The following is a 69,719-nucleotide window of genomic DNA, read 5'->3' as shown; positions in this document are numbered from 1 at the left end:
TCTCTCTAGAAGCCCAGAACAGAAAAGAGGCAGCCACATCCTTTCCTCCCATGGAAAAGCAGCTGTTCTGGGCCCGTGCCTTAGACTCTCCTAACTTTTCATTCTCAGCTGCTGCTTCTCCATATTCAATTAGTCCTTTTTTTTTTTTTGAAGATTTATTTATTTATTTGAAAAGCAGAGACACAAAGTGAGGGGAGGAGATAGAGATAGACCCCCAAATGGCTGCAATAGCCAGATTGGGCCAGGTTGAAGTCAGGAGCCAGAAGCTAATTCTGAGATTCCTACATGGGTGCAGAGGCTTCAGGACTTGAGTCATCCTCTGCTGCTTTCCCGGGCACATTAGCAGGGAGCTAGATTGGAAGTGGAGCAGCCAGGACTTGAACTGGCACCCACATGGGATGCTAGCACTGCACACAGCAGTTTTACCTGGCCTTTCTGATACCTTCTGTCTCATCCCTATCCTGTTTCCCTAGGGCTGGCCCCCCTCATCTCTACCTTTCCTCTCCAGATTCTCTCACAAAATGGCTTCCTTCCTGCCCCAACCCCTCCCCCATAGCACTAGGGGTGAGCGTTCAAAAATTCCCCCTTGCAGGCCTCTAAAGTTCCCCTGGTAATGTTGTGCCCCAGTGACTAAGTGACCTGGCCTGGTCTCTGTGTGACTCTTTGTGCTGGCAGATGAATGGATGGCCTGTCTTGCCCTGGGCCCTCAATACCTGCAGGGTAACAAGAGACCGCACTCCAGCCTCAGGCTCTGCACCTGCTGCTCTCAGCTTTCCTCAAGGCCACAGGGTGCCTGGACAGGTAGCTAGCTGAGACAGCCTTAGGAGTACAGTGAGGGTCCCTTCTTGCCCTTATCCCTCATCCACTCTGGACACAACGGAGCCTACAGAGGGGCTGCCCAGATGCTGCAGCCTTGCCTCCCCAAGATCCCAGCTCTGTCTCAACTTGTCTATGACCTGCAAGGATCCTGCAACAGAACAGCACACCTGCTGGGATCATGTTTCCCTCTGTGACCCGAGGTTTGAACCTTTGAAGTTCTGAGCTGGAAAAGATTGTCATGGTTAGCCATCTTCACCTTAGCCTGGAAAAAAAAAGACAAGATGATCCTTCTCAGTAACATATTTTGGAGTTTTGAACTACAAAACTGTTCAGTTCAACAGAAGTGCACAGAGAGCCCACTTTAGTGCTGTTGCTATGTTGCTTTATTATCTCAGAGATGTTTCATCATTCACTGTGCACAGGCAATAGACACACTTGGCCAAATATCACCACTTCCAGAGGGCAAACCATGAAAAGCAGGTGCTCCTTCCACCCAGCTCCCTTCCAAGAAGCAACGACTGTCCCTGATGTCTTTCTTGGGTATTTTCCCACACATGTACAATCTCACTCAATCTCCACCATGTATTTTCTCCTCAGAAAGGCCAAGCAACGTGCTTAAGGGTGTGTTAGCAATAACAGCAGTTATAATGCATTTCAGATCTGCTGCTTGGTCATTTCCTTCTCTTCTAGCACAGTGGGCAGCCATGGCTTCCAGGCCTGGGGAGTGCAGGTCCCTGTCCTAGGTGCTGAAAGCTCTGGTAGAGGCAAGGGATCGCTTCATCCCACCCTTCCTGGCCCCCCTCCCCAGGCTCCAGACTGGCCAGACTGGTGAACACCCAGCAGCTTAACAGAGAGAAGGCAGAGGTCACAAACCACCTGACCACTGAGTTTGTCCGTGGCGCCAGGCAGGCCACTTTCTCTGACTCAGTTTCTCCAACTATCCAGTGGAGAAAATCTTAACTCACAGGATAATTAACATGCAGCTGGGGTGGACCAATGCAATACCAGCACATGGACATGCAGAAGAGTCTGGATTGCACTGGTCTAGACCCCTGGGCCATTGAAGGACAAAGTCAACAGGAGGTGGAGGACCCCCTCCACCACTGACCCCAGATCCTCCCCAGATCTCCTTCCCTCCCCCTTTGCTTCCCTCTCCTGCCCCACAAGCTGGGAAGAAAATCATTTTCTGATGAACCAGTGACCACTGCTCAAGGGCTTTTCTGGCCTGTTTGTCGACCAAGACTCCAGGCTCCTTTCTTGGTTCCTCAGGGAAGTCTTTGGGCACAGTCTGGTCTGCGTCAAGAGCTCTGAATCCCACACTCGCCCCCATGTCTCCTGACTAGCTCCTGTCACATTAGTCACTGCCCATCTTGCCCACCAGACTCTGCTCCAGGGGAGTGGGCACCACACTCACCAGCTCACCTATGCATCCCTATGCGTGGCAGAGTCCGGCAGATGGCAGGGTGCACAACATCATTTGTTGAATGAATTCCTGAAGTTGGTCATGCTTGTTTGTGGATTCACGCCTTGCGACGCTAGGTTAAAAGGCTGTCCCACAGCTATTCTGTGGCTCACACACCAGCCTCTCCCGAACCTGCTCCCTTTGTGTCCTGGTACAGGGGTGATCTGCACAGCCCCTGCTGAATGAGTGAATGAGTTCTTGGCAGAGAGCCAGTTTGAACCGGAAGGCATTTCCTTTGCAGGCTGCTAATGAGTTCTTCCCAGGTGGGCAAAGGAAGGCTCAGGAAATGGGGAACTAGACTGGGCGGAGTGGAGAGGGATGGGAAGAGGAGAAAAAGCAAGTATCTTCGGTGCCTTTTGTCATTATTGGGGTGTGGACAGCAGGGGTGGACCCTGGTCTCTAAGAGATTCCCGGCAGAGGACTCTTGGAGCCCCCTCTGGCTGTGCTGGGCTTGCTTCGTGGAGCGGGGGAGGAAGAAGGACACACAAATCTGGCTTCTCTGGGGTTGGGGGTGGAGGGTCTAGGACAAATAGGGAGGGGAGGGATCAGGAGGCCGAACCGGGCTGCAGGGTAGGGGCGGTGCGGCCGGTGGCTGATGTCCGGGGCCGTCTGGAACTGGGCCCCAGGCTCTCGGCCCCTACGAGCTGAGCCGAGCCGGAGCTGTGCGGTGAATGCAAAGCGCGGGGCGGGTGAGCTCCCAGCCCGGCGCCGCCGACGGCGTCCTCAGCCACAGCCCAATGAGAAGAGAGCAGATAATTTATTCCCTAATACCGGTTCGGGTGCCGGGCGCTGGGGGTGGGGTGCTCTCAGCGCCCGCGCTCCCGCCGGCCGCCCCACCCACCCCGCGCGCACACACACACACACACACACACACGCACATACTGCCCGACAATTAGCGAGCACACCTTGGCCGCGCGGCCTCCGCTGCTTTTGTCTCCCGCCCTGCGGGCTACGCGCCTCCGGCGTCCGGGGCGCCAAGTTGCCGCTCCGCCGCGCTGCTCCGGAATGCGTGCCTCCAGCTGCCGTCGGGGGGGCGTGCAGGGCCGGGTGGGCCGGGGCTCTCCGGCCCCGGGGCTGGGGGGCTGCAAAAGAGAGAAGAAAAGAAAAGTAAGGCAGCTCTGGCCCCCTCTTCCTTTCTTTGTTAGACCCCGAGTGTCTGCGGGCGTGAGCGCGCGCGGGCGTGCACTTGCGTGTGTGTGTGTGTGTGCACACGCGTGTGCGAGTGTGTGCCTGTGTGTGTGGGTCGGGACCGGCCTGGGGCAGGTGGGGACCCAAAGGTGCAAGGCGGCTTTGGCCGAATGAGTGTTGAATCGCGTCCCTATCTTTCTCATTCTGCTCAGAACTCGGGCGTGCGGGCCGGTAGCTGGCTGGCCCTTGCCAGTTGCTCAAAGGACTGAGCTCGGAGTTTGTACCCAAACCCGATGCCACTCACGTCCTGGGCCTAGTGGCCGAGATGGGGGAGGCAGAAGCGCCCGCTGAGGATTTACCCCAACTGCAGGGGGCGCACCGGCTCTGACACCCACGCCGCAACCGGGCCCCACTAAAACCCGAGTGGGAAGTCGCGATGCCCATCGCGAACCCGGGAAGCCGCGAGGCGGTGCCAGTGGCTGCCAGTGGGGCTATGGGGCTAGAGAGGCGCCGGTTCCCTCAAGTTCAGCGCATCGGTTGTCATTTCATACCTTAATGCATATTTATGCCGCACCGAAATAGGCTTCATAATTAACTCCCGGAGTCATCCACAGAGGTTAAAGGGACCCCGAAGATTTGTGCACTGATTGGGTACCCGGCGGTGTGAGCGCGCGCTCCTGTGTGTGCGTGCACCCGTGCGAACCCATTGAGAAGAATAATTATTTTTCTCCGTTGGAAGCTACAGCAGAGAATGAGACAAGGAGGGAAGATAGAGATTGGAGAGGGAGAGAGACAAAGGGAGTGCGAGAGGGGAGACGGCTTAGCATCCGAACTGTGAGTACTGAGCGAAAACAAACAGGCAGAAAGTGCGGCGACCTGCCATCCTCTAGCCAGCCGGACGGGACGGTAGTCACAGGGGGAGGACTCGCCCCTCCGCCTCGGGTTTCAGTGGGGTGCCCTAGGCGCGGCTGGACTCCAGGACGTGGTTTGGGCACTCACCTGAAAGCCAGTGGGCTGCGTCAACCTCCGCCCCGGGTCGGGCAAAGAGGAAGCCTTTGTTCCTGGTAAAGGGTTTTGCAGCTGCTGGGGGTCCGGGTGGGAGGTTGGAATGTACAAGGAAGGTGGCCCTGGCGCCCTCTCCCGAGGGAACCCACCACGAGGAGGGCTCCCCATTTCCTTCACTCTATGGGGTGGCGGGGGGGTGTGGAGCAAAGAGAAGGGGGCTGGAGGTGAGGTGGGAATCAGGACTTTGTGACACCTGTGCCTATGGCCCTGGGAAGAAGAGGTGTCCAGGAGCCCCTGAGCAGCAGTCCTTGGGAGCCCACCCTGGGAGGTTGGGAGAAGCCATTTCTGTGGGCAGAGCCACCAACTCCAGAGGCGAACAGGGTCCCCAAGCATGTGGGGGACAACTGGCTAATCCCTATGAGCATGCCTAAGTCCTTGTGTCCCTGAACCTCCTTTCACCCTTTCTCAGCATCCTGGAGCCCTTTTGATACCCCAGGGCTGGAGGGCAGACAGACTCAGAGACAACCAGCTTTAGAGAGAGTTGCTGCTCCATTTCCTGGAAGCGGGTCCACACCAGATGGCCCCTAGGGAACTCCAGCTGGCCAGCCCCTGACTCTACTGAGCTGGTCGGGAGAGGGCGCCTAGGGGCCCGAGGGAGAACATCCTTGCACATCCACATTCCACAGCCTCAGTCCGGGAATGCCTGTGCCCTGCCCCTTTTGCCCTCTTCCACTTCGACCCCCAAGAATACATTCTTGTGTTCTGATTGCATCAGCGCACCCTCACCTGCCAGGGAGCAACTTAGCTAAACTTAAGCTTGAAGGAAGGATTCAATTGACAAGGGGTCTTGTGCTTCAGGGAGCCTAGGCTGGGTGCCCCTGGGTTTGTAGCTCTGAATGGAGTGGGGGATGGGTGTGGGGGGAGAAGGACTGTCCTCCAACAAGTTCCCCTCCCCCACTCTGGGGCTGTCACAGAGAAAAGAGAACATGAAGGGTAACCTCACACACACACACACAAACACACACACACACACTTTTCTCAGGTGTTATTGACCACCCCTGAGGTTCAAGGTCCCTCTCTCTACCTATTCTCTAGCCCCCAAACCACACAAAGAAGAGAATATCCAGGAACATTTAAGAGTGAGGGGCCACCCTCAGGAAAGCATTGAGGCAGAAGGAGAGAAGACCCCCCCAATAGGGAAGCTCAAGTTTTCTTCAACCCCCTACCCACCCCCCCGCAGGAGCTAGGAGGACTTTGGGTGATGGGGTAGCCCACTGTGCATGAATTAGAACCTAAGACTTAGGAGCCTGTCTCCCTTGCCACTCGCTCCCTGCTTGGTTGGTGTCTGCCCCTGCCTCCAGTCTTGGCACTCCGTGCTTGTGTCCTAAATGAGCGGCTGTCACTAGAGGCCTTCTCTCTGCACCCTTTACCTCTGTCTCCTCCTCTGCTTTAGGCTCAATGACCTGTGTGGGTTGAGAGGCATGAGAACATGTGGGGGGGCGGTCAGCAGGTGCTGGAGCCATTGGATATTCATAACTCGCTCAGGTTGAAATGCGTCTGACTTTGCCAATGACATTATTATTATTACTTTCTTGACCCTTGTGACTGGCTGAGAAGTCAGACCGTGGCCTGGGGCCTGGTGCTTGGGGAGGTGGGTTCTGGCCATAGGCACCTCCCCATGTGCCCTCCTTCTCCCTCCCACAGCCTGGCCTTGGAGCCTAATAGAGATCAGATGCAGCCCTCCAGCATTGTTGTGATGTGTTCTCCTTTGCTTGGGTCTCTCTCTACCTTGATTGTTATAAGCCATTACCAGGTTCCTCTTCTGTCATTTCCCTAGGAGTGCCAGAGACCTCACTGGTCTGGGAGCTGCTTCTGTTTGTTTGGGAAGGCTGGCCGTTGATGCCTCCTGGACAGAGAGCATGCCTCACCTCCTCGCGCTTTTCTGCCCAGTGGAGCAGCGCATGGCTCCAGAGGCTTCTGAGCTGTTGAAAGAGCAGGAAGCTGAGCTGTTCAGGCTTTGGAGTGGACATAGAGGTGCAGGGGGGCGGGGGGGCGAGGATAGCTTAGTGGCTGGGTGGTCTTGGTGGTCTGGGTTGGGTCTGCAGGACCCTGAGGATGGGAGTCTGAGAGATTCACCTGTAATTAATTGTCTTCCGGGCCAGGAACTGCACTCATGGGGGCCTATCCCCACCCAGTTCCAAATCTGGAGCTCTGAGACAGCAGAATGCAACCCTTTGAGGTGCCTTTGAAATTTTCCCAATGCCCCTCACTTTGAAGGTGGGTGGGATCTAGCTGCCCAGTTGTGTCCCCCTACTTGCACTCCACAACCTGTTCCAGCTCCCAGAGAGTATGGGCATGAGGGAGCCCCCAACTGCACACCAAAACCTAACTATGGGAGGACCTGGATCTCGCCCTTGTTTCCAGGTTCCATCATTCATTCATTCATTCATTTCTTCAACATTCACTGAGATCATCAAGCCAACATCTTTAGAAGGATGTGACTTGCTTGCAGAGTGGATGGAGGTAAGAGCCAGGGCCACCTGGTCAGCATCTTGCTAATGTCCCTCTTGACTTTCTTCTTGACAGAAGGAAGTTGGCTAAAGCACTGAAGTCTAGGAAAATCTCTGAGAAGTCTGCTGTGATGTGGGCTCAGGACATTTCCAAGTTGGTGGGAGTTTTAGGTTTTTGCAGGGTTTTGTCGGCTGCTTGTTGTGTGCCTGGTGTAAATCTGTGCACCTGTGTACACAGACAAAGGTGTGAGGCAGGCACCTGCGCTGGAGGCCCCCCGGGGGCCTCTGCCTCTGGGGGCCTTCCCTCCCCAGCATGGGGCTAATGGCTCCTCAGCCCCTTCCCACACTCCTTCTTGCAAATGAGGGCTCTCCTGGCCCCTCCCCAGCTGGAAGCATCTTCAGCCCTTGCGGGAGGCAGTTTGGGGTTCAGCTCTGGTGCACTCTTGACACTTGCAGGGACTCTAGTCACAGGGAATGACTGCAGTCCCCTGTAGATCAGGCTTCCACTTCCAGGCCGGACCAGGGGTTCTCCAACCTGAGCTGGCGTGAAGCAACTTGTCCCTAAAGAAGAGGTGGTGCCTGCTAGCCCGGGAGTGGGCAGGTGTGGGAGGTCTCAGCCCTACTCTTTCTAGCTGTACCCTCGCCTTCCTTCAGGCTCCCCCCTAATGTGCTGAGTCCCTCCACAAGCTTTCCAGTTCCTTCCCAAGTCCTCTCCTTTCTCTCAGGCCTCACTGCCCTTTCTCTAAGAGCCAAAATGCCCTCTCTGCACCGTGATTTTGGAGCCTCAGTTTTCTCGCCTACAAAATGGGCATAATAATAGCATTGGTGCCACTGCACGGGGCTATAACTAATGCAAGCGTGACACAGTCCTCAAAAGAATGGAAATTTTCCTTTCCTGTAGGATTTCTTGTACTTGCCTGTGTGCTATCCCCACCTGTCTCTCCCTCCTCCTTTTCTCTCTTGCTCCCCAAATCTCCCTTGCCTCCCATCCTTCTACTGGCTCTGACCACTGCCTCCCATCCCTGCCCCTCCCCCCGGGGTCTGAGGTCACAGCTCACAGCTCACAGGTGCTGCTGACAACAGCAGCAGGCTCTCCTCAGAGCCCCAAGAATGTGTGGCATCAGGAGGCACGCTGAGAGCCACTGTGGGAAGAATGGGGCCTCTGTCAGGGCCCAGAAGTTTCCTGAATCCTCCCTCAGCTCGGTGAGAGTACCTGAGGGCCAGGTGGGGAGGTGACTACAGGTGTGAGGAGGGCTGCAGGGCCCAGGCCTCCTGAGTGACTGCTGCTTTGCTTCCTCGGCCAGGGAGCCCTGGGGAACAGGAGCAGGGAATGTTCCAGGCCCTGCAGGTGGTCTTCAGATCCAGGGTAGCCCTGAATGGTTCCAATGGGCAGCCACTGCCGGGTGGGCACGTCGTTGCCTGGGTGTAGGGGAAATGCAATATTCTCAAGACTGCCCTACCAGGTTGGCCCTTGGGCTGGTGGGCCAAGGACAAGAAGCCCAGAATGTGTAGTTCTGATAGGCAACCCGGGGGGGGGGGGGGAAAGGTGCACACTGAGTGGAGAGGGGCCTCACTGAGCTTGTCTTGGGGGATGGGGTGTGGGAGAGAAGGGTGAGAGTGTGGGGGAGAAGATCCCCCCAGGTCTGCGGGAGTTGAGAGATGGGGAGCAGGTGGAGGGCGGAACCGCCTGAGGTCTCCTGCCAAATAATTAAACCATAAAAACGCTGAAAGGGAGGGCCGGGGGAAGGAAGGAGAGAAAGGAGACGGGGCGGGCGGCCCGGCACAGCCCCTCCACGCCAGTAGCCCGGCGGGGGCCGTGAGTAATACATGGCTGCCTCAGAGGGAGTGAGATCAAAAGCGAGCAGATACAAGAGGTTTGTGCTTCGCCGACCAGACAGCCAGAGGCTCAATGAGACCTTTGTTACCCGGGCCCAAGTCAGGGTTGAAGGAATACCTGCCCGCCCGCCCTCACGCCGCCCCCGCCGCCGCACGCGGGCTGGGGGAGGAGCGGGTCAGCTGCGAGTCAAGTTGAGTTGGGCCCCGCGAGGGCTCGGCCGGGCCGCGGTGGGCGGAGGAGGCGGGAGGCCTGCCCTCGCGGGGCGGGGCGCCTCCGGGGGTGAGCGCGGGGCTGAGTGGCTGCCTGGAAGGCAGGAAGTGGCTCTGCGGGACAGTGAGAGAGAACGCCTGCGAGAGGGGGCCTCCCTAGGGCCCGCCAGGTGAGCAGCCCTCGGGACTCGGGAGTCCCGAGCTTGACGTCTCTTGGGAGGGGGTCAGGGTGGGTGCGGTGGTGGGAGGTGGTCCAGGGCACCGCACTCCGCCTGGCTTTGTGCAGGGCCGGGGTCTGTGATTGGCGAAGAAGGGTGGTGGTGGGGGGGCCATGGGAGGAGAAGGGAAAGGAAGGAGAACTTGTGGGCTGCCGGCCTTGACCCAGGCTTCAAGTGGGGAGCTGGTCTAGGCCGGCTTTGGCCCTTCCGGTGGGCAGCACTGGGGACTGGAGGGCTGGGGGTGGTGGTTCAGGGGTCCTCTTAGGGTCAGGGAGCCTGCCCTCTGAGGCTCCCCTCTGGCCGGGCTGCTCCTGGCAGAAACAGCTCTTGATCTGTGGCCTCCTGTTGGGGCCTCTCCCGGGAGAGTTCAAGGCTGTTCCTGGCAGTCTCTTGGGAACTCTGCTGAAGAAGTTCGGCTAGCAGGAACCCTTGGAGGCCTCTTGCTCCAGTCCCTGCTGTCCCATCGTGGAAATGGCACTCCCTCCCTCTTGGGCCCCTGAGACCTCCTGCGCTCCAGCCCTGGAGGCAGGTGCCTGTGCACCCTGCCTCATCCCTGCAGGTGTGCGGGTGGGGGATGGGGTGGAATCAAGCCCCAACACCTGTCCCCACCTACCAGCGTGGCTCAGACTGGTAGCCCTCAGCTGATGGGACTTTCAGCTGCAGCCCTTTTTTTGTGCCTCTGCGGAGGCCTGGAGTGGGTGCAGGTGATAACCACCTGGGCCAGCTCCCAACTCCCCCCCTCCACCCCCAACACACGCACACACAAGGCAGGGCTTCCCGAGAAACTTGTAGAAAAGAAGAGACAGACCCTAGGCTCCCTCCTGCCTCTGCTCACACCCTCCTTAGCCCCTCAGCCTAATGGAACTGCCCTAGAAAGGGTTAAGCTTTGTAAAGGAGGGAGTCTAACTTGCTGTAACCTTGAAAAGATCCGGCCTCCTTCTCCAGGGGAGGGGCCAGTTAAGGACCCCGGGCTGGGGCCTAGAAGCTAATTAAAGGAACTGGAGGAGGTCCTTTATGGCCAGGAAGCCACCCCTCCACGAAGCCATTGTGCAGGGGACCTTTGTGGGGCCTGAACTGGAGACTCATTACCGGGATGGCTTTAGTGCTCTGGGGAACGGACAGGTGCTACGGGAGAATGAGCAATGTAACTTGGGGGGTCCAGTGTGGGTGGGGAGGGTGCCCCCAGCTCTCTGTTTCCGTTTGAGACTGCAGCTGCTGGACCCCTCAGCTCTGCTGTGGCCTATGGCTTTTCATTCCTATGTGATTACTGCTCCAAATTCATGTAGGGCTAAAAGCCATGGGCTACAGTGAGGGGCGCACTCCTTCCGCAGCCGAAAGACAAGGTAGGGGAGAGGACGCTCTAGGGGTGGAGACTGTAGACGATTGTAGTGAACCAGGGTCTAGGGTAAGCTGTGTAATCTTAGCCAAGTCACTTCCCCTCTGAACCTGCAGAAAAACTGGGGAGAGTCCCTCTTGAGGAAGGGAACCCTCAGGGTGTGTGTTCAGGTCTCTACTCCATTCTGCCCCTTCCAGTTCTCGAGAGGCCTGACGGCTGCTCTGAGGCTGGGGAGCTGGAGTCTGGGCTGCAGGGTCAGAGACAGGCCGGGTTTCTGTTCCGTCTCTAGCGCACCCTCTGCTGCTTCACCCCTCCCCTCTGCTGCTTCACCCCTCCACTCCGCATTAAGCCCAGAACCCGCAGCAGTCTCCTGTGTAAGGAGACCTGGGGCTTCCCAGCAGCTGAAATGGGTACATTCAGAACAGCCACGAGGGGACAGGAGGCTCCACAGAGTGAACGTGGGCACCCACAGACAGCAGGTGCTGCCTGCGGGTCTGCCACCCACTAGGTGTGTGACCAATACCTGCCCTCCCACTGCTCTCTGCTGGCGCTCAGCTCACCTGGCTCTGCGTAATGCCTGTTGCCATTCCTGCATCATTCCCTACACACAGGGACACACACACTCCTACCCCAGTGAAACCTGCCCTAGGAGACTGCAACAGTGGAGATGAAGCAGGCAGTCAGGAATGGCACCTCAGTGGCCTCCTGGTCTCTCCTGACACCATCTCAGAGTGGCCACCGCAGACTCAGCCTGGGTGCTGTGTGGGCACCAGAAGGCAGGTGCCATGGACTGCTTAGTGCCCTGAATTCCCACAGCCCACAACGTTCATCCTGCCCTTGCTGTGGAAGAGGTATAATTCTAAGCATTTTCCCTGGACTGACTTATCTCCTCCTCATGACAACCACGTCTACTGTTAGCCCATTTTACTATGGCAAGTCTGAGACACATAGGTCCCAAGCTGAGATGGCTGAGATGTCTGATAAGGACAGAGCTGGTTACAGAACCTGTGCTCTTGCCCCATTGTGGGGTGCTGGGAGAGCCAATACAATTGCCCAGAAAAGTGGGTGCTGCAGTACTCCCGTGCAGGGCTCTTTTAAGGTCACCACTGGATGCATGCCCACAGATTGGCCTCGTGGCCCGACTCCAGTCACCCTTTGTGCATCACTGGCTTTGCTTTTCCAGCAGGAGGTGGGTGGGCGGTGATCAAACAATAGGAGAAGCAGAGAAGGACCAGGCCAGCTGGGTTCTTGTTGGAGTGGATCCAGGTCCCTTCTACTCCTGCCAGCTTTGATGGTGGATGGAATAGGGAAAATGAATTGCCAGGGTTTCTTGCTTGCCCTGCTGGCCTCCCTGGCCCTGAGTTGAGAGATGCCTAACACCTTATCCATAAGCTCCAGGCTTGTCTGTGAAGGCGTGCTGTTCCTGATTCTGTCCCCGGGGCCTCTGGGCACCTGATTGGTTTCTCCTAGCTCCCCACTTCCTAATTGCAAAGTCAGGATCTTTTGAAACTAGGTCTTTCCCAGGAATCCTGTGCACTTGGCCCTGGGTTGACCTCACCCTGGGAGAAGGGGGACAGCCGAACCGTTCCCTGAGCCTCCAGCCAGCAAGGCAAGTTTGCAGGGGTTGCTGAGCAAATGTTAGTCCAGTGAACTGTGAGCTGAGAGCGAGGCTGGGCCTAAAGGTAAGTCACAGGGACCCAGCCCACCTTCGCTGCTCACTGCTGGGGGTTACCAAGTTGGAGTTCTTTTCCGCTCTACTTCTTGGCACCTGCTAGTGGGGCAGACCTGGAGAAGATATGCGATTCTGCACTGCACAGTGGTTGTCGAAATGCATTGAATAGGCAATCTGGCCTCACCCCTTCTCTCCTTGGAGGAGTCCCTGATCACAGGCCCTTGTTGGTCCCATCCCCTGCCTGCTGACAGCTGAAATACTCTCGCTGTGGAATGCAGCCTCCCCTGGGAGGACTCGGTGTGAATTCTTGATTTCGGTGAATTTCTCTTAGCACCCGAATCGAGGATCTGGAGTGGAAATCCAGTTTGACTAATAAGTCCTACTCCTTTCTAAGCACAAAAACTACAGGGAAAAAAAAAATCTGTGACCCTTCTGCAGAGAGGGCTGGCCCCAAGATTTGAAGGTCTGATCCTTTTGGTGCCGACCGCTGCTACTGCATGTTGGGTTGGGTTGATGGCCCCTGTCCCACCTGCAATGACTGAGGGTGGACAGAAACTCATTTGAAGATCATTTTGTCCCAGACCACTGGGGACTGCTGGGGTTCCTAGGGCCTTGGAGGGGAAAGGGGGGCTTTGTCTTTCCCCATGGGTGGGCCAGCAGGGACCGAGGGGGTGGCCCCTACCCACCAAGGAGGGTTCCAGTCTGATCTGCAAGCCTGAGGCAGGGCCAAGAAGGAGTTAACCTCCAAGGAGGAGGAGGAGGACTGCAGGCTGGTCCCTAGCTCAAGGCCAGTGCCCAGCCTGGCTACTGCCAACTCTGGGAAGAAGTACTGGGATCTGTAGTCTGTGCCACCACCCAGCCCCGGCCTGCCTGTTTATCAACACCCGCCTGATAGACTACAGTTCCCAGCAACCTGCGGGGGCTCCACTGGAGGGGGGAGGGGAAGGGGTGGGTGTGAGGATTTCGTTGGCAGCAGGGGAGGGGGAGGAGGTGTGGGGAGCACAGCCCAATTCACCCCCTTCCTTTTTAATTCTTTCTCCTGGTGTGTCTGCTCCACCGCCTGAGCTAATCCCCCAAATCCGGTCTCCTAAGCCGCAGCTGCTTCCCTGCGTGGTGATGAATGGCTCTGGGAGGGAAGGTGAATTCATATTTTAATTACTGAAGCTGCGGTGCTTTGGGTCTGGGGGCGGGGGCAGGGGGCTTCAGCATTGTCCTGGCCTTGCCCCTCCTCCCCGGGTCACTTCCCTCTTGCCCTCTACCTGAGGGGGATGGTGAAGGCGTGTTAGTGTGTTTGTTGCGGGCAGGAATTGTTATTGGAGTGTCTGCTTTTGCCTGGGGAGGTGGTAGGGAGGGGGGGCCCGTCTTTTGTTTGTCTGTGGGGTTTTGGCTTGTCCCAGTGCTAGGGAGTAGTCTCCAGCCCCACCATCCCACCACTATGAAGGACACTGTATTGTAGGTGTGAGCTGCAAGCCCAGGGCAGGGTACCGACTTTTCCCCATTGCAGGGCTCCCCCCCCCCCCCCCCCCGCATGTCATTTCTGACCCACCGCCCCATTTCTGTCCGTGATGCTAGGATCAGAGAACCCCCAGAGAGAGGGTAAACACCCTGCTGGGGGCGGCTAGGAGACTTTGGATACCCAGGAGGACCGATGTTCTGGCTTCATCGCTTCTGCTCAGCTCCCTCCCAACTGACCTGGCAGACCCCTGGCCGTCTTGCTCCTAGCTGGAGCTCAGTCAGTGCCAACAGTTCGAGGCACCTTCAGCCTGCTGTTGGGGTTGTGGGAGGCTGGTCCGACATCTACCCCCTCACCTTCTACTCTGGGTTCCTGGGGGCAGGTTTTCCATTCCTGAGCTACCTCCCCTCTCCCCTGCCTCCCCACACACTCAGAACTAAGTGTCTGAAACTGGGGGTGGGAGAGGAGTTCCATCCAGAGCATGGAGAATTACGGAGTGTTCCTAGGCTCTTGTCAAGACACCTGACCCCCACCCCCCAGCCATAAGTGAAAGACACAGCTGGGGAGGATCACCTGGCCTGGCTTCTCCAGGGAGCAGCTGGTGCTGGAGTGGGCTGCCAAAGTGGGGGTCGGGGGAATTGGCAGGGAAGGGAGTGGCAAGCAAAGCAGAGACCACAACTCTGCAAAGAGGCGGGGAGTTGGTATACAGCGGGGGTAGGACTGAAGGTGGACAGCTGGTGGGGGATTGGTCTCTGCATAGTGTGCCGTCCACAGAGTTCAGGCTACCAGTGAGCTTGCAGGTACCCTCTCAGGCCCTGGGAGACATGGAAGACCCCACCGGACAGGCTAAGATCCAAGAAGAATCCCTAGGCCCTCATTAGAGTCTGCCTTGGAGGTGGGCACTGTGGAACTCCAGCACAGGAAGCAGCTGTTGGAGCCAGGTCAGCCCAGCTCCCGCAGGTCCTGTTCCCATCCCCTATACCTCTGCATTCCTTACAGAAGTGGGCTGGTCCCTGCTCGCCCAACAACTCTAGGGAAGAGCTATCACATTTTTATTTTTTATTTTTTTTAAGATTTATTTATTTTTATTACAAAGTCAGATATACAGAGAGGAGGAGAGACAGAGAGGATCTTCTATCCGATGATTCACTCCCCAAGTGAGCGCAACCGCCGGTACTGTGCCAATCCGAAGCCGGGAACCAGGAACCTTTTCCAGGTCTCCCACGCGGGTGCAGGGTCCCAAAGCTTTGGGCCGTCCTCGACTGCTTTCCCAGGCCACAAGCAGGGAGCTGGAAGGGAAGTGGAGCTGCCAGGATTAGAACCGGCACCCATGTGGGATCCTGGAGCGTTCAAGGCAAGGACTTTAGCCGCTAGGCCACGCTGCCAGGCCCGAGCTATCACATTTTTAAAAAGAGATTTTGGAAGACGAAGTTAGAGGGAGAGACCAAGATCTTCCATCTACTGGTTCACTACTCACATGGCCACAGTGGCTAGAGCTGCGCATGTCCAAAGCCAGGGCTTCTTCAGGGTCTCCCTTGTGAGTGCAGGAGCCTAAGCACTTGCGCCATCTGTTTTCTAAGGCTGTCAGCTAGGAGCTGGTTTGGAAATGGAGCAGCCAGAACTCGGACTGGTGTCCTTGTGGGATGCCTGGTGCTGAAGACGGTGGCTTTACCTGCTGAGCAACAAGTTTTGAAGGAAGAACAGGCTTTAGAGGGGAAGAGGGGTGAACAGACAAGACCCCACACCCTGGGCTCAAGGGACCACTGGCTGGCTTTTTTCCTTGCAAGTCCTTCTCCCGTGGCCATGGGAGTGCTTTGTTGGTTATATCCTTGCTATATGTGAGGGAAGTATAAACATCACAGTCACTGATCACAGTGGAGCCGACTTGCAGCCCCAGGGCCCTTTCCATCTCTTCCCTTTGGGGACTGTTAAACTTTGACTTATCTCCCCCTGGCATACCAAATTGAGGAAGACCCAGAGTGGTGGAATCACTTGCCCAGGGTGACAGCACACCAGTGTCCAAGCCAAGAATAGCACCCAGGCCCCCTAAGTCCCAGTTTGGATCTCTGATTCTCTTTAGGTTTGTTACAATAGCTACGATGGATGGATGTAGAAATATAGCAGTTGTGTCTTGGCATTGCGCTCCCTGCTCACTATATACTCTGCCAGAGTGGATGTGTAAGTGGTGTTGGAGAGGGGGTTATTAAGTCACAGCTTACCTACTGCTGACTCAGGCTGGGCCTCCTGCCCACCCAAGCAGCCACTGGGAATGCCTGGCACCTATTAATTACAGCTATTAGATGTATTACCAGGACATCGAGGTCATGAGGGAGGGGAGAATGCTTCCAGAACCAGCTCCTGAGTGGTACTGTGAGCACCAAGCAAATATGTCCCCTCGGGGGGGGGGGGCAAGCAAGGTTGGCCAGACCTGGGGGAATGTCCCCATGGCCATGCCTTCCTTAGCAATGCAGGTGTTCCCCGGTGGGGGACCCAGGACACCCTGGAGGAAGGAGGTACCCTACACTCCAAACCCGTCCAGTCTGGCTCTGTGTCCCCCTCTTTCCCCTTGGCATTTGGGCTTTGCCTTCCTGCTTGCCCTGTGTCTCCTAAAGAGAGACCAGACCCAGGATATGGGTCTAACCTAGGCATGCTCCACAGCGGGCTCAGTCAGAGCAAGGACACAGGGCAGATCCGAGCATCCTGCAGATGGGCAAGGCTGGGGTCCACTCAGCCAGGGCCTGCAGCGAGCACAGCTTGCACACCAAGAGAGCTGTCTGCCTGAGTCCCCCAACCCACCTTCCCCCTGAGAGTGAATGCTCCCCAACTTGTGGAGATGTGCCCAACTGGAGCAAATCCAGCTACTCCTGCATACTTACCTTGGTGACCAGAAACAACTGTCTTCACACTTTTGTACTTCCCTCCCCGCCCCCTTTGCCCTGCACAGATGGTAAATAAAACAGCCTGTTGGCTCGCGAGCTCTCCGCTGTCTGTTTTCTTCTTGACCAGCATGGGGTTTTGTGTTGCTGTGGGCACTTGAATGTGATGTGATGCGTCCTGCTCTCTGTAGATTCTCTAAGGAAGCCAGACAATGGGGGCACTGAGGGGAAGGAGGGGTGCTTGCCTGGCCAAGTTCCAGATGGCAGAGGAAGGGCTGTGCTGAAAGAGTTTCTTCAAGCCTCCTACATTTGGATCCTTTCATGTGGAACCCCTGAAACCTGCTGGAGGTGGCACGAGCCAGAGCTGGGAGCTTCCTGGTGTCCAGCCACGGGTGTGATGAGGCAGAGGGGGCAGTCCCTGCTGGGCTTTTCTCTTGTTCACACTGGTCTCCCCGTTGAGGAGTGAAAGCAGCTTGCATGGATCAGGAGGTTTCAAAGCTGCTGTTGTCTAGTGGACAGTGTACAAGGCAGCAAGGCGCTGCAGCAGCCTCGGGGGTGGGAGGGCCACTGGGTGGACCCCTTCACCGCAGCACTGCTTCTCTGTCCCCCTGCCTTCTTCCACCCTCTTTTCTGCCTGCAGGTCTTCACTGAGTATCCCCAGCCTGGCCTAGGGCATGCCCCAGTTCACCTTCGCTTGTTTCTGTGGCTTCCATGGCTTCTGCAAGATGAAGAGGAAGAAGGAGGAAGTTCATAGAGAACGGGAAACGGTGGTATGAGCAAAACCAGGGACCCCTGTTTGCCCCTCAGCAAGCCTGAGGCCAGGGGCTGCAGCTGCTGACTGGGGCTCGGTGAGCACCTTGGCTTGCACAGAGCCCCACTCCTGTTGGCACAGCGTGGCTCCACCCTGAGGGCCCTGAGACTCCTGGCCCCCAGGACCACCCTGAGCCACACCTCCTGTGTGGGCTTGCATCCCTGAGAGCTGCCTGGAAGAGGCCTAGGTGTACAAGGGGACTTCAGGACCTGCTGCTCACCTTGAAGACTGCACCACCTCAAGGGAGAGCCCCTGCAGTGAAACTTCCCTCTGATGTGCTCCATCAAGAACTGGCTGCCCTGGCAGAGTGGCCTTGACCCTGGGGAAGGCCTCACCACCTATCACCCCAGGATGGGTTCTTTCAAGAAATGAGGCAGGAGTGTAGTGGGCAGAGCAGTGCCCCTTCCCCACCCCACTCCCCATTGTGTAGGTAGAACCAGCCCCCAGATGGCCAGCCAGGGAGGCAGGGAGCAGCAGGTGCATGGCTTGTCTCTTGCCAGTCCTACTGCTCCACACACCAGAAAGTTTTTCTTCCAGTTGTGGCCCTGATGCTGTAGCTCCATGGTTGTGTGCACCCTGGCTGCCACACAGAGCCAAGGCCCTGGCTCCCCTCCTCAGGGACGGTCTCCTAGGGGACACACTGTGGAGCCATTTTCTGGAGGCAGCCATGCCACTCCCTTTATTCTGCAGCTCCCTGCCTCACTTTCTCATGCCCACCTCACCGTCCCAGCAGCCTTCCAGCTCCTGGTCCTGCCACAGTCCATTTCCTGTAGGAAGGAAGTGACAGGGAAAGCGTTTCTTTCCCTCCTCTCTCCTTCCATCCTCCCATTTTGCTAGAACTTAACCTTTTGTCCCTGTGCCTGGACCTGCTGGCAAAGGCCTGTGGCTTTAGCTGCTATCTTCCTTCCAGGGACATACAAGCCTTCTGTCACGTGGTGCCCGGCAGTGGGGGATCCTTGTGCCCTTTCCTAGAAATGTGGGCCTCTCAGGGCAGCTAGGGACAGTAGAGACCTCCTCTGCCAACTCACCCAGAAATTGGCAGAAGCAAGAGCACCTTCTGTCCTGGCAGCCTGCACCTGCCCACACTCAGGGGCATTTCCTGGGCTTTGGGCAGATGCGGTAGGATCCGAGATAGCTCAATGATGAGGCCCAGGAGTTCCCTCCCATCCTCCCATGCCTGGCCTTCAACAATCTGCTCTTCCCTTTTATAGCCAAAGAGTTGGGAGCAGATGGTCAAGGAAACAGCAGGATTCAGCAGGAAAGGCCAGCGGGGTCACCAGGCACATGAGAAAAACTTTTTGCTGCTTTGTCCTCTGGGACAGTGGAGGGTTGGATGAGCCCAGAAGAAGGGTAGCGAAGCGTGCAGCAGCTCCCTGGAGACAGGCCTGAGCACCCGCCCCTGACAGGACACGGGTGTCCCTGGTTTGCCATGGCCCACAAGGCAGCAATGCTGGGGCTGACTCTCCCGCGGTGGGGGCTGCAACTGTATCCCGGAGACTCCAGGGGGTATTGGGTGTTGTATGCCAACCGCACAGGCTGCTCCCCCAGTGGGAGGGAAGGTCAGGAGTGGGGACAGCCTGGGCCCTTGGCAGGATTGCAGCCGCAGGGGCCTGGCTGGTTGGCTGGCTGGCTGGCTGGCTTTGAGCCCTGCAGGGTTTCTTCCCCGCAGGAGACCTCCCCCAGCTCCAGAGTGATACTTCCTAGCTTGTGTGTGCTGTGTGAACCTGGGTGGCCATCCAAGGTCAAGGCATTCCAGCTGGACCCTGCTGGCTGTCCTTGGTTCCCAGCTGGTGGCCCTCCTTTTTCTAGGGCCCACACTGCAGCTGAAGAGGCCTGAGTAGAAGGGACTGCAGCTGCTAGCCAGACCCCTCACCCCCCCATTGTTTGGCCCTTAGTTTTATTCTCAGGGAAATGGGGACATTGTCCCTCTGCATCCTGGGAAGCAGGCTGGAATCCTGTTCCCACGTTGCCACCCTGGGTCTGGGAGCCTAACCCTCTGGGCACTGGGGGCTTCATGTCTCAGGTCAAGAGCTAGGCTGGGGATCTGTCTCCTGGATTGTAGCACTATTCAATTACCTAGTGGCTGTGCAACCCCAGGTTGCTCACGTCTTCCTTGGAGACTCAGGGTCTTCAGCTGTGAAGAGGGAGGTGGCACTAAAGTCTACCGAGAACGCTTGGGTGTTCAGGGTTGTGTGGATTTGGGGAGGGGGCGCCTCTGTGGTGCTCAGGCCATGCAAGTGGAGGGGTTCCAGGCTCCCTGGGTCTCAGTGTCAGGCCATCACAGGTGCCACCTTGGTGCATACTCCCTCCCTACCTCTCTCCCTGTACTACCACCTGCAAATGCTCAAGAGATTTTGAGAAGGGATCTCAAGGACCAGCGCCCAGCCCCAGCTGTGTGACCCTGGCACCCCTGTTGGCACAGCTGCTTGAGTACCTATCTCCATCCATGTTGATCCAGCTTCCCCCCACCACCCCGCTGCCATTCCTTGCTGTCTACAAGGCCAAATGCTTGAGGTTGGAATATGCCTGTCTATAGACTGAGTGTGTACTCTGCCCTGTGGGATTTGGAAAGTGCTGGTGGTAGGCTGGGTTTCGAATGGTGAGCTGCAGTGTCCCATTGCCCTGCTGCATGGCTAGCTCCTGGCCGTTCAGACACCTTCCTCTGTCACAGATGGTCTTGAGGCCTGTTCCGTCCCTGCCTCCAGAAAGATCCTCAGTTGGAGGCTGTGTGGTGGCAGATGTGTGCAGATGTGGGAGGGGTGGCTCCTCACCAGGAAAGCACGCCTCTGGGTGACCATGTGCAATAAGCTCCTGGCAGGCTGGTTAGGGAAGCCTGGTGCTTGTCTGGATGGTGGCTGTTCTACCCAACTGGTGATGGGACTGGCAATTTGTTTCCAAGAAGCAAGAGCTCTGTTGCTTCAACACAGAAGAGCAAATCCAGGCTGGCACCTGAAGTCCCAAACCAGGGTGTCTGTATAATCAGCAAACTACCAGAACTGCCACCCCCAGGGCTGTCCTGGAGGGTCACTGTCGCCCATGCTGGGCTTGTGGCCTGTCTTGCCTGGGCTCCCATCTCCACATCCCAATGAGTTTAAATCCCAGAGGTGCAAGATGTAGAGGAGACAGAACCTTGGCTGGCCACAGGGGAGCCCAGGATGGCCAGGCGGGAGCAACTCGGGGCATCCTTGGAGGAACTCCTTATGCTGAAGTTCCACAGGCCAGGAACCTGTAAACCCCAGCAGCTCTGGCTCTGGCAGAAGCCCCAGGGACTCGAGTTCAAGGCTTTGGCTGGTGGGAGGCTGGTTGATCCTCCCTTCCTCCCCACCGGGGCAGCCCTTCCTCCTCTCCTTGCTCAGCTCATTCCAGAGCTCTATCCATTTGTTCCGTTCCGTGAGGGGTGGGAGGGGGAGATGGCAGGACCCAGACAGATCCTCCGGACTCTCCCAGCCTCCGTTGCTATGGCAACGCAGCTATTTTTATCCCGTTGTTCATGATGCTCAAAGCTCTGACTTTCTCCGTTCCTGAGAGGCCAGGCTGGCTTCTGCCCTCATCCTTCCCACATAGCTCCTCCTCCCAGCAGCCTGAGGAGGGGCAAGAGTGATGCAGAGAAAGAGGGAGGCCCAGGTTACCCACTCAGGGGTTTGTCTGGACTTTTGAAGTTTTGCCTTTCTGCATGCCTTAGTGTTCCCCCCTCCCAATTCTCATCTTCTAGGTGATGAACAGCCCCCTGGGCTGAACATGGGTTCTCTACCCGCTCACACCCCAGTGCTGTGATAATCCAGGTTTTACACTTTCCAGGAGAGCCAGACTTGGACCTGAACACTGTTCTGTTGGTGTGAGTCTGCTGGGCTCTTGAAAGGGACCAGCAAACCAAGTTTATAGCGATCAGATACACAAAGATGGGGAATCCAAACCAAGTCTTCTTTCTGGTCTTTCTCTCCACCAAAGACTTAGGACGGATGTCCTGTCTTTCTGCCCAAAGCAAAGTAACATCCTCTCTGGGGATTTGTGCTCTCGACACTTCATGATGCACTAGAAGGCTCAGGTGAAGAAAAGGATTTCTCAGAGCTGACCCAGCCTCTATGTCCCCAGTTCCACCGAGTGGCAGGGGACCCAAAGAGTGAATGGTGCTAACATCTCTTGTACCCTCCCCTGCTTGTTGGTGACCTCTAAACCCAACACCTGAGGTAGCCAGGTTGGGAAGGTTGCGTTTCAGGCACATTCTAAAGACCACAACCCTGAAAACAGACCCAGATCTTAACCCAGTAAAGCAACAATCTCTATTCTGGAACACTCCCCTGCCCTGAGGTCCTACCTCAGCTAAACTGACTCCTGGATGGCAAGTTTCCCCGAGGTGGCCAGGACCCATTTCCTACGCCTTCGGTTGGTTGGTTTTGGCTCAAGTTGCACAGTTTGGTGAATCTGTGCACCTGGAGTAAGCACTTTTGGGGCTGCCGCTGAAAAGCATGCCGACAAACGCTGCTCTGTTAATTGCTGTAATAAACAGACTTTATTACATCCCTTTGCAGTAAATGAATTATGCTGTCAGCATAGATGGGGCGCCCGTGTTTATTTCACACTGCAACAGCAGGAACTGAATAGCTCTGCTGAGCGCTGCGGGGAGGCTCAGCCTGGGAAGAAGAATTAGGGTATGCATGTAGAGGTGGGTGATGGAGCTTGGGGGTGTCTGGAGCCCCCTATATCTCTGTGAGCCTCACCTGTGTTATCTAAAAATTGAGGAGAACCAGGTGCCTTGCTTCCTAGTGTGTCTAAGATTTGGAGGGAGTGGGAGTTGGGATGGGGGAGGTAGGTTAGGAGTATAGTACCACACAGGTTTGTTTTTAAAGATTCACTTATTTTAATTGGAAAGGTGGATTTACAGAGAGAGAAAGACCTTCTGCCCATTGGTTCATTCTCCAATTGGCCACAACAGCCAGAGATGAGCCAATCTGAAGCCAGGAACCAGGGTCTTTTTCCAGGTCTCACATGCAGGTGTAGTGTTCCAAGGTTTGAGCCAGCCTCCATTGTTTTCTCAGGTCAAAGGCAGGGAGTTGGATGGGAAGTGGAGCAGCCAGGACATGAACTGGTACGCATATAGGATGCCACACTTGCAAAGGAAGGATGCCAATTGAGTCATTGTGCTGGCTCTAACCACATTGTTTCATGAAAGTGCTTTGCAGAAAGAATAAAGACCTTCCATTGGGCTTCTCAGAACTGTTTCCAGAACACACAAGAACTTTTAGGCCTGCCAGGAGGGAAAGATGCTACAAGATGATATAGCATCAAGATCAAGAATGATCATATCATGTGGCATGCTTTAAAAAGAACTCCTAAGGGTAGGTATCTGGTCTAGCAGTTAGCACACTGCTCTTAGTGTCCTGTGCCACCTGCCAGCTCAGAGGGCCTGGCTCCAGCTTCCTGCTAACGTGCCCTAAGAGGCACAAGTGACTGTTCAAGTAGTTGAGTCTGCCACTCACAAGCTCGAATCCCCAACTCCAGAGTTCAGCCTGGTTGTTGTGGGCATTTGGACAGTAGACCAGCACATGGGAACTCTCATCTGTCTCTTGAGTGAATATTTTTTAAAGAATCATTTTTCCTTTATTTGAAAGAGTTAGAGAGAGGAGAGATACACAGAGAACTCTTCCATCTGCTAGTTCACTCCCCAAATGGCTGCAATAGCCAGGGCTGGGCAAGATCAAAGCCACTAGCCAAGGGATTCTGGGTCTCCCATGTGGGGTGGCAGGAACCCACACACTTGGGTCATCTGGCACTTTCCCAGACACATTAGGAGAGAATCAGATTGGAAGTAAAGTGTCAGGGACTCGAACTGGTGCGCATATAATCTACTAGCGTCACAGGTGGAGATTGAGCATGCTATGCCATGGTGCCAGTTCCAAGTAAATATTTTAAAAGAATTGTTATATGATGACTTAAACTTGGAAGACAGAGATTTTAGTGATCTCTGAAGCAAAAGAGTCCTGTTGAGGGGCAGAGAACTCAAGCCAACAGCTTTAGCCCCAAAGCAGCCTCTGGTTGGGGGCAGGTTCCACAGGCAGTTGCAGGGCAGGACAGTGGAGGCCTGGCTCCCAAAGGAGTGATTGCCTTTGCTCGCCCACCTGATTCCTGGCCCAGACACTGGTGCTGATACACACTCCAAGCCACTAGATGTTCAGGAGTGAGCTGGGAAACCTGCCCTCAACCCTGCTGCCATCTGCACCCCAGGACTTACCCCCCACGTAAGGAAATGTGGACTGCACACCACCTGGTGATTAAATCCCTGGCAGTAAATCTCTGAACCTTCACTCCACGGGATGAACTGCAGGGCAGTGTGGCCCTGGTCCAGTCCTCAAGGAACTGACCATTTCAACCAAAGCTGTGTGACAAAGAGCAGAGCTTGCAGGATGATGCCTCAGCAGAGTTAGGGCTTGAGAGTGCATTATCTGTGGGACACAAAAGGATCAGGGAAGGCTTCTCAGCAGAGATGGGATCAGAGTGGAGCCCAGAAGGATGGAGAAGAAAATATTCTGGGCACAGATCCCGAGGAAGCTTCTGTCCTTATTGCGGCACCTTGGGAAGTCTGCCCATGAGCGTGTGTGCAGAGAGGGTGACCTTGCCAGCAGGTGCCACGGGAAGCATCTCTTGTCATGTTGGAATCTGCACCCCATTGTCCCCCCACCACCACTGTGAGGCTGCTACCTGAAGTTTCCTTATTGCCTTCTCTCTTTCCAGGACCCTGGGATAAAACCAGGAGGGAGGAAGCATGGGATAGCTATCAGGCAGTGCCCAAGGGGGGTGACTACATCTCATTCTCCACTGAGGCAGTTGCTGGTAGGATGCGGGGCAGTGTTGGAGGGGGAGGTTGAGAGTGTCAGTAGGCATCTTGCTGAGGGGCAAGGGGACACATTCTGGAGTAGCTCTGGCCCTGAACTTCACTCACCTCATGGCTCAGCCTGGCTCTACGTGTGTGCACACACAGATGCTGGTTCACCCCACTGCCTCCTTCCTCCCTCCCTTCCTTCCTTCCTTCCTTCCTTCCTCTTCCTTTCTCTGGTTCCTCTCCTGCTATCTCCTCCCACCCCCTCCCACAGAGACAAGAGAGAACCCTCGGAAACATCCTAAGATGCTCCTTTGGTCCCATTGTGGGCCTGGAGCAAGGCAGTGCAGGCTGGCCACGCTGAAGTTGCTGTGGCACAGCTGGCTAAGCCTCTTCTTGGACTGCTCACATACCATGCTGCAGTGTCTGGAATCTCAGACACTCTACCTCCCATCCAGCTTCCTGCCAAAGTGCCTGGGAGGCCACAGGGGATGGCTCAATGACTTGGGTCTTTGTCATCCAAGAGGAAATCTTGATTGGAGCTCCTGGCTTCAAGCTGGCCCAATCCTGGCTATTGCAGCCATTTGGGGAGTGAACCAGCAGACAGAAGATCTCTCCAAAGGCCACTTTGCCTTTCAAATAAATTAATTTTTTTTAATGCTGCTATGTTATTGTAAGGCTGGGCTCCAACAACAATCTTGGTACCCACAGGCTTGTCTGCCTAGATCTGGCTTCCTTTACCTGGGGAGCTGGTAGAACTCGGCCTCTGCCACCCTTCCATTCAGCTGCTTATGGAGGGAAGATCTGTCAGCTTTCTTTTTTCACTGGGGCAGCCTGGAGCAGTCCAACCTCTGGGCTCTGCATGCAGGGGACCGACATTCACTCCCTCCCACAAGGACCTCCCATACCAGGTCGCAGGGGCTCAGATGCTTACTTAACTCCATGTGGGGCACACAGCAGGTGCTCAGGATGCACTTGGCAAGTGTGCTTTTTGCATATCTCACAGGTGCTCCTGCAACTAGCTCTGCGTTGGGCATGGAGGAGAAATTTAGAAAATACAGGTCAAATGTACCAGAATGGTATAGGGAGGGCAGGATTGAATGATTCGCCCTCGATAGCTTCTCCTTTCTTCAGCCAGAGACGAGACATTGTGCATCATTATGTTTACCGCCCCACGAGCAGTTTGGGGCAGTCAAAGGGATCAGGCGCCACCTTCACGGCGCCCCCAGTGGCCAAGCGCCCTTGCGCAAGCCACGTCCTGCGACTGCATTTCGGAGAACACCCTGCAGGGGACGCTCTTCCGTCATCTGCGCCGCAGCCTTGCTGGGGCTGAGGGGTAGGGAAGCCAAGGGTGAGGGAAAGTGTGAAGGCAAAACAGCCCCACGCGTCACTCACATATTTACATCGGAACTGTCAAAATAGTTATTTTTAAGCCGAGTTCCGTCTGCTGCGGGTTTCAAAAGGAGAGGCGCGGAGGCGGGGGCGCCCGCTGTCGAGGGCGGTCGCCCAGTGCGCTTGCGCGGGCACCCAGCTGGCTGCGGGGCTGCAGGGCCCAGTGGGGTGCACTTGGTTGGCTGGGGTGGGCGTGCGTGGGTGCCTGGAAGGTGGCTCTTCCGTTGGCCGCTTCGTCCCTGGCTTCGGGAGCTGCGTCTACCGTTCCTGGTTCCCCAAGGCGATGGTTGGGAAGGTTGGCCCTGTCTCAGGAGAGCGACCCGTCCACCTGCCCTCATCCCTGGCTGCTGCCTACCTCCGTAGCAACAGTGGGTGGACTCTGGATCTGTTCGGGACTGGGAACTCAGCACTACGTCCTTCTCCCACTGGGCCATCCCACGAGGGAAGGGGGCCTGAGGGGGAGGACCCTGGGGTCTGCAAACGGCAGAGGCAGCAACTTGACCTTCCCGGGGTCAGGGACGGCAAGAATTCGTTTTTCTCTGCCGAGAGAGGCAGAAGGTTTGACATTGGGGAACGCCTGCTTCTCGCTTCTGGCTGGCTCTCTCAGGAGTTGAGACAGACGCTGGCTGGCCCCGCTGTCATCAATATGCGCCCCAGCCCTGTCCCGCGTCTGCTCGGTAATGAGGTGTTTTGGAATGTCACCTTACCTGGTAATGGGAGGCGACACCTGCGCACAGCCAGAGCCACCTCTCTGTCTTCATTAGGCGCTCGCAGCCTGGCTGCCGACCTCCCTGGCTGGGTGACGGATGGCAGGGACGAGGAGTGAGCGCAGCAGCCTCCTGCTGTCCAGGATTCATTCCCAGACGGTGACCCTGAATGCCCGTCCCCATCCTTGTACTCCCCCTACCCCGCCTTTGTAGCTCCCCCCGCTCCCCCAGCTAGACAACTAGAAAAAATTGTCCTTCTAGGTAGGAGGAGATGCAGCGAGGGCAGGAGAGAGTGGAAACAGCCACCTGCCTGAGCCTGCTATGACATCCCTGCAGGTTGGCCCCAGGGTGGGGGTCTCTTCCTTCTCCCACCCCAGCTGCCACTGCAGGAAGGTTGTCCACCATGCTGAAGTCCCAGGGCAAGGCAGAAAGAAGATTGTCACCTCAGACCAGCCCACTGCCTCCTAGCCATCTCACCCCTATACATCTTGGATGTTCCCCTGAATAGAGGGGGCCAAGTCCCAAGCAGCTTCGGAGCACCCCTTCAACCTATGAGGCAGACACCATGTTCCCACTGACCAGCTGATGTACCTGCCACCCACCCCACCCCTGCCACCTCAGGGTGCTGTATGCATAGTTGCATATCTGCTGTCTCTTCTGCTGTCCTGACCTGCTAACCTGGATCCAGGAGTGTCCTTCTGCACTCTGGGTCCCCAGAGGAGGAGGTGGGCTGGTGGCAGCTGCAGAGGGCTAGGGGTGGTGGAGGTGAGCATCACCCGGCATTGCCCAGGGCAATCGTCTGGTCCAGAAGCTGAATGGGTGACGATAGAAGTGACTTCCTTTGCTTTGGAGCCATGTGGGGTGACCCCTCTTCCCTGCTTCAGTGTAGAGTACCCCTGGCCCCCCCAGATATTTAAGCCAGAAATCTGGTGCACTCTATGCACCAGATCCTGTTGGCTTTTCTTCTTAAATCCATGCCTCTGTGTCCCCTCTGGGGCCAGCGGAGCCCAAGTCTGCATCTCTTCTCACCTGCCATGCCACCCCTGTCCCATCCCAACTTTCCTGTTGCCCTGGGGAACCCAGGCATGGCCCTCAGCCACCCGCTCGAGATCACACCCTCCCCTCAGCTGCAGCTGCACTCTGAAAACCTCTTGCTCATTGCTTATCTGCTTCCCCCCACCCTCCCCGCCCCACCCAGGACAGAAGCTCAAGCAAGGACACTGTGTGTCCCCTTTAGTCACAGCACCAAGGATGGGGCCTGGCACATGACGGGACGGGACTCAGATGGGGCTGTCTGGTGGGTGACTGGTGTGTTGCAGCCTGATCTACCCCATCCCCAGCCCTGCTCCGTGCCTGCTGCCTCCTCTGTGGTGGCTAGAGGGCTGTTTCTCATGCAGAAGTGTCATTGTGTCAGCCCTTGCTCATTAGGGTGACAAAGATGGCCAAAATATTGACAACCATAGCAGCAGGGGGAAAGCTGGGGGAGGGTTTCATTGTAGTCCCCACTTGCTTGGAATGAAGTTCTGTTTGAAACACAGCTAAGTGGGTTTTATTTTATTTGAAAGGCAGATTTATAGAGAGAAGGAGAGACAGGGAGAGAGAGAGATCTCCGTCTGCTGATTCACTCCCCAAATGGCCTCAACAGCTGGAGCTTGGCCAATCTGAAGCCAGGAGCCTCTTCTGGGCTTTCCATGTGGGTCCAGGGGCTCCCAAGAACTTGGCTCATCCTCTGCTGCTTTCTTTCTTTCTTTTTTTTTTTTTAAAGATTTTTATTATTATTGGAAAGCCGGATATACAGAGAGGAGGAGAGACAGAGAGGATCTTCTATCCGATGATTCACTCCCCAAGTGAGCCACAACAGGCCGGTGCACGATCCGATGCCGGGAACCAGGAACCTCTTCCAGGTCTCCCATGCGGGTGCAGGGTCCCAAAGCTTTGGGCCGTCCTCGACTGCTTTCCCAGGCCACAAGCAGGGAGCTGGATGGGAAGTGGAGCTGCCAGGATTAGAACCGGGGCCCATATGGGATCCCGGGGCTTTCAAGGCGAGGCCTTTTAGCCACTAGGCCACGCCGCCGGGCCCCTCTGCTGCTTTCTTAGGCCATTAGCAAGGAGCTGGATAGGAACTAGAATAGCTCAGACACAAACTGGTACCCATATAATATGCCGGCACTGAAGGCTGAGGATCAGCCTGTTGAGCCATTGTGCCAGCCCCGTTAAGTTTCAAAATGAGAAAACCCCCACCAAGAAGCCCTCAGTGATTGCTGCAGAGCTCAGGATGCCACCTAAGAGCTCCGTGTTCTGCTTTTGGGGCCTCCACTGCCACCGGCCCCTGCCCATCTTCCAGGTTTGTTCCCTGCTGTCACGTGATTCTTCCCACCCTGAGAACCCTGAGAACCAGCCATAGTTTTTCCTTACTTGCCCGGCGTCGCAGTTTTCATGTGGTGACGATGGAGCTGCCTGGCATGTCCAGTGGAGCAGCAGGCAGAAAGCCCCTGCTCAGGGCCCTAACACTTGCGGTTATTAAAGGACGATTAAGTGATCCTCTCTCTCATTTCGTTTCTTGGAAGTTGGTCAGTTTTCTCTTCTGCTGACTCTGTTCATGGTCTATTGTGTTGGAGAGAAAGAGGCCGGGCCAGAGACACCCCAACAGCAAGGTGGGCTCCAGAAATCAGTGGATCTGGCCATAAAAAAGCAACCATGGGTGGGACTTAAAATTCAGTAGATTCATAGGAGGCTAATTATTTAAAGGAGAGAGGGAGAGAGAGATCTTCCATCTTCTGGTTCACTCCACAAATGGCTCCAATGGCCAGGGCTGCACCAGGCTGAAACCAGGAGCTAGAAACTTCTTCTGGGTCTCCCACATGGGTGCAGGGTCTCAATCACTTGGGCCATCTTCTGCTGCTTTCCCAAGCTATTAGCAGGGAGCTGGATCAAAAGTGGAGCAGTTGGGATTCGAATCAGTGCTCCCAATGGAATGCTGGCGACAGGTTTACATGCTACATTTACCACTGGGGTAGCTCCAGCTGGCAGTTTTAAGTTGATACTTCTGTATGGTCCTTGGCTCAGAGAGTATCAGTTAATTTTGGTATTAGCTTAAGAAAGATTCCATAAGAAGGCAAATTTGCTCTAAAAGGTGTAATTAATTCTGAAGCCAACCAGAAGTGGTTTACAAGTGTGTGCAATCCATGCTAGACAATCCTAACTAGACAAGTACAGCAGCATCTTTTAGAAAAATATTTATTTATTTATTTTGATTGAAAAGGTGGGTATACAGAAAGGAGGAGAGACAGGGAAGATCTTCCATCCATTGATTCTACAAGTGGCTGCAATGGCCAGAGCTGAGCCAATCCAAAGCCAGGAGCCTGGAGCCTCTTCTGGGTCTCCCACACGGGTACAGGGTCCCAAGGCTTTAGGCCATCCTCGACTGCTTTCCAAGGCCACAAGCAGGGAGCTGGATGGGAAGCAGGGCTGCTGGAACTTGAACTGGCGCCCATATGGGATCCTGGCACATGTAAGGTCAGGACTTTAGTCTCTAGGCTACCGCGCAGGCCCTATTTATTTATTTCTGAAAGATTTATTTGTTTATTTGCTGGAAAGTCAGATTTCATAAAGAGAAGGAGAAGCAGAGAAAGATCTTTTATCTTCTGGTTCACTCCCCAAGTGTCCACAATGGCCTGAGCTGAGCTGATCTGAAGCCAAGAGCCAAGAGCTTCCCCCAAGTCTCCCACACGGGTGCAGGGTCCCAAGGCTTTGGACCTTCCTCTACTGCTTTCCCAGGCCACAAACAGGGAATTGGAAGGGAAGTAGAGCAGCCAGAAAATGAACTGGCATCCATATGGAATCCTGATACATGTGATGTGAGGACTTTAGCCACTAGGCTACCATGCCGGACCCAAAAATCTTTATTTTTATCTGAAAGGCAGAGTTACAGAAAGAAGAAGACCAAGAAAGATCTTCCATTCACTGATTCGCTCCCCAGATAGCCACAACAGCTGGAGCTGAGCTGATCCAGAGCCATGAACTTCTTCCAAGTCTCCCACATGGGGTTAGGTCCTAAGGCCTTGAGCTATCATCCTCCACTGCTTTCCCAGGCCACAGCAGGAAGCTGGATCTGACGTGGAGCAGCCAGGACTTGAACCAGCCCACAAACTCCTTCACCAGATGGCTCAGCCTGTCTGTGCTGACCAACTTCCCTTGCTGTAGCACCTCACTCCTGGGATGTCTGTCTCTGTGCCTTATGACTACCAAGCTGTTGCTCACCCTGGGAGCTCCAGCTGGAAGGAAGATTTGACCCCGGCAGGACTCTCTCCTGTGTGCCTGCAGCTCTCTGCTAAAGTCTCATTTCATTTTCCTATTATCCTTCGGAAAGATGAACTATAGCATTGGTGACCACCCTTGCCCCATGGGAGGGGTTTAGTATAAGCACCACCTGAAAGCTCTGGGTCAGCTACTGATCTCAGCAGTGAGGGCAGTCAGGGAAGCTTCTGGAAACCCAAACTTGCCCCCCCCCCCCCGCGGCTGTAGACCCAGCTCACAGTATCTGGGGAATTTTACGAGACCTCAGTTCTCCATTGCTTTGAACAGCCCTGTGGCTTTGGGGAGAAATAACTCATCCAGAGTGTGGAAGAGATGCAGACTTGAGATTGTCAGCCACTGATCTTTGCCTGCGTAGACTTCCTCCTTGCAACTGCAGATCGGCTCTGAGCTCCCCTATATAAATTGCATTTACATTTAAATTGTGCATCCTTCTGAAGGCTGGGGCTGGGAAGGAGAGAGATGAAACTCCAGAGGAAATTGTTCTCACCTCAAACCCGAGACTGGAGTGACATCTGGCTTTTACTATTTCTGTTATTGCAGTTTAATACCAGTGTGCAGCATTGAGGGAAGAGAAATTGGATCCACATTTTAATGAAAGGAGGCAGCTCTCAAGGCTTAGACTTCTTATCACGCAGAATACCTACTCGACTGGCAACAAAAACTCACTTTCTTCAAGAGCTGAAATGACGTGCAGAGAATCAACAAGAAAACTGATAGATGTGCTGCCAATGCTGGGACCAAACATTTCCAGATGCTGCCAAGGACAGACATCTTCAGAATCATGTGATTGGTCAGGAGTATCACAGCCATGGGTGAGCAGAGGAGGGGGCTGTTAGACATGTTGGAGCTCAACCTTGTTTTAAGCCCTGCAGATCTGTCCAGGAAAGTATTGTGGAAACACCCGTTTCATCCCCGTGGTATGACAGCTGAATTGGAAGCAGTTCCACCTGCTGGCTGCTGTTTTGCTGAAAGCAATTCTGGGAAATGTAAACAAAATGCTTCTGCATCCTAATAACTCATGCCCATCATTCATTTTCTTTGGTGGAGACAAATGTGTCAATTTCCCAAGCCTTTGTTGGGGGAATCTGGTGTGTCTGTCTGTGTGTGTTGGTAAATGTTTGGGTTGTGTGTTTGGAAGCTGGTGCTTTATTCAAACCCAGGAGCCATAGCCTGGGATCCCCTAGGGAGCCTTCCCAGCTGCTTAGGATTGGCCAAGAGCAGGTGTCAAAAGGGGTGGATCCTCCTGATCAAGAAGCTGGATATGGAAACTTGGGAGGCTAGGGTTCAGTGGAGAATACATGCAGTGCTAATGAGGTGCCCCGTGACCCCCTGGCTCCTCTGGACAGCCCCATGGGGAGGCTGTTAGTCATTCCCAGAGAAAGAGGAGCTCCTGGCAGGGTTAGTCACTGACGTCATCTTTCCCCACCCAGCTGGTAAGTGATCTGACTCCAGGCAGGCTCGCTCCACTGCTCTTCCCTTAAGCCCTCTCTGATAGTTCCCCTCTGTCCCTGGTATTGAATCATTTTGTCTTGCCTAACTGTTGAGTTATTAATAACTGAGTTATTAATTTTTATTTGAAAGACAAAATTACAGAAAGAGAAGGAGAGACAGATTTCTTCCATCTGCTGGTTCACTCCCGAAACGACTACAGCAGCTGAAGCTGGGAGCCAGGAGCTTCTTCTGAATCTCCCACATGGGTACAGGGGCACAAGCACTTGGGCCATTCTCTGGTGCTTCTTCAGACACATTAGCAGGAGCTGGATCAGAAACAAAGCCACCATGACTTGAACCAGCATCCATCTCTGGCACCCATATGGCATGCTTGCACAGCAGGCAGAGCCTTAGTTTTCTATGTCACGACGCCAGCCCCACCTAATTTTTTTTTTCAATCTCAGCAATCTTTTTTGAAAGACACAAGCTAACAGCCTGATAGATTCTTTCTTCCACACAACAAAAGCAGCAACAATAATGGCCAGCTCTGTGCAAGGTGTAGGACTCGTTCTTGTGCAAAGTGGGCAGCACTGTCTGTATTGACTATCGCAGGAAGGTCTGTGGGGAAAGGCCCAGGCCATGGTTCTGCAAGACGTTCTTGTTTATCTCACTTTCCTGCTTCTCTCTTATTTTTAAGATTCATTTAATTATTTGAAAGACAGGGCTAGAGAAGTTGAAAGACACACACATGCACACACAAACACACACACACAGATTACCACTCAAAACTCTCTAAATGGTGGCAATAGTGTGGGCTGGGCCGGGGGCCTGAAACTCCATCTGGGTCTGCTGTGCAGGTGCAACAACCCAAGCACTTGAGCTATCTTTAGCTTTTTTTTTTTTTAAGATTTGCTTATTTTTATTGGAAAGTCAGATCAGATTTATGGAGAAAAGGAGACAGAGAGAAAGATCTTCCATCCTCTGGTTCACTCCGCAAATGGCCTCAATGATTGGTGCTGAGCTGATATGATGCCAGGAGCTCCTTCGGGATCTCCCACGAGGATGCAGCGTCCCAAGCTTTGAGCCATACTCCATGGCTTTTCCAAGCCACAAACAGGAAGCTGGATGGGAAGTAGAGTAGCCAGGACACAAACCGGCACCCATATGGGATCCTGGCATTTGTAAGACGAGGATTTAGCCATTGAGCCATTGTGCTGGGCGCTTTCTTCCAGGTGTATTAGTAGGGGGTTGAATCAGAAGTGGAGCAGCTGAAATTCAAATGATCCAGATATTGGCATCACAAAGAGCTTAACTTGCTGTACCACAGTGCCACCTCTCCTCTCCTTTGCCCCTTATATGAGCAATCCTTACTGAATCTAAGCGGCTTCTTCCACTCCTCTGGTTTCCCTAGAGCATACAGCTCAATTGGCCATTGATTCCCATGGCCTCCTCCATGGGCGTCCTGGATATTTGAGGTTTTTTGAGTTCTCTTTTCTCTCCCCAACTTCTAGGCAGTCCCTGGATTGGTGGCCCTACCCTTCTTGACATTTTTCCCTAACAGTGTGCCTAGGAAGCCCACCATTGCCTCCTCTGTTTGCACTGCTGTGAAATGAATCACCTGATTTCCACCTCCATCTGTTGCTAAGGGGGTTACTGATGTCACACTGTCAGGATTATGATCGCCATAATATCTTTCAGGCATAAGGGGGCTGGTTGCTAGTGGAAACCCTAGAGTGACACTCACCCAAGCTTTAGTAACTAACTGGTCTGCATGGACTTTAGACAGCCATGTGAAGGGGTAAGTGGATTCGTCCCCCGGTTGGATTCCATTTGGACATTGTCTTCCATATGCGTGCTCCCTTTGGGCAGTTGTCTAGTGTCACTTGAAATTGATGAGGGCTCTTTTGGAGGTTATTTTGGGGAAGCTGGTGAAACAACAGACAGCTGTTCTCAGAACAAATGTCACAGGATCTGCCTAAGCCAGCTTTCAGGGGAAAAAATCTGTCATGTTGCAGGACTTTGTCCTTTTTCTTCACAGAACTTGGTCGTTTCCTAGTGACCTAACGATACTAATTTAGCACCCAAACACAGAAAAGCAGGAAGCAGACATTTGGTAAGCACCTACTGTGTGCAAGAATGTGATTCTCCTTAAAGAACAGCTTTAAAGGGGGAGAGCTGGCCAGTTAGACAAGTGCAAACCACCTGTTTTTTACCCACCACAGCTCACAGCTGTCCTAGCTTGTTTGTGATGTTCTTCCTCATTGGACGTTGACCGATCGCCAATAAAGGCAAAGTCATTACTTCAAACTGGTTCAGATCCTCCAGTGTTGGGTAATGATCCTACTGCCATCTTACGAAACATGATAGACACTGATACAACAAATAAACTCCGGAATTAAAATCACTGCTAAAATGTTTGACAGGGAACTCTGTCCTTCTCAGCATGTTAAGCGAGTAGAAGAGTCAGTTTAGGAAACCCAAAGGTCAACCAAATCAATCTGACTGAACTTGAGCCCCTGCAACTTTGGAAAGCCATAGCAAGATCTTCACAAATTTCAAGGAATCCATTTGTGTGCCAGAGTAGTTGACTTCTTTTTTTTTTTTTCCCTTCAGATGCCAGTTCAGCAATTACGAAGTCTGCTGGTGGCTAATTAAAAACTACCATCTCTTTACGCTCAGAGTTAAATTACAAGTGTGCAAACGACTACTGTGCGCAATCACCAAATGCTCCGAACTCTCTGTACTGTCATCAGAAATGGGGCAGGGATAAATAACTTTCATTTAACTCGCGAAAAAAATTACTCTCATCTCGTTCACGTTTAATTAACTTCTCAACATCTCAGAACCTGAGTCTTACTCAGAGCTTCTGAGCAGCTGTGGAAAGATGAGTTCATTTTGTCAGCAAGATTTTTTTTTCTTTCATGAGTTGAGTAGAAAAGACTGACCCTCTTACCCAAGTGACCTCTACCCAAAGGCGTGCATGGATGCAATAGAAGCCCAGCAGGGGCTTATTGCAGAAAAAAGCAGGAAGTGCCCATGAGTGTTTGATTACCAGTGCACCTCCCAGGATGGGGAGACGGGATTGTAAAGGCTTTGGTGGGCTAGTAGTTAGAGCACTTCTTTGGAAGGCTATCTTAATAATCTTCATGTTTTACTCTCTCAAGGATTCCTGGGTCACACAGAGGCCACTCTTCTATCACCATGGTGGACATGAAGCATCTGAGTGACTGCGAGCTTCACAGCCAGCTGGAGAAGCTCGGCTTCTCGCCCGGCCCCGTACTACGTAGGTGTCCAGCAGGTGCTAGTGGTTGACCTTTAGTATTCATGAGCTCCCTCCAAAGACTTACATGTGCTGTAAGCACCATTACCGTAGACATGGGGGAACAGAGCAAGCAGAAAACCCCAAGAGGGAAGAAGCCCTAAGCTTAACAGATGAGTAAGTATGGCGTCCGAGAGAATGGACTGACTCCTGCCAGCTGTGAGAAGCCCAGTTGCTCCCTTGACTCTCTTGGCTGGGTTTTTCTCTTAGTTCATATGACATGCATGCTTTGAATAATCTGTGGATCTGTTATCCATAAGCTTATACACAACCTGGTCACACATATCCAAGGTCTGATTCTGTGGCTAATCCACCGAGACGTTCCTTAAGAGTTTGTGAAAAGGGGAGATTAGGTGAGTAACGGTAGAGCCCTCCTCATTTCCAAAGCCATGACTGACCTCTAACATGAGGGGCGAGAATCAAGGTCTTGGTAAGGAAACCCCCTGAAACTCAGGAGGACCATGCGCAAAAATGATTTCATTTATTCTCCATGTTCCTCCTCAGCTTCCACCAGAAAAGTGTATGAAAAGAAGTTACAGCAGTTGCTGGCCTCCATTCCCTGTGCTTCCTCTGTCACCGATGGACCCACCAAACCCGGAGAGTCTCACGACAGCGATGACAGCCAAGGTACCTTCATTAACCATCCCGTCATGTGGCAGCTTTCCACTCATTGATACTATGTCCACTATAGTGAGTGCGGCTTCCTGGGCTGTGACCTGGAAGAGAGCTGAGGGCTTGTTTACACACAGAGCCTGGAAAATGGACCCCTGGGCAGCACCAGGGACCCCACACCTGCATTCACCCTGCAGACTCAACTAACTGGTGGAAGGCTGCGGGAGGACAGGTCCTTACAGGTCCTGTTACTAACTAGAGCCTCACGTGTGTTGACTTCTTGCAACCCAACGTTCCTATAGGTGAATTCTGGATCTGTTTTGATGTCTCAACTTCAGACAAGTTTGTCTCTATCAACAAGTCTGACCATTCTTTCTTCAGGTTAAATGGTGTTGTGCCTATTTAAGAAAGAGTCATCCCTGGTCCTCTTTTCCACCAGGTGTCCTCCTGGTTTCCATAGGGCTGGGGGTGCTGGTTCCTTTGAGATGCATGATGGATTGGGAGAGGTGCCTCGGGGACCCCTAGATCTGCTGATGGTGCCCAGGACCAGGTGCATAAGGCCCCTGCCATTGTTTCTGCTATCAGGGTTGTTAGCAAATGGCTCTTGATGAGTCCCACAATACTTTCCAAGGCTTTTTTTTTTCATCCAATAGGGGTTCTGTGTGAGCCATAGCCAAACAACACTGACTGAAGGTCATCCATGCAGGATGGACCAACTGCACATTGTCTAATTTTTCCCCCACAGCATTTAGCATTTAATGACTGTCCAATGTCAGGTGGCTGGGAAGAGGCCCCAAAGATGAAACCATGCCATGGAGGGCCTCAGGGCTCATCTATCTTCCCTAGCCCACCATGTCCAGCTTCCAGAGCAGGCACAGAGCAGAAATTCAGGCCGTGTTTGCTGAAGGAAAGTGACAGAACTCAGTGATTCTGAACCCAGCCCTGGCTCAAAATTTTGTTCTTCCCGCCCCATACTCTATACTTCCATTTCTACTGTGGGAATGAACACATGATAGTCCATACCATGTGTGATATACGAAATTGAACAACTTCATGTAGTTTGAGTTAATGTTTCAACAAAAAATACAAGTGCCTGGGACCCTTGGGGAAAACATCTCTGGACTCCTGTATTGGAGGAGGTGTAGGGGCTGGACACAACTGGCCTCCTTTGAGAAGGGAAGCAAGGCTAGGGAATGGGCACCCCCCCCCCCATGGCACAGTGAGCCTGGGAGTCCTCAGAAGGCACGGGGTTCCTGACTGTAGACTAGGTTCCAAGTCCTGCCCTAGCCCCGGGCCTGTGTTTCCTGCCCTGGAGGAGCTAGATCAACCCTGGGGGAAGAGCAGGGCCAGATCCCGGAAACATTCGGGACTGTAGCCCAAGGCTGCAGGGTCAGACTGTTGTGGGTCCTGAGTGCAGCCTCCACACAGGTGCATTTGGATTGGTCCTTGAGCTGATGAGCTTGACCACTCCTGAGTCTCCCCCAAGGCCAGGCAACTTCCAGGCCAGCAGGTGGGAGCAGCAACTGTGACTCAGCCTTGTCTTTGTAGTGTTCATCTGTTCAGCTGCATGGCCACTGGCCAAGGAGAGCAGGTGGAAAACCCAGGTCTCCAGAATGCAGGGGCTGAACCAGACATGTGAATGTGCTCATTGGAAGAATCTCGTAGCTGCTGGTGCCATTAGAGGGGTTTGGAATGGAATTTTTGTTCCTGTGTGTGTGTGTGTGTAGATTCAACCTTGGCCATTTCACAGAAACACCTGCAATGTTGTCGTGGGGTGAAGGCAGTGGTACAGGGAGTTCAAGTGCTATGGGTTGAGACTCAGGTGCTCCAAACATTTTGTGGGCAAGAGTTCTATTTGTTAAATGTAATTTGTGTTTTTGAAAGACAGAGAAAAAGGGAGAGATTGTCCACTCATTAGATTTCTCCCCAAAAACCTGCTACAGTTGGGTCTGGGCCAATGCCAGGAGCCAAGAGCCAGGAGCCAAGCACTGAATCCAGGTGCACCAAGTGCCTGCTGCTGCCCAGGGTGCAGTGGGGCAGCAGGAGGCTGGATCAGATGCAAAGCAGGGACTTGAGCCAGGACTGGAGAGGAGGGATGCGGGTGTCCTGAGTGGTGGTGAATGCCTGCCTGTGGGTTACATTTGTCTAACTTTCACTCACTGTTACGGCATGGGGTGAACCTAGCTTCATATCAGATCTTCCACAGATGTTCACCTTGGAGAGCAGGTCAGACCCCTGCAGTCCAGGATTCCTCCCTGGGGGCCCAAGTCTTGTCCTCTGGCACCTCACCAGTACCTGGCTGCCTCTGACAGTTCCCTATTTTCAAGCCTTTCAGCAGAAGTCTGAAAGGCCTTCCCTTCCCCAGGGTGCTTTTTTGGATACTGAGGGAGAAAATCCTCCTGCCCCATTGGGCCAGGCAGGGACACGCAGGGCTTTCTTCCAGCTTGTTCCAGGGGGACAGACTAGAAGGAGCTGCTCAGAGGTGCAGCCCGCACAAGTGTTTCTTTCAGAGACACTCCACCAGCAGGGCACCTTGAAGAGCTCTTAGGAAAATGGAATTCAGTGATAAGCTTGTTTTAGTGCCCCCACCCCCAAATGAAAGTGTGAGAGACATGTGTGGGGTTTTTCATACCACACATTTTCTGTGTGCTTTTTAAAGGCTTTGTGTGTGCAGCTTCCCTGTAATTCCAGGGAGGGTTCGCCAAGTCTCCCGCAGTTCCAGAGAAAGGCTTGTTTCCCTGGGAAGGGCAATGGGAACTTTCCTCCTCTCTCAAAAAAGCCGGGTGGTTGAAGGATTCACCCCTCCTGCTCGCTGTTGATGCCCCTTGGCAAGCTCGTGTATTTTCTCACGGCCTACTTCTCCTTTTGTTTCCCATGATCCAGAGCTTAGTATCATTTTGAAAGGAAATATCACACTCTCTGCAGAAAAAAGCAAGGAACTCCAAAAAGTATGTATCATTCGAATGCCTGAATGCTTTTATACCTGTATCCAAGTAGGAGATAGCACTCTTCCTGTGTGTTACCAAAAAGAACAGCAAGCTACTGTATAATGCCAGAGTGATAAAATCCCCCAGTGGGATCGGCTTTTAAGTTTGTGTTTATTTCATCTGTTTGAAAGACAGACAGTTAGGGAGAGAGAGAGAGAGATCCCATGTGCTGGCTCATTCCCCAAGTACTAGCAACAGTTAGGACAGCACCAAACGAAAGACAGGAACCAGGAACTCAGTGAGGTCTCACACTGGGTTAATCTATCACTGCTGCCTCCCAGAGCGTGCATCATCAGGAAGGTGAGACTGCAAAAGGAGCTGAGACCCGAACCCAGGTTCCCTGAAGTGGGCTACAGGTGTCCCAAGGGATGTCTTACCTGCTGCGCGCCAAAGCTCCACCTGCAGGGGTCTATTGTGTGAAGTGGTTTCCATGTTCTACCAGAGGACCTGAAGTTAACAGGGTGTCATTCCTGGCCCTCCCTGAAAGCTGCCACCCTGCCCACCCAGTGTCATGCCCTCCACCCCACTCCAGTTCCTTCTACCACCAGAAATCCATGCCTAGAAGGGGTTTTGTGAGAAATGTGTGCTGTGCAAAGACTAGACATGGGGCTCAAAAATGTTTTACCCCAAAATATGCTGAGCTTGTCCTCCCATTTCCCCAGAGCTATGTGAGTGCCCTGGTGAACTCACATGAGGCCCTGAGCTGGAGTTCCGCCAAGGTTCACAGTGAACACATCTCTCTCTCCTTCCCCTTCGCCAGGCACTAAGGCCTGGCTGCCACAGCACCCTCATATTGAATCTCAAGTTCAAGTGGGCAAAGTCATGGGCCTGGGGGTAAGCCTAGCTCAGGGAGAGACTCCTCAGGTGACCTGGGGCTATCTAACAGATAGCCTGTGGTGGCTCCCAGCGTGCAAGGCAGGTTTTGATGGGGCTGGAGAGAGGGACACATGTGGAGCAGGTGCTTGCGCAGAAAATCTCATGCCAACCCTGGCAACATTTTCCATCTTCCGACTTCTGCCCTACTGCATGCTGAGATACCTGCTTTTTTAGATTTGGACAACTCTGTGCTCTCTGGGTTCTTGGCTCTGTGGTGCTGATGGTTTCTTTTCTCACTAGTCTGTCTTGGACCTTCATGGCACCCGTGCCTGAGAGCTCTGTCTTCAGCCCTGTCTCTTCCTCATTTGTAAAATTTGGTGTCTCATCCACTTGAGTCCTCCACATGGGGTCTGCCTTTATTTGAAAGGAAGAGTGACAGAGAGAGAGAGAGAGAGAGAGAGAGAAACACACTTTCTTCTGTGTTTCAATCTCCCAACACCTGTAACAACCAGGGCTGAAGCCAGAGGCCAGGGGCTAGGAACTCCATCTGGGTCCCTCATGTGGTGACAGGAACTCAAGTACTTGGGCCAGCTGCCTCCCAGGTGCATTAGCAACAAGTTGGATCAGAAGTGGAGGCATGCCTCTGTCCCAGGCTCTCTGATACGGGATACAGGCGTCCCCAGTGGCAGCTTAACTCGTTCTTGCCAATGCCTGCCCTTCAAGCAGTAATTTTACCTCATTCACTCACTAGGGTCATGAGAGGAGCCCAACACTCCCCCTGACAAATCCATGTCACAATTCTGGGAGACAGATAAGCCAATGTGCTACAATTAAGAGCCTTCGAAAACTTTGTGAAACATGAAATGAAAAGATAAAAGTTTTTTACGCAAAACTTTTCGAAATCTGTTTTTTTTTTTTTTAAACAATGCAGGCCCACAGCTTCGGAAACTACCTACTGAGTTTAAATAAATGACAAAAAGCCCCAAGTGCACTTTGCTGTGACACACTTCAGCTTCCCATTTAAACATGATATTCAGGGTTGATGAAACAGTTCTGATAGCACGCTATGCTTTCTAAAGGGATCTTAAAAAGTCTTCCAAATGGCTCATTAAAGGAATCCTTCCCATTCAGGAAGACCTTTTGTGTGGTCCCCACGAAGATGCACTCTGAGAGAAAGGCATCAGTGCCTCTAACAGCACCAGGTGGGCCCTGGGCCCTTGAGCTTCAGCTTCACGAAAACCTGAAAGAAAACTGCATCGGTATTCTGAATGGGCAATAGAAATAAACAAAAGTTTGTGATGGCATAAAATCTTTTGATCTGAAGGATTTATAGAAGCTGTTTTGATGTCTCGAAGGGGCCTGGAGACACCTGCTCAACCTTAAATCCAGAAGGAAATGTAAACAAGCATTTAAATGTCCACGTAGAAGGCGTAGAAGGAGGTAGCAAGTGTGTTGATGGAGACGCTGCCTAACACTGTAGACTTTAATTGCTTAAGAGCAGTGGTCTGTGCCTAACAATCCTTTAAGTACCTAGAAAGGAAGCATTTGCATGCCTCTAAAACAGCATTTTTTTCTTCTCACGTGAGCAGGAATACTGCTTTGAGAATTGGACTATGTCCATTTCTGGACTCTGTTAGGCACTGCCTATGTTAGTTTAATCAAACCAAACATGCAGCATCCTGTACAAGTCACTAAGACTGCTCAGAAACCAGGATGTTTTTTAAAAAATTCTCAAAAAATACATGTATTGGGGCCCAGTATGGTAGCCTCGTGGCTAAAATGCTTGCCTTGCAGGAGCTGGGATCCCATATGGGCGCCAGTTCGTGTCCTGGCTGCCCCACTTCCCATCCAGCTCCCTCTTGTGGCCTGGGAAAGCAGTCGAGGATGGCCCAAAGCCTCGGGACCCTGTACCTGCGTGGGAGATCCGGAAGAAATTCCTGTATCCTGGCTTCAGGTTGGCTCAGCACTGGCCATTGTGGCCACTTGGGGGAGTGAATCATCGGACAGAAGATCTTCCTCTCTGTCTCTCCTCCTCTCTGTTGTATATCTGATTTTCCAATAAAAAATAAACAAATTTTTTAATACATATATTTATTGGAATGTATATTTGAATAAGTATATACAGATATATTTATTTGAAAGGCAGAGTTACAGAGAGAGAGAGACAAACAGAGAATCTTTCATCTGTTGGTTCACTCCCCAAAAGGCAGCAGGGGCTGTGGCCGGGCCAGGCCAGAGCTAGGAGCCGAGAACCCCATTTGTGCCTCTCATATGAATGGCAGGGGCTCAAGTACTTGAGCCATCTTCTGCTGCTTTCCCAGGTGTGTTAGCAGGAAGCTGGATCAGAAGTGGAGCAGTCAGGGATTTGAGCCTTTGCTTCCATAGAATGCTAGAGTCACAGAAGGCAGCTTAAGCCACTGCAACATCTTGGCTACAGCAGGTGGATTTCTGTCTTGGTCAGGGGATGATTTCCACTAGAGGGACCCTGGATGCAGCTTCTCCTCCCCATGATGGAGCACAGAGTGATGTTGGTATGTGTCTTAGGCTCCAAGGGTCCTTTTGCCAAAAAAGGAAAATGGGATTGCAGGTGACAGCAGGTGCAGTAACTTACGATAGCAGATGGCATGAAATGTGGGTGTTGGGTTAGGAGGCCTGTGCAGTTACCTTCTCAGCCAGGATATGTGGGAGGACGGAAGAAGGACACGGGCCTCAGGGATGCAGACACAGTGACAATAGACCAGTGGCACTCTCCTGGGTAATGGGGGCACTGGGGCCCCAGGTTTGGAAGCAAGGCCAAAGGTGTGTGTGTGTGTGTGTGTGTGTATTTGTGCACCCTGTCTTTAGAGGACACTGGACCTGGAGGGTGTGTTCCTGTGCAACCCTATCTCAGGATGCCCATACTCCATGCCAACCAGCACCTGCTCATTCTGGCCCACACTTGCAGTTCTTTCTGCTCTCCCAGCCTAGACACTCCCTTCCCATTTGCCACCTGCCCTTTACGCAACACTGCCATCAGGAGGACATTTGGCCTGGGAATCTGCTTTTTCTACCAGCTTCCACCTCATTCTGCCCAGAGCTTGTGCTCTCTGGGGTGTGAGATATAGATGTGGTTTTAATTTTTGTGTGTTTCATTTGTGTGTTTTGTGTGTTTCATTCAGGGCCAGGCATGTAGGGAGAAGCAACTTCTTCATGCCCTGATGGCTGCCCTGAGAAGTGCCTTTTCCTCTTTCCATGCTGGCTGCCCCCCCCTTGATCAGGGATCCTATTCTGCACCATGCATGTACCACATCACTTAAATGCTGCGTGGTGCATACCCTTGACGGCCAGTGCTGAGGCGCTCATGAACTGATGCCCATCCAAAGGACTGTGGACCTCTATCCCCTGGGTCTCGGTCCATGAGGCAACAACTTTGCATTTGATGCTGAGTGCTGCATAGAGGAAGAGCTAAAGGCAAAGTGAGGCAGAGCTTCAGTCCCAAGGACACATAACGGTGAGCTCTGGGAACAAAACCACGGGTTCAAGGTCCCACCACCTGGGTCCCCACCTCAGTGCTGCCATCTGGGCCTCCACTTCTGCCTGTCAGCACCCACTCATTCGCACCAAGGAAGTGATCTTGCTTCATAGGAAAGGTTGAGCTATGTCAAGCACAATAGCTATGGCAGATTGTTGTTGTTTACTTACAACTAAAAACTGTTATTACCTTTATCACACTTTTATATAAAAAGCATGATAATGGGGTTTGGCATTGTGGCAGAGCCAGATAAGCCACCAGCTGCAATGCTGGATCCCCATGTGGGTCCCAGTTCAAGTCACGGCTGCTCTGCTTCCCAACAAGCTCCCTGCTAATACACCCAGGAAAGCACTTGGGCCCTTGAACCCAAATGGAAAGTGCCAGGTTCCTGACTTCTGCTTGGCCCAGTCCTGACCACTGCAACCATCTGGAGAGTAAATTAGCAGATAGAAGACCTCTTTCTCTATGTTTCTCCCTCTCTCTGTAACTCTGCCTTACACATAAACAAATCTTAAAGCATGATACTTAGTCATCTGTAATACACACAGCATGAAAAAGCACGAAAGTAGAATCCTTATTGCTGGACACCTTAGTGCTAGAGCATGAGACTTCTCAGAGTTCCTATAGATTTATTTAAATAAGCAAACGCATGGCTGATTCCCTTCTTTCATGTCCCTGACAGTTTTAGTGAGTCGGGAAAGGCATTTCTTTTCGTGGGGTGAGTGTAGTCTGTCTCTGCCTGGGGACTTTTTCTCGCATTCACCAACTTTTCAACTCTGCACACACCAGCTGCGTGTCTGGGAGCTCTGTTCTGTTCAGACACTGTCAAGCTGAGTTAGCATCAGATATTGTGGGTGAAGGTTCCGCAAGATTGCTTCCTGCCATCGGAGAGGGTCCCCCTTCTGAGTTCCCCATGGTGTCATCAGGGTTCCCACAACCCCCTCTTTGGGTCTGAGAATTTACCAGGACAGCTGATAGAACTCAGGGATGCTCCTGTATGTTTCCAGGTCATTCTGAAGGCGACACCAGGCAGGTGTGGGGCGGGGGCAGGGTTTTCGGGTCTCATCAAATCCACTCGCTCAGCACTATGCTGTATTCACCAACGCAGAACTTTAAAACCCCCAGAAGGATGAAGGTTGTGGCACAGCAGGTTAAGCCAATGCTTACAGTGCTGATGTCCCGTGTCAGAGTGCCCGGTTTTGAGTCCTAGCTCCATTTCTGATGCTCATGCGCACCTTGGGATGCAGCAGGTGGTCTAGGAACACAGATACAGGTGATGCAGTAGGTATTACAAGTGGCACACTCAATGTGGCAGAACTGACTTGAGCTCTGGGCTCCTGACTTCAGTCTGGCTGAGCCCCAACTCTGGCAGACATGTCAGGGATAACTCAGCAAACAGATCTCTTTCCATCTGTTCTCTGTCTCTCTGCCTTTCCAAAATAAGATGAACATAAATGAACAAATATTGAAAGGAAAGATGGAAAGGAAAGCTCTCCAAAGATTCAAACATGTCAGCAAGTCCCCTATCAGGAAACACATGTCTCAGGGCACCCTGGCATCATAAAGGTAAACTTTGAATTGGATCAGGTTTCTTTTTAAAAGATTTGTTTATTTTTTATTGGAAAGGGAGATTTACAGAGATAAGGAGATACAAAGAAAAAGATATTCCATCCACCAATTCACTCCCCAAGTGGCCACAACAGCCGGAGCTGAGCTGATCTGAAGCCAGCAGCCAGGAGCTTCTTCTGGGTCTCCCACACAGGTGCAGGGTCCCAAAACTTTGGGCCATCCTCTACTGCTTCTTCAGGCCACAAGCAGGGGGCTGGATGGGGAGTGGAGCAGCCAGGACACAAACAGGTGCCCATATGGAATACCAGCTCATGCAGGCAGAGGATTAGCCAATTGAGCCATTGCACTAGCTCCAGAGATAGCATGTTCTTAGTCTTGGAGGCCATGCGATCTCTGCCAGAATTCCCCAGAAAGAATGCTGTGCTGTGTCTGCTGCATCGTCCCAGGAACAGACACACTCAGCCTGTCCCTTGGTTTGCAACGTAAGCCTCAGCAACCCAGAAAAGTTGGTGTCTGTTCAGTTTCTCCATCAGAAAAACCCTCCGTTTCTGCTTGTAATTGACCATCACTGGGGGGGGGGGGGTGGCAGGGAGACTGTCTAAGCTGACACCAACAGAACCACACCTCATGAATCCTCACAGCAAGAGTAAAAGCCTGAATTAACTTGCATCCCCAGGGTGGCCCATTCAGGCGATTTCTGCAGGCCCTTCTGCTTTCACCATCAGCTTCTGTAAGGACTGTCTGTCTCTTCTCTTTTTAGTCACCCATTCATAAACTTACAGTGGAATGAACTCACAGATTCCTCCTTCAACGAGTTGTATCCCTTGGTGCCATTATTTATTCAAATACCCAAACTGCTCCAGATTTTGCCAATAGAAGCCCTCACCAAAAGGATGCTATTTTCTTGGTAGGAAAAGTTTCAGTGTGAGCATCTTTTCAGGCATGCAGGGAAGGAGGTGGTGTGGCAGGCTCCCATTTCTCCTGTCCAGGAGCCCTGGCTCCCTTTGTAGTAGCAAGGACTTTAGGAAGTGACATCCACGCCTTCAGGGAGCTCCTTCCTGATGAGGTCATGACTGCTAGACCTTTACAGCATACAGGACTAGAAAACAGGTGCATAAATCTATGACCTGGTAGCCATCCAGTCTAAATTTTTATAGATGTGTAGATAAATGTATACTGCATAATGGCATTTCAATCAAGCCATTCGACTCTGGATTGCCCCAGTGGTGGTGGCCCCCTGAAGTGACATTGTCTAGCGAGGTCTTGTGTCAGTGCACTTTGTGACATTGACACAACAGAATCATCCAACAACACTTTCTTAAAATACGCCCCTGTCATTGAGCAGTTCACATCTGCCTATAAAATTAAAACTCAGAAGTTCATTTTGCTCTGCAATTACAATGGTGCATTTCCATGCTCTTTGTTTCCCTTCCAACATTGGTTCTCCAACAGGGATTCCATTGTCCTCTGAGGGTGGATTCCATTGTCCTCCTTATATTTATGCTTTTGCTCCAGTTGCTAGTTTTTTCAGCATCACCAGTGTCCCAGTCACCATGGCCATCTCCTTTGCACAATTGCCATTACCGCCTCCTTGACCACTGAATGTGCCAGTACTGCCATGTGGCCCTCCCCCCTCTGCCCCCTTCCCTGAGGGCACACTAAAGCCTCATGTTGCTTTCATCCCAATTACTCCAGGTCTCAACCACCCGGCTCCCCCAAGTCACCACAACCTTATCATCCAATGTCTTTGGCTTCCAGACGTGATGATAGGTGTGGAGTCTTGTCATCCCCGCTTTGCTTCCTAAGCTTGTGGGGCACACTGACACCCCAGGGGAGGAAGGGACGAGAAGGAACCCTTTATGCCTCCTTTTCACTTCCAGTTCTTAGGTTTGTTACCACATCTTTAGGTCACAACTCTCAAAGGCTTTTTCCTCTCTGTTCTCAATTTTTAATAAGACGTGTTAGAGGCTTGCAACCAGCATGTGTGGAGTCTAACCCAAATACTCCATCAGAGCCCAGTAAGACAAGAAGAGGCTGTGTATAAGGACGACGACTAGATGGGTAGTAGGACCAGTGTATTAAGGCTTTAGCAGAGCTCATGTTGAACAACTCCACAACAGTTTCTTCATTGCAAAACATCCTTCTTCCCTGTAGGCACTGTACACTGTAGATGGGGCCAAGTGTGAAGTAAATTACACATTTGCTAACTACTTAATAAGCCCTTTCTCTTATCTTTGACACATGGTAATGGAGCTAAATGCCATCTCTACAAGGAACCTAATTTCACATTCCTGCTGTAAAAACACTGACCACCTAGTAGACACGCTCTGGGTGTGCTCCCTGATCCGCGTGTCATATCTGATTGATGACGTGTTGATTTCTTTGTGTCGTAGAACCCAGTTTGTGAAAAGCAAGACCAGCAAGAGGACGATTCCGAGTGTAATAATTTCAAGGTGATCATAAAGGTAAACTTGCTTATTGTCATGGGCCTGAATTATAAGTGGGGTGGTCTCCTTCTGTAGGAAAAACGTGAATCTGTATATAAAACTCATTCTTCCCTTCTCTTTCATCTGGAAGGGCACCCTGCCTGGAGCTAAGCTATCATTTGCTTTATGACGAGAAGTATGTCTCCATTCTAGGAGAGCAGCTTCCTGTCATTCTTCCCACACAGGCAGCCATGAGTTTATTTCAATCCCTTGGGTCTCATCAAGATTTTGTGAGCATCTCGCAGCATTCACTACAACTCATGCGTCCAGGCGTGACTTATTACAGAGAATTATTGATCACATAATTTCCTCTCTGAAAGACTTCTTGGAGAAGGCTCTGTGCTTCGCCTGACAGATGAAGGAAAGGACACGAAGGGGATACAGCTGGCCTGAGACCACATGGAGGGTTGGAAGACAAACTGGACATAGACTTCCAGGTCCCCCAACTTTCCTTTTGTTGTCCTCTGTTACATCAAATGACCTAGAGGGAGGGAACACAACCAGGCCTCTAAGTGATGAAATAGCACCCCCCAGTGTTCTTCCATGGCATTGCAAAAAGACCTGTGGGAAAGTTGGGGCCGATTTTGAGATTGCTTTGTCATGACGGTGAACTTTCTAATCATCCTCAAGAGCCACGATACAGAAATCAGCACAGCTGGAAATGGACAGACACTCTTGCAGCTAGGTAGCTTGAATTTGTCTGAGTGGAGAAAAATATTTGAATCTGGTGGCCTCTGACATTTGATTGTAAAATATACCATGCATCTGAAAAGGAATAAGGAATTGCACTGAGTAGTTGGATTCCCACCTGAGAGATTAAAAAATTAGTCATTGCTAGATAGGTCAGAAGCCCCAAAATATCCCTCCTGGACTGTAGGTTCCCTCCTTTTCCTCCATGAATTCCCTACTGATCACTTGTACTGGTTTCTTTGTAGTGTTTACAGACGGCATCACAGTGTAAGCTTCTCAACATCCCTGTCTTGTGCAGTGTTACTGGGGAAAGGGGAGTCTTCATCCAATATTTGTATTGGTTCATGCCTTCTCACATGTATACAGAATTATAGTGAGGTGTCTATTCATTATCCTCCTTGGACAGTTAGATTGTTTCCAAGTTTTCCTTGCATAATAATGTTGTGATGAACTTTGTAACACTGATTCAGTGTGTACAGGTGCAAAGAGGTTTCCCTGACTGCACAGATGTACAAGTTTTTTGGGGAGAGGATGTGTGGAATTGCAGGCTGCAGGTAGCTTCAGTCTCTCAAAGTGGCTGCGCCCTTTTACGTTCTATCATGAATAGCTTTAGAGCGCCATTGTTCTCAGACTTCATCAAGATTTAGTAGTACCAGACTTAACTTTGTGTCAATATGGTGGGTGTAAAATGGCGTTTATGACTGTAATTTTCATTTCTCTTATTATTAGTAAGATTGGGCATCTTTTCACACGTTTGTAGGCCAGTTGTGTCTCTGTACCTGTTAAATGCCTGTTCTTACTGTTTGCCTGTTTTTATTAGATTGCCTTCCTCTGGTGAATGGGTAGGTGTTTTTATATATCACAGATGTCAGTCATTTGTAGTTCATGTCTTTTAGTGGTTTGAATTTTCTTCTCACTGTCTCCTTATGCCTCTTTAATTATACTTCCTGTAGCATTTATTTTGAAGTCATTTCAAACTCACAGAAAGTTTCAAACAAAAAAGGTTGTATGCGTGGTCATTATCCAGATCCACCAATTGGGGGCAGCTTTCCACATCTGTTTTTTAATTTTATCTACCTTTTTTTTTTTTTTGGACGATGTAAAATGAAATTTAAGACATTATAATCTTTTACTCTATTCCCCAAATTTCAGTATGTACTCCTTAGAATAACAACATAAAGAAATTCACTAGCAAGGCCCAGCATTATGGCATAGCAAGTTAAGCCACTGCCTGCTAGCAGTTCAAATTCTGGGTGCTCCGCTTCCAATCCAGCTTCCTGTTAATGCACCTGAGAAAGCAATGCAAGATGGCCCAACTGCTTGGGCTCCTGTATTGATACGGGAGACCAGGATAAAGATCGAGGTTCTCTGTTTGGATTCGGCCCAGTTCCTGCTGTTGTAGCCATTTGGGAAGATTCATTCTCTCTCTCTCTTTCTCTCTCTCTCACTCCACATTTCAAATAAATAAGCAAGTCTTTTACTTAAAAGAAAGAAAGGAATTTATGTACACAGCTCCAATACAATAATAAGAGTCAGGAATGTTAAAAACTGAGATGAAGGACCCAGCGCAGTAGCCAGGATGCTAAAGTCCTCATCTTGCGTGCGCTGGGATCTCATATGGGCACCGGTTCTAGTCCCAGCTGCCCCACTTCCCATCCGGCTCTCTGCTTGTGGCCAGGGAAGGCAATCAAGGACGGCCCAAAACCTTGGGGCCCTGCACCTGCGTGGGAGACCCGGAAGAAGCTCCTGGCTCCTAGCTTCAGATTGGCTCAGCTCTGACTGTTGCAGTCACGTGGGGAGTAAATCAATGGATGGAAGATCTTCTCTGTCTCTCTCCTTCTCTGTATATCTGATTTTCCAAGGAAGATGAGTAAATCTTTAAAAAAAAAAAGCTGAGATGAAATTAACGTTGTATAAAACTGTTTAAAATGTTGTGATAACAGCACTTCTTATCTTAGTTCCAAGACATTTAATCACTTCAAAATAAAAGCCCACTGAGAAACTATTTTCCTCTACCCCTCACCTGCTGCAAATATCAATCTATTTTTAATTTCAATGACTTCTGGAACGTTTATAGAAATGAGATAATTTAAGAGGTGACATTTTGTACCTGACTTCTTTCATTTAGCACAGAGTCTTGCTGTTGCCTCCATGTTATCACATATGTTTTTGTCAGCATCTCATTGCTTTTTGTGGCTGAGTAATGTTCATTGTATGTAGACACCACAATTTGCTTGCCCATCCATCCAGTGATGGACATTAGGTTGTTTCCATCTTTGGGCACATGAATAGCGCTGCTAGAGACACTTGTGTTCAAGTATGTGAGTCTAACTTCAAGCCTTTTTGAAATACACCTGTAAGAGGGCTTGCTGGGTCACCTGACAACTGTATAGGTCACTTTTTTGGAAGAACAGCCAATTCTTCTTCCACTGTGACTGCATCATTGAACATTCCTACCAGCAGGTTATGAGGGCTCTGACTTCTCCACATCCTTGTATGGAGTTCCTAGGACTGGGCCAGGCCAGGAATTCAGTCTAAGTGTCCCACCTGGGGAAAAAGGAGTCAAGTCCAGGCACTCTGCTATCCCAGCCAGCAGTTGTTTCTAGCGGCCATCGCAGTAGGTGAGGAGCCACAGTTCACTGTGGCTTCTGTTGGCATTTTTCCTAATGACTGACGATCCTGTGGATGTTTCTGTGGGCTTCGTGACCACTTGCCTTTCTGCACATTCTTTGCCGATTTTTAGACTGCATTTTGTTGTTGCTGTAAGAGCTATAATTTAAGGGCTTTTTCTTTTGTTCTGGATTATAGATACATAATGTGCCAACTGTTTTTCCCACTCCTATCTTGCCTTTTCACTTTCTCAATAATTCTTCTGATGCACAAAAGTTTTCAGATGTTCAATTTTTTTTTTATTGTAAAGTCAGATATACAGAGAGGAGGAGAGACAGAGAAGATCTTCTGTTTGATGATTCACTCCTTAAGTGACCATAACGGCTGGTGCTGCGCCGATCCGAAGCCAGGAGCCAGGAACTTTCTCCAGGTCTCCCACACAGGTGCCAAGGCTTTGGGCTGTCCTTGACTGCTTTCCCAGGCCACAAGCAGGGAGCTGGATGGGAAGTGGGGCTGCTGGGGTAAGAACCGGCGACCATATGGGATCCCAGCACATTCAAGGCGAGGACTTTAGCTGCTAGGCCACCACGCTGTGCCCCAGAGGTTCAATTTTTATGTGTCTTGGCACAGTTCTCTTCAGGTTTATTCTAGTTGAGGTTCAGTTTTTTGAACCTGTACAGGTGTGTGTGAGTACGCACATGCGCAAGTTTGGGCCATTTTCAGCCATTCTTTCTTTCCATATGGCTTCTCAGCCCCATCTCATTCTCTTCTTTGGTGACTCTGAAGACACGAACTCCAGGTCTTCTGTTGCTGTTGTGTAAACCCTGAGATTGTTCGTTTTCCTTTTCCCATCTATTTTCTCTCTCGCGTGCAGTGTGGTGATTGATGCTGTTCTAGCCTCACCTTTATTGATCATGTTCTTCTGTGTTCTCATTTCTGTTGTTGAGCTCTGGTAGAAAGCTTGCTTGCTTCAGAGGTTGTATGCTTTCTCCTACCATTTACACTTGATTTGTCTTTATGTATTCTGCTGCTCTGCACAGTTTTCATTTGTCTCAAACCTGCTCATTTTCCTCCCTAAGGCATCTTGTGATGCGTGCTTTAAAATCCTGGTGAGATGATGCGGATGTTCATGATATCTTGGAGTTGATGTCTGTTCTTTGTCTTTTCTCACGCAAGTTATGAGTTCGCAAATGTTGTCTTTGAAAATGTAATTTAAAAAGATTTATCTTATTTATAGGAAAGGCAGATTTAGTGAAAGGGAAAGACTCTTGGCTTCCATCTACTGGGCCACTTCCCCAAAGGACAGCAATAGTCGGAGCTGGGCCAGGCTGAAGCCGGGAGCTCCATCAGCTTGGGTGGCAGGGCCTAAGCACTTGGGCCATCTTGCGCTGCTTTCCCAGTGATATTAGCAGGTGAGCTGGATCAGAAGTGAAGTAGCCAGGACTAGAACCAGCATTCATGAGGGATGCTGGCATCCTAAGCAGTGGCTTCATCCACTGCAACAAAATGCCATGATGATGGTTCTCAAATGCTGCTAAGCCTTTCATTTCAGCAACTCTGCCCTGACTCCAATTTCTTACTGGGGACAACCCAGGTACACGTGTGGGGATGAGGTTAGCTCCTTCTTGCTGGGTTGTTGGCAGAGGCTCCTTTGGACTCCACTGTCACCACCCCAGTGGAGGGCAGGAGGGCCCCACATCCAGGAGGGGAAGTGCAGGTTCCAGGCTGCTGGGAGTGGAGATAGGCTATTTGGCTGCAGAAGTGCTGCAGGTGTCCAGAGGTTTCCATCTTGTTAGGCTGCCCCTCTGCTAGTCCTTTGGGTTTCCCTGGAGTATTGTAGTGGTTGCTTCCATCGAAGTTTCCAGGTCACCAACTTCTCCAGCCCCTAGGCCTGGATAAGTACCTGGGGAGCTTACCATTATCTTGTCCCGGGTCCCAAGGACCCCAGTCCTCCTCTCCACCTGTAGGAGGTATTGTAAGACCCAGAGGTGAGCATTTGGCCCAGAACTTAGGGCACCCACACTCCAAAGTGAAGCACCTTCTTTCCCGTCCTGGCTGGGGCTCCTGACTCTAGCTTCCTGCTTTGCAGACCCTGGGAGGTAACAGCAATGGCTCAAGTGATTGGATTTCTGCCACTCAGCCCTACTTCCTATGCCACCCCCACGCCAGAGCACATGCAAATGAACTGGGGGAAGATGGGGTGCTGTCTCTTTCTCTGCCTCTCAAATGAAACTAAGTAACTCAATAGAAGGCCTGGGATTTAGGCAGTCCTGAATTGGGGGAAGTGCATCTACCCCACATAGCTCCCAGTTCCATTCTGACCAGTGCATCCAGTTCTTCCCATCTGCAGTGTTTTGATCTGCTTGTCTTGTCATCCAGCAAGTTCCATGCATACGGCTCTTCAAAGACCTTGTGGGAAAATGGAATTTAGTGGTACACCTAGTTTTGAAATCTGGGCATCGTGTTTTATCACATACATTTTCCGTGAACTTTGTGAACATCCCTCATCTGTGGATATGTTTAAATTTGGGCATTTTATCTCCTTCATATTCATTGAAATCTTCTTTAATGTTCTTTTAATGAAGCTTATAATTTCCCCAGTAAAGATCATGCTTATCTCTTGTCAGCTTTATCATTGGGCAGGCTTTTAATTTTGTTGCTATTGGAAGTAATACCCTTTTAAAAATTTATATTTTAAATGAGTCTTGCTGGTTTATGGAAATGATGTTGACTTTTGTATATTGATATGATAATAGTGAGCTCTTTGCAATTATAATGATTTTTCTGCAGACTCTTTTGTAGTCTGGTTTCTATGCCTTGTATTCCTTCTTGTTTTACTGTGCTGGCTGGGATCTTTTTGTGATCATATTGAGTACAGGTGATAATTATGGTTGTTTTTTTACCTGGCCCTAGTTTTTAAGGCAATATTTTGAGATCTTACCTTTGAACATGACTTTTCATGGGGTTTGAAAAACCCGTTTTGGCCAAGCTGAGGGAGTTTCAATTCTATTCTGGTTACTAGGAGACTTTTCCTTTCCTTTGTCATCAGAAATGGAGTTTAGCCTCCCTTTTATTAATGTGGTGTGGTATGCTCAATTAATTCAAGATCATTATTTAGTTTAAAAGAACACAGTCTTTAAGATGAAAGCTTTATTAAACCAAGACTAATGAAGCAAGAGTCTGATCTTATTGTATAATCTTTTATTAACAGAATCACTTTCAGCCAATAAAGGGATCTGGGGTTGACTCTGTCCTATGTAAAGGGATTTTATCCTGCTTGTAAACAGGTCCTAACAGCCCATTTGGTTTGACATTTGTTTAAAAAAAAAAAAGGGTCAGATTCTACATGCAACCCCTTTTTAAAGGCAGAGAGAGGTGATCTTTCATTCCCTGGTTCACTCACCCCAAATGTTTACAACAACCAGGCTGGGCCATGCCAAAGCCAGGAGGTAGGAACCCCACCTGAGTCTCATGTGGGTGACAGGGACTCAACTCCCTGAGCCGTCCTCTGCTACCTCTCAGGATGTGCTGGATGGGAAGTGGAGGTGGTATTGAACCCCAAGCACTCCAATATGGACTGCAGGCATCCCAAGCAGCAGGTTAATTCACTCTGCCACAATGTCTGCCCCTGAATTTCTCTTTTAATTTCACTTCCCATGCCCTTTAAACTTTTTTTTTTTTTGGTTCTCTTTTTATTGATTTAGAAGAGTGATAGAGAAAGAGAGTTCCTCTGTCCACTGATTGATTCCCCACTGTAGCCAGGGCCACCCCAGGCCAAAGTCAGGAGCCTGGAATTCAACCCAGGTGCCCAGCGTAGCTGGCAGGGACCCAAGTACCTGAGCTTTGGCTGCTGCCTTCCTGGATGCGCGTTAGGAAGAAACTGGACCAGAAGTCGAAGAGTGACTCAAGCCCCGGCACTCTGATACAGGACGGAGGCACGCATGCCAAGTCGTGCACTTAACTGTCTCAGTGATGCCTGCCCCATTTTCCACATGCTTCCTGAACTGTCGTTGTATAATTCTGAAAGTCCACATTTCTCTTAGGACAGTAATGACTTCTGGCAAGGTAGATCATCTTTCAAAAACCAAGTCGCATCTTTGGTGCAGAAGGATTTAATGAGAATACAAACTAATTTTGGTTCTTTCCGGCTCTGAGTATTAGCCCAGTGGTCTGAGATTAACTAGAAAATAATGCAGTGTGACATAATACCCCCCCAACTCTCTTGCAAGTTCAATATGGGCTACACAAATAGGCCGGAATCTGTACAAAATCTGAGGGAGAGGCCACGTCATCTGAAACATTTCAGAATAGAAGGGATGCCTCTAGTGTGGCTTCCACAGGAAATCAGTGATTTCTTTATTCACAGCTTACTGAACACAGTTTCCAGAATGTGCTGTGACATATTTTCAACAGCGAGCTGCAGGGCCTTGGACTGATCAACTCTTTTGATTGTGTGACCTGGGGGCAAGCAGCTTAGCTCCCCAAGGCTTTATTTCCTCATCCATAAAACCATGACCTTAATGGTTTCTTCCTACAGTTGTTAGTAACAGCCAGTGAATGCCTGGGATAGAAGACTGTGAGAATATAATGTTTCTTCCACTGATTTTTAATCATTTGAGGAGCAGAGGGAGAGAGAGAGGAGAGAGTCTGTTGGTCACCTTGCTAAATGTCTGCAATGACCAAGATTGTCAGACTTTCACGCCATCACACTTCCATGCTGTCCCATTGTCACGCTCTCATGCTGCCATGGCCCTTGGCTAAGCAAAATTTTCCCCACCCCCACTGGAAGGGGAGGCAGAAGAGGTGGAGAGCAGCCTCTGGGGGTTGCGCTCAGCCTCCGATGTGAGGTAGAGGAACAAGGTGCCCTGGTTTGGAGGGTTCTGAGCTCTGGGCTTGGCCAGCAACCCAGGCCTGCGCACCTGAGTGCCTTGGAGGTGGGTTTATGTGTCCTTGGTGGACACCAGCAAGTGCCAGACAAGGCCTCCCATGTGTGCCATGTGCTGACAGGGGTCAGACACTCCCCAGGCTGGGTTCTGAATCTGAGGAACCTGAGTCCACAGCCCCATTGCTCACAGATCAGGGGTTCTAGAAGCAGAGTCCAGGGCATTTTACTAGCTGCTCTGTTGCCTCCTCCAGCCTCCCCTCCAGGTCCTGTATGCCTCAATCTTCCCTCTGTGAAGTGGGCATAAGGAAAGTGCCTTCCTCATAAGGTAGCTCTGAGGATTCAAAGAGCTTCCCACAGGGCCTGGCATCCAGGAAAGTGTCAAATGGAGTGGGGGAGACCCTCATGATTATTGTATGGGCACATCTACCCCTGATGGCCACTATGGGCAACAGTGACCCTGTGAGACGCTTGCCCTGAGTACCAGGGGCATGATGAAGAAGTTGAAGAAGCAGAAGGAGTCGCAGTCCCTTAGCACCAGGCTTTGGCTGCTTGGCCAAAACGGCTGTGTGTCATGCAGCAACCAGCCTTGGGTGCAGGGAGAGGGAGGGAGGTTGTTGTACCTCCCCCGGGTGCTGTTTTACCCTCCCTGAACCATCGCTCTAATGAACACCAATATTTTTTGTTTCATTGTGGGTGTTGCTTATAGTGAAAATCACATCTCAACAGCATTAAAGCAAGCTTTTTAAAGTTTAGCTATAAATCAACTTCAAGTACACCACTTGAAGCAAAAATTTGCTTTTTCTATTTTGTTTTTTGTCTGTTTTTCTCTAGTTTTTATTTCTCCAGTACATGTTTACACTAAACATCTCTGTGTCCATGCAACTTTATAATGTAAACTTGATCTACAACCCTTTTCTTGCCATATAGACTCTTTTTAAAAGCTGTATTTATTTTTATTGGAAAGGCAGATAGAGAGGAGGAGAGACAGAGAGGAAGATCTTCCATCCGATGATCCACTCTCCAAGTGATCACAATGGCTGGAGCTGAGCCGATCCAAAGCCAGGAGCCAGGAGCTTCTTCCGGGTCTCTGGAAGATTTATTTATTCAAAAGGAAGTGTGAGCAATTGAGAGAGAGAAAGCGAGAGAGAGAGATCTTTCATCTGGTTGCTCACTTCACAAATGCTTAAAATATCCAGGGATGGGACAGGTTGAAGCCAGGAGTTAGGAACTCCATCCGGTTCTCCCACATGGGAGGCAGGAACTCAAGTATGTGGGCATCATCCAGGCGCATTAGCAAGAAGCTGGGTTGGGAGCGTAAGTGGGATTCGGTCCTAGGCACTCCAGTATGGCCTCATAAACAGGTTAACCCACTGTGCCCCAGTGGGTTAACTTTATAGTCGTTACAAGTATGATCATCATTATTGATGTCTGCCATGGCAAATGGATGGATCCCAATTGCTCCATTTTTGGAAATCAAAATGTCCACTGTTTACATGTTGTGGGAAGACTCTGTATATGAATGATAGTGAAGAAAAAAAAAAAGAGAAAGGAAAGAAACTAAAAGACGTTGACTCCTGGTGACAGGAAGGAAAGGTCAGGAGGAAGCACAGGTTGCCCCGAAAGCCATGGAGTCACCCCCTCTGCTACCGCCTTCTACCCCACAGGTGTTGCTTTATTATAAGTGTAAGAGAATTAGCTAGAGAGAAACTGCAAGGCGTGGCTCTGTGAAAGCTCATGAGGCTGTTGTTTCCTGCTGCATATGCTTCAACTCTTCCATAAGCTAACAGATTGACATAAATAAGAATTGCACACACAACACTCCCCAGCCCCTTGGGAAGAATCACGGCGGCCTCTGGGTAAGGAAGCAGCCACCAGCCCCTGCCGCACCCCTCTGGGTTCAGTTTGCAGTGGTTGTTCCTCAAGAGCCTTCAGTTCAGTCTTCCAGAGAATGGTGGTGGTCAGGGTGCATGAGTCTACCAGTAACGCAGGTGGCATCTGCAACTTCCCTCTGAGATGTCCTCGCTGGGGAGGAGCCACAGCAGGCCACGCCCTCTCCATTCCGCCTGAACTGTCCCTTAGGAACTGCTGATATGCCCTACCGGACAGGTGTTCTGCTGGTATCCTAACAACATCCTTGCTGTAGACCCAAGTCCATTGTCCTCTTCGTGGCTCTCTGACCCGGGCAGGTGCCCCGGCTCTTCTGCAACTCACCTTTCACACAGCCTTGTCCAGTCTCTCCCATGGGTGCCATCAGCACGCTCCTTAGGAAAGTTCTGGTGTCGATCAGTCCTTTCTCCCATTTGCCGCCTCTGGCTGCATGGCAGGTGCAAAAGTGTCCTCTTATATTCGGGCATCCTGGGACCCTAGGAAGGGGGCAGGCAGAGAAAACAGTGGCCCCAAATGTCAGGTACTGTAGCTTGACAGATGGTTGAACAAGGGAAGAAGGAAGCCTGCGCAGAATGCTGGGTAAACAATCATGCTGCTGTGAGCTGGTGGGGGTAAGGAACGTGTGCCACCCTACCTTGTGATGCGCTCGCAGCTGGCACCGGCCTGGAACTCAGCAGATGTTTGCTGAATGAATGAGTAAAATTTAGGCTTAATCAAGCATACATTAGCATATATTAATGCATACATTAGGGCTAAAGTAATAGAGAACAGAGGGGTGACCTATGTAGATGAGAGAGCTTTCCCATGGGGGCAGAAGTTTGGCCTCATCTTTAAGACCCTCTGTGAGCCACCTGCATCCCCAACACAGTGCCTGGGTTGCAGTTCCTGTCCCACTTCCACACTAGCTTCCTGCTAGTGCACATCATGCTGGAGGGCAGCAGGTGATTCCAGCCCTTGGGCCCCACGTGGGAGACCCAGATGGAGTGAGTTCCTGGTTCCTGCCTTCAACCTGGCCCATTTGGGGAGTGAACCAGTGGATGGAAGATCTGTTTGTCTCTGCTTCTTTGTCTTTGAATTAAATGAATTAAATACTTTTTCTTTTTAAGTGTACGCTCTTGCAGGAGGGAAATAAGTTTTAGAAACTGAAGGAAGGCGAGGAGCCCGCTGCAGCAATTGGAGCACAGCACTCTGCGCTGATGAAACTGTGTGACCTTGGGAAGGACTTGACCTGTCTGTGCTTCAGGCTGTTCTTCCAAAAGGGAGCAGTAACAGTGCCTCCTCAGGAGAGTGGCAGGGGGCAGGGCGCCTCAAGAGTGGGGCCTGGTACCTGTAACAGGTGCTTACCAAACTTGTCAAATACCCCAGCCTCATGCCCCTAGGGACACGACAGGCTTTTGAAGAAGATAAAACCTGGATGTTAAATTTGAACAATTACCAAAAGGTAGACGTGGGAGCAGAGGAAAGCAGCATGAAATTAATCAAAATGATCATCATCACAACCGTTTTTTTGCTAATACTTGCTGATCACTTCTGGTGCACCTGCAGATGTTTTGCGCCATATTGCCTATATTAAGTCCCCGTGTCTTCTACCTCACAAGGAGTCTTTTTCAATTCCGTGGAAAAACCTAACAACATGATCTAGATAGATAGATGGATGGATGGATGGATGGATGGATGGATAGATAGATAGATAGATAGATATGTGTGTGTATATATACATATGTGTGTAAATATATACATAATATGTTGAAAGTACATATATGTTTTTAAAGGGCAAAGAAAACCCTGTGGTCCTTACTTCTGTTTTTCTTACTCGGCAATATTTTTTTTTCTAAAATTATTTGCTCACCGTTGTTCATGTCCAATTTGTTGTCTTAACCTACTTCCTTCTTTGTATGAAAATGCATATACACATGAAAAAGCCCTGCACAATCAGCGAATTCAGTCAGCAGAAGGTTGCTACGTAGGATCAGAATGTCCCTCTCGCCCAGGGGCCCTACTGACCAGGCACCTGTTATTCTTGTATGAGTTGTTTGAAGTTCAGAACCTAAGACTCCTTGGAACTTGGATGTTTGGCTCATTATTGAATAAAAGTGAACTTGAACTTTAATATATTTATTAGGTATTCTTATTTAAAAGAAATAGCAGCAATGTGGTCAGAGCTGAGCCGATCCAAAGCCAAGAGCCAAGAGCCTCCTCTGGGTTTCCCACATAGGTGCAAGGGCCCAAGGACTTGAGCCATTCTCCACTGCTTTCCCAGACAATAAAAGAGCTGAATGGGAAGTGAAGCAGGCAAGAAAGGAACTGGCACCCATACGGGGTGCCGATGCCACAGGCAGAGGGTTAGCCTACTATGCCACCTCACTTACTCTGAACTTTTTAAACCATGTGGCAGGGTTTTTTAAATGTTGTTTATCTGAAAGGCAGTGTCAGACAGGGAAATATTAGAGACCTTTTCATCTGTGATTCACTTCCCAAATGCCTATAAAGTCATTTCCCAGGAACTCTCTCTGGGTCTACAATGTGAAGGGCAGGAATCCGGGTGCCTGACCATCATCTGCTGTGTCCCAGATGCTTTAGCAGGAAGCTGGATAGGAAGCAGCAGCAGGGTTCAATCCCACAGGTGCTTTGATAAGGCATCCCGAGCAGCAGCTTCACAGGAGTGACCTAAGCTCAGCACTTCCACTGGAACTTAGTGTTGAGAAGTGCAAGTGAATAATTCAACCTGATGTGTCCACAGCTCTTACTGAGCTACAGTTTAGGTGATTTTTTTTCTGGGGCAAAGAATTCTGGGCACGAGTTTTGGTGTGGCAGGTTAAGCCACCCCTTGGTATCAAAGTGCTGAGTGGGAGTCCCTGCTGCTCTGTTCCTGACCCTGCCTTCCCAGAAATGCACACCCTGGCAGGTAGCAGGTGTTGGCTCCAGTGCTTGAGCCCCTCCCATCTATGTGAAAGACCTGTGTGGTTCTGTGGGCTTCGAGCGTTGGCCCCACCCTGGTTTTGGGGGGCATTTGAAGGATGAACCCACAAATGGAATTCTGTCTCCGTTTCTCTCTGCTGCTCAAGTGGATGGAGAAAAAAACATTTAGAACAGCAGCCCCACCCAGGGTTCTTGGTGAGATACAAATCTCTGTTTGCTAGAGACCTGAGGCTCCTGCCGGCAAAACAACAGCTCGAGACGGAGGCTGCCTGGTTCACAAGCTTCCCAAAGGCATAAGGTAATGCTTTTTTCTCCTGCATATGAAGACACTGATGTTCTCACATTCTGTCAGTCCCCAGGAATCCCAGCCTGGACCACCTCATTTGTCTGAAAGTGAGGCCTCTAACTGAATGCACATGCAGAGAGTTCTCATTTACACGTGGGTGCTAAACACAGTGGTTTCATAGGAACAGAAAGTGGAAGAGGGACCACCAGAGGCTGAGCAAGAGGGTTAGAAAGAGATCATTGTTGGGGTGAACACAGTATTAAGGGAGCAAGATTTGGTGCTGGATAGTGCAGCCAGGGTAGCTGTCATGAACAATTCATTTTGTGTTTCACATTAGCTAGGAGAAAGGCTCTTGAATGATCTCCACAGGCAGAAATGATAAATGGTGCTGAAGATGCCAATTGCCCCAATCTCATCATGCCATTCACGTGCCAAGCCTCTGGGTATTGCAATGTCACAGTCTAGCCCAGAGTTATGTACTGTTTTCGTGAAGCCTTCTGAAAAGCTCCCTAACTTCTGAATGAACTCCCACAAGAGCCCTTTTAAATGCAAAATGAGTAGGTTACAAAAGGACCAGTGTCCAGCCCTGAGTTTATACCGGTGCCAAAGGGGGTGGGGGAGCACCTGGGCAGGTGAGGGATTGACAAGGTCCCTACGCCTGGCTCTGTGCCAAAGTGGAGGGTAATGGTAAATAGATCCTGTGTGGGATAGAGTGTCATTCCTGGTGAGATCAGCATGGGCTTCACGTGGGCTGTCACTAAAGCCATAGCATGAGCTGAGTCAGGTAGGAGCTGCCACAGCCCTCAGAGCCACGTGTGTTTTCACAGGTATGCTGCAAGGCCCTCTGATACCAGAGTCCCCAGATGCAAAGCTGGTTGTGTCGTCAGAAAGCGCTGTGCAGCGGACCCGAGTGCTGGCCTCGGGCTCCCCCTGGGTCTGAAGCTGGCGGTGCTTGGCATTTTCATCATTGTGTTGTTCGTCTACATCACTGTGGAGAAGAAGCCAATCTTTGGTTAAACACTTAGCAGCGAGAGCAATGCCCCAAGCAAGGAGATACCCCAGCTGCTCCACTCGAGGGGCTGGCCTGGCCCTGGAGCCTGCCCCAGCCCTTTGTTGCTTACACACACAGGCATCTGGCCCCGGTGAGGTGGGAAGAACAAGGGAGAAGCATTGTGTTAAGAGCATGGCGGTTAGGAAACCCCCCAAGTCATGTAGGCCATCATTAAAAGCATTTCCCCCTTACAGCACACTCCTCAAATGGAAACTCCACCCAGTATTTTTCTTTCTTTCCTTCTTTTTTTAAACAACAGGTTTCCCATATTTATACATGAACCAGCCTACTTGTGTGGAGCATAGAGCAAAGAGAAAAATTGTATTCCCAATAAAACATGTCTAACAGCACAAACAATGGTGACCTTACTTGGCTTGATAGGGTAAAGTGAGAGTAATTTGGATACAGCATCCTAATGATTGTGCCATCCCTGCTAGAATTCCCAGCAGGCTCAGCCTGGTTGTTCTCCAGTGTCTCCCCTTGGGCTTGCACTGATTTTATTACCAGTTTTCATGTGAATTCGCTGGGGGGTGGGGCAAGTTTTGTTTTTCCCTTGTCCAGGCATTGCTTGATCCTGAAAGTTTTGAGAGAAGACAAGGTAAGGAGCAGAGTCGTGTGCACACAACGCTGAGGGAGAGGAGCATGAATGTGCATTTGTGTTAATTACAGTGATCCGCCATGGATCACGCGCTAGTCACAGCTCAAACTGCATAGCCAATTGTTAGAAAGGCCATGACAGCTAATTAACAAAAGAGGGGGGCTGTGTTTAGTTTTATAAATGCAAAGTTGGTCCAACATCACAGAAATCATTTAGCATAGGAGAGCATTGTGTCCTTGAAGCATCGCAGGATTCTTAAAAAGTAAGGCCTGATGAGAGAGCAGACAGCGATGGTTCAAGTGTTGCAACACCTGCCACCCAGGTAGAACATCTGGATGGAGTTCCTGGCTCCTAGATGCAGCCTGGTCTAGTCCAGGCTTTTGTAAACATTTGAGGAGTAAAACAGTGGATAGAAAATCAAGTTCTCTCTCTCCCCTTCTCACACTCTGGCTTATAAACAATTTTTAAACGTGGGCTTTTTACAAAAAAGAAATAAATAAGCTTCTCATAGGATCAAGCATTATAAAAACAAAGGTTCACCTACAAAATCTCCTTTGACAAAAAACTCCATTTTTGCTAGCTCCTTTTTTTAAGATTTTTTAAAATTTTTATTGCAAAGTCAGATATGCAGAGAGGAGGAGAGACATAGAGGAAGATTTTCTGTCTGATGATTCACTTCCCAAGCAGCTGCAATGATCAGAGCTGAGCTGATCTGAAGCCAGGAGCTTCTTCCAGGTCTCCCACATGGGTGCAGGGTCTCAAAGCTTTGGAGCATCCTTGACTGCTTTCCCAGGCCACAAGCAGGGAGCTGGATGGGAAGCAGTGCAGCCGGGACACAAACTGGTGCCCATATGGGATCCTGGTGCCTGCAAGGTAAGGACTTTAGCTGCTAGGCTACCACGCCGGGCCCTGGTTAGCTTTTTCGGTTTTTTTTTTTTTTTGGTTTTTTAATTATGTATTCTCTCTCACACATAGGAAGAATAGGAGACAGAATCTTCCATCCACTTGTTCATTCCCCAAATGGCTGCAAGGGTCAGCACTGTGTCAAGACTGAAGCCAGAAGTCCAGAGCTTCACTTGGTTCTCCCATGAGCGCAGCAAGAGCCCAAACACTTGGGCCATCTTCCACTGTATTTCCCATGCCATTTGCAGTGAACTGGATTGGAACTGGAGCAGCTGGGACACAACCCCGTTTCCACGTAAGCCCACTCCACCACAACACCAGTCCATCAATTAGTGTTTATGGGTTGGAATCCTGGAATCAGTTTAAAGAGGCTACCCGGGCCATCTAGTTTCCTGCCTTACACTCAGGGTGTGGAGTCCCCGCCCACCAGCATCAGCCTTTCTGGTCCAGTCCCAGCTGCTGAGCCAGATGTGCGGTGTAACAGGCTCCCAGGGTATGTGAGCAGCTCTGCTGTGGTCCGTCCCCATCAGACGCTGTGATCAGAAGGACACAGGTGCTTCAGCTCTCCCCCTTGGTCTGACACACAGCTCCTAAAAAAACCTGGGGTTACCACAGTGAGTCTTGAACATGAGAGTAGAGGGCCCCTTCACAGCTTCAGCATAGAAGAGGGGTAGCTGGTCACCAGAAAAGACACAGCAGAGGTTTGGAATTTCTGGGGAGGGCGCTGAGGGTTAAGTTGACCACAGATGGTCAATGTCATCAACCGTACCTACGTAACAGCCTCTATAAACTCCCAAAGAATAGGGTTCTGGGAGCTTCTGCCAAGCTGACCTGGTGGAGGTGTCTAAAGGAAGTACAAGAAATCTCTTCCCACAGACCTCATCTTGTGTGCCTCCTCTATCTGACTTGCTCACTGGTATCTGATACTTTTTGGCCTCATAAGCCTCAGTCACTGTTTCCCTGACTTATGGTAGCCACTGTAGCAAATTCACTGGAGTAGGGGTAGCTGTGGGAAGCCTAGTTTACGGCCACTCAGACACATGGGTCACCTGCTTGTGACTGGCACCTGCCATGGTGACTGTCTTATGGGACTGAGCCCTCAAGCTGCGGGATATTGAGCCATCTCTGGGCAGTGTCAGAAGAGAAGTAGATTATAGGACACCCCGTTGGGGTCCCCTGGAAACCCTGGTGTCAGAATGGTGTGGGCGTGGGGAAAATCAGTCACCTGGGGCCAGTGCACTGCAAGTTCCTGTCTCTAACAGACAGCACATCTGGAAGGAGTCCCTAAGATTCAGGCCAGAGGACCAGCAGGGGAAGTCTATCAGGAGTCTCTTAGCAGTGGGAACTAGTTTCCCTTTTGGGAAAAACGGTCTTAAAGGAAGAAACTCGAGACAGACACGCCTGGCCCCAGGCCATGTGTCACCATTCATTCAGCAATTGACTTGACAGTACCTTGTACAATCACAATAAAATGACAAATGAAAGCTGTGAAAGAATTGGCCCTGGTCTCCAGTACCACAGGCAGTTAGGGAGTAGGTAGGGACGTTAGTGACCTTACAGTGTTAGTAACATCCTTCTGATGGGCACATATGAAGGGACCTTCCCAAGCCATTGGAAGTGGACCTGGCAGCTCCCTGTAGTTGGTGATATCGCAGTGGAAGGCAGAAGAATGTGCAGGACTGAGTCCAACGAAGGGGAGCAGAGAGGGCAAGGCTAAAGGGCGAGTGTGGCTGAGGGAAGGTGTCTTCCTGGGCTAGAGGGAGAGCAGGATGATGGCACCCACGGGGCTGGGAAATAAAGTGACACTCAGCTCAGGGAGGGACTTGGGGACCAAGCAAGGAGAACGTGGTCCAGGGTAAGGAACAGCTGGGACATTGATGGAGGCCAATGCGTGAGAACTGGAATTCTTCCAGTTAATGATTTTGCCCGCCCCCCAGTTGACTTCCAAGTCCATTTCCGCATCCAGAGGGCCAAAATGACTAGGCTCTGCAGGAGCTGGGCAGACCACTCAGTGACTGTGGGAGCTCAGGTCAGTAGCACGGGCAGTCCAACACCTATGGCAGTCAGTATTGGATCAGGGCGGCTGAGATGTAACCAGGAGTTGCTTAGGATGGGGAGGTGGGCTGAGACCACTGTGCTGGTGAGTGACCAGGAGCTGGCACCACGGGTTGCCTCCGGAGGGCAGAAAAGTCCTGCAACGGCTGGTGCTTGGAGGACTGGGGGGGGGGGGATGGAGGACAGTTAGCATCCCTCTGCTTTAAGTACTCCAAGGGTGCTCTTGTCCTGTTTGATGACCCCATGGTTCCTGATCATCTCCTGAGTGACCTTCCCCTGGTGATGTGAGGAAAGCATGCGCAGGGTGTGTGGCTGACTGACATCCCGGGACACCGTCCTCAGACACATAAAGGAGCTGCTACGGAACAGAACTCAGCAGAGGGTGTCAGTGTAGGAGCAGAACTCAGCAGAGGGTGTCAGTGTAGGGAGCGCCACTCTCTCCCTGCCTCCCAGTCCCTAAGTTCTCCTCAGCTCCCTAACACAGGCTGGGTGTGTTAGCTGGCTTCTCTGGTGTTTTAAATGGAGGGAAACAGAGGAAGTAAAAGTGTGGGATGGAGAGAACTCAAACAAGGATGTTAACGCGATCAACTCTCAGAATCCCAGGGAAAGGAAGCTGCAGGTTACCTCACAGGCACATTGAGCTTTGCCCCGCTGTCTGAGACCTAGTGCTCCTTTACCCAACACCACCTTTAACCCTCCGAGTGGCTCTCTGCCCAGAGTCAGGATGCCACCACTCCCTTCCAAGAACAGGGCTCCAGCACAGCACAGGTCTCAGACACCTGCTACCTGGCTGTGCATCCAGGAAGAGAAACATCTCACTCACCTCAAGTCTTAGTACGCCTCTGCTCCTGACCCAGATCCTGCATTTGCCTGCTTTTAACTTTTTTATAATTAGTATTATTTTTTAAAAGATTTGCTTATTTCTTTGCATGTCACAGTTATAGAAAGAGGCGAAGAGACACACAAACAGAGAGAGATCTTCTATTGGCTGATTCACTCTCCAGATGGCCACATGGTTAGAGTTGAGCCAGACCCATCTATACCAAGAACCAGAAACTTCTGGATCTCCCATGTGGGTGGCAGAAGCCAAGTACTTAAGCCATCCTCCACTGTTTTTCCAGGCATCTTAGCAGGGAGCTTGCTAGGAAGTGAAATAGCTTGAATGGAGCCTGCGGTCCTATGGGATGCTGGTGCCACAGACAGCGCTGAACTCACTACCAGGCCCCTGCCTGTGTTTAATTGTTGTGCTTCCCACCTCTCTGCTTTGGTCTCGCTCCTTGGCTTTGGCCAAATCCAGTCTTGATGCAGAGCTCTCTGCCAGTGACAGTGGTGGGAAGATTATTGGCATAGAGATTCACTTCCTCTTGCCAAGACCAAGCCAGCAAAGTGCTTCTTTTCTCGTTCCAGTGACAGGTCCTGGGCCTCTCCAAATCTGAAGTTCCCTGGGTTGAGGACTGGATCTTCCTCATCTCAGTGTCTTCTCTCTGGATGACGTCTGCACTCCCTTCAAAAAGAACCCGTTTCCTTTTCAAGCAGTTGGCAATCCAAGTAGCCACTTAAAATCACAAAATATCCCCAGAGCTTCTAATCAGCCATGAGGAGAGACACGCCCTCAATGGCAGCAAGGGCAGCAGTGCGAAGGCGTTCCCAACCATGCCCATCACAGGTTTGCGGGTATTCAGGTGGAGGTGGTGCTTGCTTCTTCAATGTCATGATTTACCTCTGGGTCAGACCTGTCACCTGCCCTGCCAGAGTATTCTCCGTTTAACCGCCAGTTAAGTCGGGAGCTGGCTGGACAGTGACACTGGCTTGTGTTGTGCAAGGGAACCAGCAGGACTTCTTCTGTTGTCCACGTGCTGTTTAAGTTCTTGCACAGCCAACACGGAGGCTGGCAGATGGAGGACATTCTGTAAGGCCCTAATTCTGTTGCTCGACATTCAAAAAAACACTAATGCTATCAGCTCTTAAAATAATTGCTTAAGTACCAAGCTATTTTCATTACCACCGTCATAAATAAAAACATGCTAGACCACACTATTTATATCTCCAGTGGCTCATAATAATTCCTGCATACAAGAAAAAGAGCTTGTTGACATTGTGGGGGTTTTTTCCCTCCAGTTCCCTCCCTGCTCTTCCTTCCCCACGCCCCCATCTCCCAGCCAAGAAAAGTCTTGCTGATTAGAATAACACGAAGGAACTGATCTTTGAAGTAAAATTAAGCCTTGCTTTTCTTCCTGAGGCCAGAGCTTATTTCAAAACTAAAAATAAAGAAGTGTCTACCCAACTTGGTATTTGAGCCTGAGGAAAATCCCCCCACCATAACTTGGATGGCAGACAACGGGAAGGGAGCCAATTAGCCGACTCAGGCGACAGGGACTTCTAACTGGCTTACTCAAGAAGAAATGAACCTGTGAACCAGGTCACGGGGCTGGCTGGGTGCAGAGCCCAGCCCTACTTGCTGGCCCAGTAGGTGAGAGTATAACAAGTGAAAGCATGTGTGATGCGGGGAGACATTTACCCATCAGCCCCGGGCAGCCACAGGCTCCCACCAGAAGCTACGGCGCTTGGGCGGCCCCTCCCCAAGCAAGCCTGCCTCGTGGATCCATCACTGAGGAGCCAGGTGCTATTCTTGGTCCACCTCAGTTGGGAATGAGGACTCCTCACTTCCTGGCAACCAGAGAGCCACGTGACAGCCACAGTTCCTAGAGAGTATTGCTGCTGCTGTCCTCTTTGGAGTTCAAGGATGAGTGGAGACAACTGTGGAAGGGACGGTGTGAGTGCTTCTTTCTTCTTTTTAAAACAGCTTTTTGTGTGTGGGTGTATGTGTTTGAAAGGCAGACTAGTAGAGACAGAAAGAAAGAATCATTTGCTGATTTACTCCTCAAATATATGCAACAAACCAGCCTGGGTCAAGTTAAACCCCGGAGCCAGAAATTCAGCCCCGATTGCCCATGTGGGTGGCAGGGCCCAAGTGCTTGAGCCATCCTCTGCTGCCTTCCCAGGGTGTGCATTAGCAGGAAGCTGAGCTGGAAGGAAAAGTGAGACTCAAACACGCTGCTCCAATATGGAATGTGGGCAACACATCCCATATATAGCTTGCAATTGATTTCTTTTTTTCCTTGTTGTTGCTGTTTCTTTCCTTTTAGACTTATTTATTTGGGCCCGGCACAATGGTTCAGTGACTAAACCCTTATATTGCATGTGCCGGTATCCCATCTGGGTGTTGGTTAGTATCCTAGCTGCTCCAGTTCCCATCCAGCTTTCTGCTTATGGCCTGGGAAAGCAGTCAATGGCCCAGGGTCTTGAAACTCCACACCTGTTGGGGAGACCTAGATGAAGCTCCTGGCTCCTGGCTTCGAATCAGCTCAGCTTCAGCCATTGCAGTCACTTACTTGGGGAGTAAACTGGTAGACAAAGGATCTTTCTTTTTGTCTCTCCTCCTCTTTGTAAATCTGCCTTTCCAATAAAAAATAAATCTTTGAGAAAAAAGAAAGACTTATTTAGTTGTTTGAAAGGCAGAATTACAGAGATAGAGACAAAGAGGAGAGATCTTTCATTTCCTGGTTCACTTCCCAAATGACTTCTGAACTGTACAATTAAAAATGGTTGAAATGACAAAGAATACGTCACGTAAAAAGATTACCTATTGTGCTGGTTCCCAGCGTCAGGCATCTCAAACAGACCTGTGGGGTCAGGTGAGCTCTGGAGACAAATGTTCAAGCCTTTGACCTCTGGACTTGGCCATCTGCTGGGTGAGGGAGAAGCCAGACTCTCCAAGGGTAGGTTTTTCAAAAGAAGAGAAAATTTTGGATATTTGCGTGAAAAGGCTGAATTCTTTAAATTCTCAGCTAATTAAAACTTTTAGGAAAAATACAAACCGTAGGCAAACAAAATTTATCTGCAGGTTTGTAAAGATTTATCAATTCCAAAGGCAGAGTCACATAGAGGGAGTAACAAGGAAAGAGACATCCTCATTTGATGGCTGATTCACTCCCCAAATGACTACAGTGGTCAGGGCTGGGCAATGCCAGAGCCAGGAGCCGGGAACTCTAACTGGGTCTTCCATGTGGGTGGCAAGAGCCCAAGCACTTGGGTCATCTCCCACTGCCTCTCCAGGTGGATTAGCAGGGAGCTGAATCGGAAGTGGAGCATCCAGGACAGGAAATGGTGCTCTGATATGGGATGCAGGCAGTAGCTTAACCCCCTACACTACAATGTCAGCTCCTCATTGGCAGTTCGGACGGTGCGTCCCCCTGGCTTTCTGCCATGGGGCAGCCAGCTGTGTGCTTCTTGTCCTTCCTGGCTACTGTCCCATCTCATTTCTCCCGTAACATCAGACTGGAGACAATCCAGACCTGGAGAGGCTCTTTCATTTTCCACATTGTGTACCCAACAGGAACATGCCAGGATAGGCAGGGTAAGCCTGTGGGTTACCATATCGACATCATCGTTGGCCTCACAGAGGCCTAAGGGATTTATGTGCCTATAAACTCCTCAAGTTCCCTCTCATTTCCTCAATTCCACTAATTGTTTTTTCT

At 51.1% G+C, this 69,719-nt stretch overlaps 2 protein-coding genes across 5 annotated transcripts; both read left to right on the top strand.

Moving 5' to 3' along the window:
- The first annotated feature begins 8,721 nt into the window (after positions 1-8,721).
- On the top strand, positions 8,722-17,552 carry BLACAT1 (BLACAT1 overlapping LEMD1 locus). 3 transcript variants are annotated; one of them, XM_058669088.1, is made up of 2 exons: positions 8,722-9,140; positions 17,166-17,552. In XM_058669088.1, exon 2 carries the CDS (start codon positions 17,200-17,202, stop codon positions 17,299-17,301), a length of 102 nt encoding a protein of 33 aa, XP_058525071.1. In that variant the 5' UTR covers positions 8,722-9,140; positions 17,166-17,199; the 3' UTR covers positions 17,302-17,552. The 3 variants fall into 3 exon arrangements, with proteins under 3 accessions (XP_058525071.1, XP_058525070.1, XP_058525072.1); XM_058669087.1 differs by lacking the exon at positions 8,722-9,140 and adding an exon at positions 11,514-12,206; XM_058669089.1 differs by lacking the exon at positions 8,722-9,140 and adding an exon at positions 12,883-13,334.
- A 16,104-nt stretch (positions 17,553-33,656) lies between these two features.
- Positions 33,657-61,832, top strand: LEMD1 (LEM domain containing 1). 2 transcript variants are annotated; one of them, XM_012930603.2, is made up of 7 exons: positions 33,657-33,795; positions 35,162-35,280; positions 35,821-35,943; positions 38,812-38,876; positions 47,205-47,276; positions 60,510-60,586; positions 61,402-61,832. In XM_012930603.2, exons 2-7 carry the CDS (start codon positions 35,199-35,201, stop codon positions 61,589-61,591), a joined length of 609 nt encoding a protein of 202 aa, XP_012786057.2. In that variant the 5' UTR covers positions 33,657-33,795; positions 35,162-35,198; the 3' UTR covers positions 61,592-61,832. The 2 variants fall into 2 exon arrangements, with proteins under 2 accessions (XP_012786057.2, XP_058525715.1); XM_058669732.1 differs by lacking the exons at positions 33,657-33,795; positions 35,162-35,280 and adding an exon at positions 35,343-35,433.
- The last annotated feature ends 7,887 nt before the right edge of the window (positions 61,833-69,719 follow it).

This window comes from Ochotona princeps, chromosome 10 (genome assembly GCF_030435755.1).
Source record: "Ochotona princeps isolate mOchPri1 chromosome 10, mOchPri1.hap1, whole genome shotgun sequence".
Classification (NCBI taxonomy): Eukaryota; Metazoa; Chordata; class Mammalia; order Lagomorpha; family Ochotonidae; genus Ochotona; species Ochotona princeps.
Note: the sequence above shows the minus strand (reverse complement) of the source record. Positions and strands in the feature narration are given on the sequence as shown.

Bases quoted from the DNA above. Each gene is read 5' to 3' on its own strand.
- BLACAT1 (XM_058669088.1), top strand. From the start codon at position 17,200: ATGCCCCAGTTCACCTTCGCTTGTTTCTGTGGCTTCCATGGCTTCTGC.
- LEMD1 (XM_012930603.2), top strand. From the start codon at position 35,199: ATGGTGGACATGAAGCATCTGAGTGACTGCGAGCTTCACAGCCAGCTG. The intron at 35,281-35,820 runs GTAGGTGTCCAG...GTTCCTCCTCAG, and splicing joins CTCGCCCGGCCCCGTACTAC to CTTCCACCAGAAAAGTGTAT. The intron at 35,944-38,811 runs GTACCTTCATTA...CCCATGATCCAG, and splicing joins CGACAGCGATGACAGCCAAG to AGCTTAGTATCATTTTGAAA.